General features: G+C 37.8%; 1 protein-coding gene across 3 annotated transcripts; it reads right to left on the bottom strand.

Moving 5' to 3' along the window:
* Positions 1-13558: 13558 nt before the first annotated feature.
* On the bottom strand, positions 13559-65291 carry CRISPLD1 (cysteine rich secretory protein LCCL domain containing 1). 3 transcript variants are annotated; one of them, XM_043880274.1, is made up of 16 exons: positions 65161-65291; positions 64522-64809; positions 63264-63583; positions 34474-34592; positions 33991-34123; positions 32726-32841; positions 31846-31946; positions 29977-30117; positions 29752-29812; positions 29577-29643; positions 29269-29399; positions 27070-27113; positions 26902-26974; positions 23103-23178; positions 17688-17818; positions 13559-14667 (listed from the first exon to the last, which is right to left on the bottom strand). In XM_043880274.1, exons 3-16 carry the CDS (start codon positions 63519-63521, stop codon positions 14616-14618), a joined length of 1503 nt encoding a protein of 500 aa, XP_043736209.1. In that variant the 5' UTR covers positions 63522-63583; positions 64522-64809; positions 65161-65291; the 3' UTR covers positions 13559-14615. The 3 variants fall into 3 exon arrangements, with proteins under 3 accessions (XP_043736209.1, XP_043736208.1, XP_043736210.1); XM_043880273.1 differs by lacking the exon at positions 65161-65291 and having other exon boundaries at positions 64522-64993; XM_043880275.1 differs by lacking the exons at positions 32726-32841; positions 34474-34592; positions 63264-63583; positions 64522-64809; positions 65161-65291 and having other exon boundaries at positions 33991-34058.
* Between the last annotated feature and the right edge of the window lie 6798 nt (positions 65292-72089).

The raw sequence follows: 72089 nt of genomic DNA, 5'->3' as shown, positions 1-72089 counted from the left end.
CATATGACATATGACCTCCCATCACAGGCTCTGGGGATATCACTGATTCAGTTTAATAAAAAGTAGAAAATATGGCAAGCAGGAACTGCAATTGTGACCAAAAGCATAAAGTATCCAATACTAAACCTGTTTCTCAAACTGGACTATTTAACTGGCCAAAAAAAAAAAAAAAAAAGATTTTACACTTCCTATGAAAACATTAACACGTGAGACTAGCTGGGAAGTTTTTTAAAAACATGAGTAGTAAGCCACACCAAACATTAAAATATATTACAAAACAAATTAATAAAACATGTTAGTACTGGCTGATAGATAGCTAGATCAATAGATCAGAAGATACAGGCAATAATTATATCAAATATTTACGGAAATTTAGTTCAAATAAGGCAGCATTTTCAAATTTATGTGGGAAAGGTGAATTATTCAAACAACAGTGTTAGGAAAAATGGATAGCCATTTGGAAAAATATAGTTGGATTTCTCCTTCCTCAGTCCTTATACCAAAATAAATTTTAGATTGATCCAATATTTAAACATAATAAACAAAAACCTTAAAATGCTAGAAGAAAACATTGAATTTTTTTTTTAATATATGTTTGAAGTAAGAATTGCTCCTCTAAGCAGAATATCGGAAACCATTAAGGAAAAGATCTAAGAAATTTAACAACACACAAATCCAAGTTTAAAAGCAAAAAGAAAAATGATTGGCAAAAATGTTTCAAATTAATGAGGAAATATTAATTTCTTAGAGTAGCACAGTGGTTAAGAGTTCACATTGCATGTATGCACAAGTCCACAAATACAAAGACATGCAGATCTATGATTGTTAAGCCATATGAGGCCTGGCTGAATTTATAAAGGGAAGTTGGGTGTCGAAGTAATATATTTTTCATGATATAACTTCAGAAACTCTCATTTTCTTTTATTGTTGTCCTGGGTTACATTGCCTCTTCCAAATAAAATACAGCTTATAAAAACAAACATTTGTAACTTTTTGGTTCCAGCCAGAGTAGAATAGCCTGTTTTGGACTAACCTTCCAGCACAGAATAACTATAAAAGTGGATCTATAAAACATGGATCTGAAAGTTTTGGAAAGCATCAAACATAGGGATTGAAGGGCTAAAATCTTTGGGAAAAGGGAAGTGTGTAATGAAATAGCAGACCAGGGAGACAGCAGAAGCCCAAAGTGCAAGTCTTACCATCCTGAGAGGACTGAGGCCAGATGCTGGTGCTACCATACTGGCTCAGATTTAGTGAACAATCACCGGGGGAGAAGAAAACCTCAGAGACAGGGCTCAAATATTAGTATACAAATCTCCCCTAAATCACTGGCTGACTTCTACTGTGCACTCACAGAGTAAGACTCAAAAAAATTTTTTTAACTTAGAAATAGCAATCTGGGAGGTTAAAATGCTAAAGCAGAGATGGCAGTAGCCACATGATTTAGAGAGAAGAGTTGGAGTTCAAACCCTGCCAAGGTGAGGTGGCTCTGGTTACTATCCAGTGCTTTCATTTGAGACCCCAGGAAGGCTATGCTCTAATAGTAAGGGCCACAGAGGATGAGATGGTTGGATGGCATCACCAACTCAATGGACATGGGTTTGGGTGGACTCTGGGAGTTGGTGATGGACAGGGAGGCCTGGCGTGCTGTAGTTCAGGGGTCGCAAAGAGTCGGACATGACTGAGCAACTGAACTGAACTGAACTGGAATAAAATAAAAAATAAAATAACTAGCCCTAACAAAGATAAACACCAAGCCTCAATAGGACCAAGGTGATCCAAGAGTGCTCTGGTTGTTTTCCAAAAGAAAATTTAGCCCACCTGGAGGAAGAGAACATCACTTAGAATTTCTACTATATTCCTCCAATCCAAATATATGAAGAATGCAAAAAAGAAAAGAAAGAAATGACCCCAGATCAAACAAAAATAGAGAAAGAGAAATCTACAGGTGATTTAGATATTTTAGTTACCAGCTACTTATTAGTCTGATTGCCAAAAAATAAAGAGAAAATTTTAAGAGCAGCCATATTTTGCATTCAAAAGAACAAAAATAAAACTTAAAACTTAATGGACATCATCACTATGGAAGGCAGAAGACAATGGAATATTTTAAAGTGATCAAAAAGAAGAAAGACAAGTTACCTAGAGATTTCTCTCTAGCACAAATGTCCTCCAAAAAGTGAAGATGAAGTAAAGACATGTCAGATAAATAAAAGTTGAGCAGATACACAAGCAGTCAGCCTATACTACAGGAAATTATATTTTTCATATTAAATAAATATAACCATATATTTCCACACAGAATTTCTGAAGTGAACACAAACACTGGAAAAAGTAAATACAAATAAACATTTTCTACTTCAGTGAACAACAATAATGTCCTGTAAGGCAAATCACAAATGCAGAAGTAAAATTTACAACAACATGAGCACAAAAGGCAGGACTGCTGTTAAAGGAAGTTAAACTCTTTGAAGGCCACTTGCATTTAGAAGTGACAAATGCGCTAACTGAAGGTAGACAGTAATAGAATAAAAAATGCATATTAGAGTCCCTATACATTACCACTATGAGAAAGAGCTAAAAAGGTAATGGAAAAGGAAAAATGGAAAAATTAAATATACTCAGCTAATCCAAAAGAAGACAAGAAAGGAGGAATAAGGAATAAAAAACATGATCAAATGGAAAATATGTACCAAGTGTAGGACATTTCAGAGCTAATCAAGGAACAATAACCACAAGGTGGCAGAAGCACACACAAACCTTACTGGGCAGAGCATGGATAGGTTTTCATGGGGTGGGGGAGATCCTCACAACAAGAAGCTTTGGAGTGGCTAAAATATGGGGAAGAAAAACAGGAAACTTACTTGTCTAAGTGATGTCCCTCACAACCCGGTGAGCGGCTCGTTGGCCTGGTTATTGAAGCTTCCTCTACAGCAGATGACTTTGCGGGGCATTTGCTTATGACAAAAGTTATCTTCATACTTGGTACCCATTCTGAAAAGTGAAAGTGAAAGTGAAGTCACTCAGTCCAGTCGTGTCCGACTTTTTGCAACCCAGTGGACTGGAGCCTACCAGGCTCCTCTGTCCACAGGATTTTCCAGGAAAGAATACTGGAATGGGTTGCCATTTCCTTCTCCGAAAGATCTTCCCCACCCAGGGATTAAACCTGGGTCTCCCGCATTGCAGGCAGACGCTTTACCATCTGAGCCACCAGGGAAGTCCTCTGAAAAGTATATGTGCACAAAAAGATTATATACTGTCTATATACCTCTTAAAAGATGCTGACTGAGGGAGAGAAATAACTAATAAGAGCACAGAATCTAGAGCCATATTTTAGGAGTTCAGATCCTGGTTCCAATATTTATTTTCTGAATGATTTTGAGGAAGTTACTGAACTCTTTATCAATCTATAAAATGACCACGATAATAATGGCCCTTTCCTCACTGGATTGTAATATGGATCCTGTGAGTTTACATACGAACTGTTTAGGAGGGCACATGGCACAAAATAAGCACTCTATAAAAATAGCTATTACTAGTACTATTCATAAAAGCACTTGCTAAGCCTCTTAGTATTTCACACAGCAGTATGAGTGGTCTGGCAGGTTTTTAATGTCTTAGAGTCTGAGTGTGTATGTTGTAATTTTTTTACTTTCTAAAAAATACTTTCTGATGCAACAAATGATTATGCTTCTAAACTGACCCACTAAACTACCTAATTAGGTTTATTCATTATTAGTGCGGTGTTCATCCTTACAGGCAGAGTGCATGTAATATTAATATAATCACTGACTTGATACTTTGTGAAGTTTGTAAGGATGTAGTCAAAGTATTTAGGCATTGGGACTCTTAATTGGGTCGGATGGCATCACCGACTCAATGGACACGGGTTTGGGTGGACTCCAGGAGTTGGTGATGGACAGGGAGGCCTGGCGTGCTGCAGTTCATGGGGTCGCAAAGAGTCAAGACACAACTGAGTGACTGAATTGATTGATTGAAACTGGGTCTGTGTGCTTATTCCTGGCTTTATCTCAGGGAAATAAAGAAAATGTGATTAGAAATCTTGAGATATTTAAAATCAGTCAAAGTTCTATAAGACTTGGGCCAAAGTAATGCTATTCAATTTTTCCACCTGAAAACTGAGAGGACGAATGGTAGTTAGAATACTAAGTTAGAATGGTAGTTAGAATACTAAGACATTTATCTAACACACTATCAATCTAGGAAAAATATAAATTTATACACACAGAAATTCATTCACAACAGAGGCGGAGGTTATCCAGCTATAATTCTCAAAGGAACCTAAGATTTGTTTTGCTTTGCTAATTAAAACGGTATCAAAGTTACAGAACAATGTCCAGCTCATCTGTTCTGGATAATATTATCATAATTACTTCCTTCCATTGAACATCTCAGTTGCACCAGAGTAAGGAGCCAAGTAGGAGTAAAAAAATCTTAACTATTAAGCAGGAACAACAGTCCCCTAATTCTTTTCTTCGCTGATGTTTGATAACTGAAGTCCATTAAAAACTTCTGGTGGGATTCTTTAAGTTAAAAGAGGAGCCTGGCAGGCTACAGTTCATGGGGCTCGCAGAGTGGATATGACTTAGTGGCTAAACAACAACAAAAATTATTTGTATTTAATAGCTATAAGGGGACCACACCTCCGAGGTTAAATGCAAATACAGGATGTGGCCTATTTTGATGACCGTGGGGTCCAGCAGGCCAAGATCCAGCCCGCTGCCCAGGCGGATCTGGGCAGTGGCGGGAGAGGCTGGCCTGTAGGCTAGGGCTTCTGGGAAAAAACGCTGCCAAGATCCAGCCCACCTCAAAATAGAGATGCCTGTTTCCCCGAAATCTTACCTCAGGAGAGCGCCTCAGTCTTGCTGTCCAGGGACACATGAGGAAGAGTCCTCCGTTGCTGAGAGACGCCTGGGAGGCCTGACTCCCAGAGGCCCTGGTGTACCTTCCCGGCACCAAGAACCTTCTCTTCTCTGGGTTAGGAGTGGAAGAGGGTAACTGCTGGCCCCAGGAGGATGGACTGGGGACCTAGGCCGGCCCTCTCTGCACAGTCCTAGAGCTCAGGGATGCCTGAGAGTAAGTGCGGGGTGTGGAGGCTGAGGGCGCGCGTGAACTGAGGGGAGCGCGTGGGCAAGAAATGCCGAACTGCGCATGCGCCTCCTGCTGACTCAGCATCCTGGCCCCTCGGAAAAGAAAGGGGTCGCTCAGTCGTGTCCGACTCTTTGTGACGCTATGGACGGTAGCCCTCCAGGCTCCTCTGTCCATGGGATTTTCCAAGCAAGAGTACCGGAGTGGGTTGCCATTTCCTTTTCCAGGGGATTTCTCTAACCCAGGGATCAAAGCCGGGTCTCCTGCGTTGCAAGCAGATGCTTTACCCTCTGAACCATCAGCGAAGCCCCTCCATCGCAAACCCACACCTCATGGGGATGGTTAGTATGAAGATCCAACCAGTCCATCCTAAAGGAGATCAGTTCTGAGTGTTCTTTGGAAGGACTGATGTTGAAGCTGAAACTTCAATACTTTGGCCACCTGATGCAAAGAACTGACTCGTTTGAAAAGATCCTGGAGCTGGGAAAGATTGAAGGCGGGAGGAGAAGGGGACGACAGAGGATGAGATGGTTGGATGGCATCACCGACTCAATGGACATGATGGGTAAACTCCGGGAGTTGGTGATGGACAAGGAGGCCTGGCCTGCTGCAGCTCATGGGGTCGCAAAGAGTCTGACAAAACTGAGTGAATGAACTGAACTGAACTGAAGTGTGGACAGAGGAGCCTGGCTGGCTACAGTCTATGAGGTTGCAGACTCGGATACGACTGAGCATTTGTCAGCAGCAGCAAGCCATAGGTAGGGACTTTTAACCAGGTCTCTGGAGAATTCCTTTGCATCCCAGGCAGCACCAGAAAGTTGACTGATGAAAACTACCTGGGAAGCCTGACTCAAACTGGCTCTATGTGTGCCTTCATAGCTCCGAGCCTTGAGTCCGGCTGCAAAGCCGTTCTTCTCTCCTCTTCTAGAGTGCAGTTGCGGGAACTGCTATCTACCTCAGGAAGATAACGGGATGGAAAGAGTTGGCCCAGGTTCACAAATTTTCATGGAACGCTCTGGAGTGTTTGCTTAATACTAGCCTGATTCAAAAAGAGCCATGAGAGGATAAATGAAACCATTTCCAGAGCTCCCCAGGACCCAGGAAACAAGCTCTGATCAACCAGAGGGGCTATTCCTTGCATATCAGTGGGAGCACTTAACAGAGACCCCAGAAAGATTAGACTTTAGTGACTAAACAGTCTCTGTATAGTGATAAACAGAAATATCTTAAAAGGTACCAAAGGAAAAAGAACTGTTATGCAGAGAAAGATACAAGTAGAATGACCACAGAAATCTCCTCAGAAAATGTTAAGCCAGAAGCAGTCAATGACATGATATCTTTAAAATGATAAAAGCAAGCAATTGTGAATGCAGAATTTTATATCCAGTGAAAATAGTTTTAAAAATTAAAGCAAAATAAGGACTTTTGGAGAACATCTGTAATAAAACACAAAAACCAAGAGTAATTTGGACTCCCTCAAATTTACATTTTCTGCTTTCCACAAAACACCATTTCAAAAAGTAAAATATATATGTATGTGTGTGTGTATATATACACACATACATATATATAGTTTAAGATATATATCCTTATATATATATGACAAAAGCCTTGTATCCAAGATATATAAAAATCTTGCTATAATTCAGTCATAAAAAGATAACCAATCTAATTTTAAAATGGGCAAAAGTTTTGAATAGACACTTCACTGAGTAGATATATAAATGGCACATGAAAAAAATCTCAACATCATTCATCAGGTAAATGCAAAATAAAACCACAATAAATCAGAGAGAATTACATGTGTGTTGAACAGATAAAATTAGAAAGATTAAATATAATCAAGTTTGCCAAACAAGCAGAGCAACAAGAGCTCTCCTACATTACTTGTGGGACTGTAAAATGGTACAACCACTCTGAAAAAATTTGGACAGCAATCATTGAAACACATATTTGTTATATAACCCAGAAATTTTGCCACCTGTGTATCTAAGAGAAATTAAAATATGTGTATAGACAAAGTCTTGTACTTGAGTGTTATTTGTTACCTAAAATATGGAACATTCATCTGCAGTAGATGAACGGATGAATGAATTGATGGATATTCATACAATAGAGTACTATTCAATGATTAAAAGTGAAAAACTACTGATAAATGTAACAACACGAGTAAATCTTAAAAACATTATGAAGAGCAAAAGGAGCCAGACGTGAGTATTATATACTACATAGATAATTATATGAAACCCTAGAGAAGTTAAATCTATTCTTGATGAAAAGCACAACAGTGATCACTGAATCTGGGGGCACTTGGCAGATTGACTGGGAATAAGCACCACAAAATTGGGGCAGGGGGATATGGAAATGTTTTATATCTACTTATGATGGTAGTAAATGCAAGTGTATACATTTGTCAACACTCTTGTAGTTTAATTGTGTTCTCCAAAATTCACATTTAAATCTTAATCCGCAGTACTAGGCATGTGGTACCTTATTTGGAAATAGAGTCATTGCTGATGTCATCAGTTAAGATGAGGTCATTGTGGATGACTTCTGTACTTATAAAAAGGGAAATTTGGACACATGCACACACAAAGGAGATGTTATTTGTGTATTGGGTTTATGCCACATGCCAAGGAAAAACACAAGAATGTCATCAAACCAACAGAAGATAGAAGCGAGACATGGAACAAGTCATTCCCTGGAGCATTCAGAGGGAGCATGGCCCTGCCAGAACCTTGATCTGGGACTTCTAGTCTCCAGAACTGTGACTAAGTTTCAGCAATAAATTTCTTTTGCTTTAACCACTCATTTTGTGGTACTTCATTACAGCAGGACTAGGAAACTAATACAACTCATCAAAGTATATAATAAATGCATGTTAAGTCGCAACAGTAGTGTCCGATTTTTTGTGGCCCCATGGACTGTAGCCCTCCAGGCTCCTCTCTCCATGACATTCTCTAGGCAAGAATACTGGAGTGGTTTTATTCCTAGTTTTTTAAGGAATCTGCATACCATCTTCCATAGTGGCTGCATCAATTTACATTCCCACCAACAGTGCAAGAGTGTTCCCTTTTCTCCACACCCTCTCCAAGATTTATTGTTTGTAGGATTTTGATCATGGCCATTCTGACTGGTGTGAAGTGATATCTCATTGTGGTTTTGATTTGCATTTCTCTGATAATGAGCAATGTTGAGCATCTTTTCATGTGTTGGCCATCTGTATATCTTCTTTGGAGAAATGTCTGTTTAGTTCTTTACCCCACTTTTTGATTGGGTTGTTTTCCTGGTATTGAGTTGTATGAGCTGCTTGTATATTTTGGAAATTAATCCTTTGTCAGTTGTTTCATTTGCTATTATTTTCTCCCATCCTGAGGGTTGTCTTTTCACCTTGCTTATAGTTTCCTTTGCTGTGCAAAAGCTTTTAAGTTTAATCAGGTCCCACTTGTTTACTTTTGTTTTTATTTCCATTACTCTAGGAAGTGGGTCATAGAGGATCTTGCTTTGATTTACGTCATCAAGTGTTCTACCTATGTTTTCCTCTAAGAGTTTTACAGTTTCTGGTCTTACATTTAGGTCTTTGACCCATTTTGAATTTATCTTTGTGTGTGGTGTTTGGAAGTGTTCTAATTTCATTATTTTACATGTAGCCGTCCAGTTTTCCCAGCACCATTTATTGAGGAGGCTGTCTTTGCCTCATTGTATATTCTTGCCTCTTTTGTCAAAAATAAGGCACCCATAAGTGCATGGGTTTTTTCTGGGCTTTCTGTCTTGTTCTGTGGGTCTATATTTCTTTTTTTGTGTGAGTACCATACTGTCTTGATGATTGCAGCTTTGTAGTATAATCTGAAGTCAGGAAGGTTGATCCCTCTGGCTCCATTCTTCTTTCTCAAGACTGCTTTGGCTATTTGGGACCTTTTGTGTTTCCACATGAATTGTGAAATTTTTTGTTCTAGTTCTATGAAAAATTCTAGGAATAAAATCACCATTTGACCCAGCAATCCCCCTCCTAGGCATATACCCTGAGGAAACCAGGGTTGAAAAAGACACATGTATCCTATTGTTCATTGCAGCACTATTTACAATAGCTAAAAGATGGAAGCAACCTAGATGCCCATCAACAGATGAATGGATAAAGAAGTTGCAGTATATATACACAACGGAATATTACTCAGTCATAAAAAGAAACACATTTGAGTCAGTTTTGATGAGGTGGATGAACCTAGAACTTATTATAGAGTGAAGTGAATCAGAAAGAGAAAGATAAATATTGTATTCTAACACACATATACAGAATCTAGAAAAATGGCACTGAAGAATTTACTTACAGGGTGGCAAGGTAGAAATAGACATAGAGAATAAACTTATGAACATGTGGAGAGGGGAAGAGAGGGTGAGATATATGGAAAGAGTAACATGGAAACTTACATTACCATGTGTAAAATAGATAGCCAATGGGAATTTGCTGTATGGCTTAGGAAGCTCAAACAGGGGCTCTGTATCAACCTAGATGGGTGGGATGGGGAGGGAGATGGGAGGGAGGTTCAAAAGGGAGGGGACATGTGTATACCTATGGCTGATTCATATTGAGGTTTGACAGAAAACAATAAAATTCTGTAAAGCAATTTATCCTTCAATAAAAAAGATAAAAAGAAAAGAAAAAGAAAAAAGGATACTGGAGTGTTTTGCCATTTCCTCCTCCTGGGGGATCTTCTCGACCCATGGATTGAGCCCGCATCTCTTACATCTCTGCATTGGGAGGCAGGTTCTTTACCACTAGCACCACCTGGGAAGCTGTCAATAAGTGCAAACATCTTCTTAAATGTAAATTACACCTCAATAAATTTGATTTAAAAATGATTGACTCTAGTTCATTAATATCTGAGATAAAGTCCTTATAACTTTGGAGAGTTCACATGGAGATAAGTTATATAATCTTTTAGAATCTGCATTCTAATACATAAATTTGGGAAAGTAATCTTGCCTCACAAGTTTGTTGTGAGAATCAAATAATATGTATGAAATGTAAAGCAGTGTTTCTAACACACTATTGGAGCTCAATACATTTTATTCCTTCCTCTGGAATGAATGAAAGCAGAAAGCTTCCCAGGGCCTGGAGGGGAGGGCTGCTATTTTTTGTTCTGTTTATTTATTTCTGTTTTTCATTGTATTGTTACTAACGAAGTTGTTCTCATATGACTTAAAAAATATTTATTTGTTTTAGCATAAGTTACTGTAGCCATGAAATTACAAGATGTTTGCTACTTGGAAGAAAAGCTATGACAAAACTAGACAGCATATTAAAAAGCAGAGACATCACTTTGCTGGCAAAGGCCCATACTGTCAAAGCTATGATTTTTCCAGTAGTCATGTTTGGATGTGAGAGTTGGACCATAAAGAAGGTTGAACGCTGAAGAATTGATGCTTTCGAACTGTGGTGCTGGAGAAGACTCTTGAGAGTCCCTTGGACAGCAAGAGCAAACCAATCAATCCTAAAGGATATTAACCCTGAATGGAAGGACTGATGCTGAAGCTGAATCTCCAACACTTTAGCCACCTGATGCGAAGAATTGACTCATTGGAAAAGACCCTGATGCTGGGAAAGATTGAAGGCTGGAGGAGAAGGGGGTGGCAGAGGGTGTGATGATTAGATAGCATCACCAACTCAGTGGACATGAATTTGAGCAACCTCTGGGATATAGTGGAGGTCAGAGGAACCTGGCATGCTGCAGTCCATAGAATTGCAACTCAGCAACTGAACCACCACAAAAGACTTCAGTCAGGCTGGGACTTAACATTTTTGAAGTTATTTTACATCAGCCCATACAACTTTAAATATTTATTCTTGATTTCCATTTTATCTTACATGCATTTCTCTTTCTAAAAGTGAGCTTATCAGATGCAGTCTTGGATAGGCCCTCTGTTTTCATCTTCATCGGTGTAGTCATAAATATAGTTGGCAATTAGAGTTTCAATTAGAACATATTTTCAGCAATTGCTGAAAAATATTTTTCACAATTTAATGATCTAGTACAAAGATATTTGCTTATCAGCATTGTTTTACACTCTGATTATTTTGCAGACTATGGCAGGGAATGGAGAATAAGAAGAAAGGAGAATATCTAACTGCTAAGCATAATAGTAGATTTCTAAAAAGTTTGTCTTTTAAAAATCTCAAGCATATAATTTAGCCTTTAATTCCAACAAATTAGTGGAAGTTCAGATAATTTCACTAAACTATTTCTTCAGCTCCTAAATATTATGGTGCCAGGGATGAAACACCACATCAGATAAGGGTTTTAAATCAACTTAAACAGTGTAATTCTGTGCACAATAGATTAGCTGAAACCCCAAATCAGAAGTTGGTATATTTGTAAAAATTATAGATGTTTCTTTGCTTAGTTCACCATGTTCTTCAAAAAAGAGTTTATACTTCTTTTAAGAACATTGTAGAAATGCTAAAGTCAAGACTTCAAATTACAATAGTGAAATAGAAAAACATAAAACATATAATTTATCAACATATTTAGGAGAGAAAAAAATTTTTGACTACTTTATTCCACTTGAAATGCACAAATGTTTTGTATTAGATGAAGATATTAAAGTAATAGTTAACATGTGGTCTGGTAAACTTTGAAAGCTAAAATAATGATGTTAATACTACTGTGTAAGCATTACCTCTGTTTTAAGTCTACATTTAGAATATTTTATCAATAAGCTATTTTAATTAGCTTTAATATTTTATCTGCTGCTCAGCTAACATGCAAAATGTCTACTTACATCATCAAGAATTAAATTTGGGATTGTTGGAATATTCACTCAATAATCCTAACTGTTTATAGAGGATATATACTGTTTCTGGAGTAGAGAGACAGGTTAAGCATATCACCATTTTCAAGATTATCCCAAAATTTAAAGAACTAAATATAAGGCAAAATTTTAAAATTAATATGGTTAAATTAAAAAAGCCTATTAGAGAGCATTATTTTATTCTTACCAAGACAATTGCAGAAAAATTCCTGGAGTAGTTCACATTTAGTTAAGTGCTAAAGGATCAGTACTATATTATGACAGATGCATAGTTTCCCCAAGCTAAATAACAACAAGTATTATTATAAAAATACTAGTAATAAAAACTAATGTATTGTTAACATATGTTAGTCAACATACTGACCACATATTGTTTAATGTTCTTTTAAGTAGGTTATGCATGATATCTCAATTAATTCTTAGAGCAATCCCTATGAGGCATTATTTGTCCCATTTCTCAATTGAGGTAATTGAAGCATGAAAGTGAAGTGAAAGTCACTCAGTTATGTGTGATTCTTTGCGACCGCATGGACTATACAGTCCACGGAATTCTCTAGGCAAGAATACTGGAATGGGTAGCCTATCCCTTCTCCAGCAGATCTTCCTGACCCAGGAATTGAACCAGGATCTCCTGCATTGCAGGTTTCTTTACCAACTGAGCTATCAGGGACGCTGATATTGAAGCATAAAAAGGGGTATAACTTATTCCAGGCCACACTCTGTGAAGAAGAGCACAGATAGGGAGCAAAACTTGAAGGGGATTAAATGCTTTTATAGATGATTTGGTTTTCTTAAATAATGGAGTCTATGGAAGAGAAATTACAGTAAAAAATTAATGATGTACTGAAAAAGAATGGAGAGGAACCAAATGAAAAGGGCCCTCATGGAAACACTGCAATGGTACAGAAAACTGATGATGAGTAGCTAAACCAGAGTCAAATATAACAACTGACAGAACTGATGGAGTGTCCCTGCTTGGGGTAGGAAGTGAGGAACAGAAGCTGAATCTGACTAAAGTTTACATTATAATCACAGTATTTAAGAAGGTGTATGTGTCCTTCAGATAAAAGATGATCTTATAAAATTTGCTTTAAAATTCTTAATAAATGGATACTTTTTGATTACCTATATTTTGAACCAATTTGCAGCCAATATTTGATAACTGATCATGATGTTAAGTTTCTTCATCATTCGCTCTTCAGCAGCTATTTATATGAGCCCTTCTTTTCTTTCCATTTTTGGTATTATCCAGCTATCTTGCTTTCTCTGATCCCTGCATGTAATTTATCTCTCTTCTATCTGTTACTAAATGCCTACTCATTTCCTTTCTAAAAATATTTGAAGTATTTGTTGTCAATTTTTTGTAAATACTTTGTATCTTTCAGATTCTTTCCTTCTGACTTATAACCCTTTTTCCCCAAAATTTTCCTGTGATACAATGCTTCTAAATATATGAAATATGATCATCTGTCTTCTCTTTCACAAATACCTAAATAATCACAGTGACTCTGACGACAGCTGGTATGAGGGGTGTTGTTTAGATTAATGTTGATAACCCAAATTTAAAAGACTCACATAATTTTGCTAACTGAAAATAATTTCTAAATCAAAATAAGGATACAAAACGGACTAAAGAAAATACTTTGAGACATGATTAATTTTAATATGTTTACAGGGAAAGAGTAAATTCACCAGCAGAAAAAAAATTACCAAAATTAACATTTTACAGTTTTATAGTCTTAAAGCACAATACATTTTCCATACAAACAAATATATCACCATTACAGATACAATAATATGGCAACATTTATACACAAGGCCATTTGCCAGTAAGAAAATCAGTGGCAATGGTGATACAATACATTAGTTCATCTTTGTTAAATTTTTTGCTATTATACTTCCTGGCCTGCAGGAGTATTTGCCAGGATAACACTATAAATGTGTGACCTCAGTTTGAACAATACATAGAAGGCTCTGGTTGCCCATGCTTAATCCTAATCTATTATAGGATCACTAGAAATGATTTCGTACCACTACTCTGACATAATTCCATTTATTATTAAGGTCATTCCCAAAGGAATCAAACATTTTAACAGATTCACTTGGATATTAAGAAATTATTTTATACAAAATAAGTGCAATATCAGGATTTAATATTCTATATACCTAAACTTAATAGAAGAGAAAAACTATACAGGTATTTCATTGAAAATTATTTGATATTATATGAAGTAGGTAATTATAGCACTGAACCTGGGAAAATAAAATCTTTTTCATCCTTAGAGTTACTATTTTTATTATTGTTTTTAAATGCACCAGGTGATCTTCTGAGGACCATTCACATTCAATGTTTAGTTTCATCTTACTAGTGGCATATACAAAGCACCATATAACATAATATATGAAATGTAGAATAATTATGACTATGTAATACTGTAGAAATAACTGCTAAGAAAATATAGCAATATTTAACACAGGATTTCTAAAACCATTACATATTCATTATTTTTCCCCAAGCTAATAATGTCCCATGTTTTATTTTACAGATGTAGTCTATCAAGATTTATATGCATGTGGCCCTTTTGGGGGACTGAAAATAGTTGATATCTTCTGTACAGTAATGTTACAGTTTTATACAAACTTCATAAATGTGGTATTTGGAATAGTCTTTACAATCCTCTTCCAACTGTTCCATTTCACACAACAGCAAATACTCTGAATGCCTTTCCTCCTGGAGGATTCTGTAAGCTGCAAAAAAAATACACAAAGTACACTGATGTCATCTCCATGCATAATCCTTCAAACAAATCATGCTTTCTTATGACAGTCAATAAAACAGCTCTGTGAATCCAGATGGTCATCTTTCTCAAGACTACTATAATTTATAGTTCTTGGAAAGCTTGAGTGGGGATGACATAATTCTTTAAATTATCTGCTGGCTACAAGTTTACTAAAGAAATTTAAGGTGCACAGAAGTAATATTGGTACTTTATATTAAACTTCAAAGATTCCAGGTCACGTTTTCATACATTACCACCTTTAGTTCCAATAAAGTAGAGTTAAGCAGTTCTTATGCCATTCCACTAGGGAAATACTAAGATCCAGGTTTACAACTGACTGGCATGGTTAAAAGATTGTGGTGTTGGTGTTCAGCCACTCAGTTGTGTTTGACTCTTTGGGACCCCATGGACTACAGCCCGCCAGGCTCCTCTGTCATGGGATTTCCCAGGCAAGAATACTGGAGTGGATTACCATTCCTGTCTCCAGGGATTCTTCCTGACCCAGGGATCAAACACACATTCCCTGTCTCTCTTGTATTGGGTAGGCAGATTCTTTACCACTGAGCCACCTGGGAAGGACTATATAGCTGGCATACTTATTAATATTTTTAACATATGTGGTTTAAAAAAAATCTTAGGGAATTTAGTGGTCAAGTCTGGAAGGTTCTAAATATTTCTTCACCGAAATGGAAACACGAATACAAACACAAATCACTCAATCTCTTTTCAAAAATATTTTAAAACAGAACTTCAAAGCAATGCAGAATCATTCCTTTTACTCTTTAATAAATTATTTATATGCTCTTTCACAATATTAATCAGGGTATGTTTTGCTTAAATGCCTCAAGTTAAAACCAGTTAATAATGCCACTAATCATCATTTATTCTAATCAAATGTAAACTTTTGAAGTCTATACTTTTGAATAAAAGTTTATTTTCTAAACAATACAAAAAAGCTTTTAGAGATAAATACAATAAATGCTATGGGGATACAAAGTGCAATTTCTTTTATATATTTATTCATGTACTACAAAAGGAGAGAATTTTAAAATAAAGAAAAGATTGTTAGAAGTGTGCACACACCACATTACACAATAACACACACACACAACAGGTTTTGCATACAAGCAGATGGATAATTGAAAGGCATTTTTATTTGTAGGAAACAAATTGACAAAATGCCCAAAAAGTGTCTTTGTACACACTGATACACTGGAAAAATGTGTTATTTCTGAACTTACAGAACTAGTGCTAAATCTGATCTCTGAGACTGACAGGTTATATGACCTTGGGCATATCATTTAACCTCTCTGAGCCTCAATTAACATATCTGTAAATCAGAGTTTATAAAACCAACTTTATAAGGGTACTGATGGAGCCAAGTTCACATACTTAAAGGGCCAACAGCATTTGGAAAATTCATGGTAGGTGTTCAAAAACAGTCTTAGTTTTCTTAGGATACCATCTACCTTATTCTTTTTAAATGAATTTTTAAGATATGATAGGTAAATAAGGCCACATTACTCAATTTAATATATAAAACTGCATTATCATTCTCTTTGACTCAATCTCCTTTGAAGTGAAGTGAAAGTCACTCAGTCATGTCCAACTCTTTGTGACTTCAAGGACTATATAGCTCACTAGGCTCCTCTGTCCATGAGATTCTCCAGGCAAGAATACTGGAGTGGGCAGCCATTCCCTTCTCCAGGGGATCTTCCCAACCCAGGGATCGAACCCGGGTCACCCTCATTGCAGGCATAAGCTTTACATCTGAGCCACCAGGGAAGCTCTAATGTACTTTACATAACATATATATATGTTACATCTGTTATACGTTATATATATGATGTGATATATAAAGTAGAGAGCGAGGGTGACAAATGGGGGAAGGGGTATAGGGAATGAGCCTGTTTACATTTCATTGAATAAATTCTTAGGATCTTCCATGTTTGACCATTAAATTTTCTCACCAAATTTTTTCTTAAAACCATTAATGTTAAAAATATTAGTAAGTATCATGGCAATACAATTTCAATTTTGTCAGATTTAAGAAACGGTAAGTTAGTACTCTAGGGCGAGCCAGATAAGTCAAGTTATTGAGAAGTCAACTTCTTAACAATAGCCTCTTGATGATACAGTCTCATTGGAAACTAGATGCTAGATATAAAGCTGTCATTTGATGAAGAATGGCACCCAGGTGCTTATGTGAAGGCAATCCAGATAACCTGCATGGCACATCCTTTGGTGTTCTTTAGAAAAACTTTACCATATGTGCAAACAAACCCTTGAAGAACTCAGTAAATGTTTAAAAGTTAGGAATTTTCCTGTATCTATACACAATGCACAGACTTAATTCTACTTCCACAAGTAGCAATGATTTGAAAAATCACTACCGGGATTTTGTTTTCTTCTCTTAACTTTTATTATTACTTGATAAAGTAAGTTACATGCATTTTTCTCAAACCACTGAAATATGTCATACTAATGAGCCAAACGTAAGGTAACTTGAAAGGGTTCATTTATACCATACTAGGCATCCAACTTCCAATCAAACAGAGAATTTGGTTCCAGGGAAAATTGGACTCATTGTTTTTGTCAAATACTTTGTCAGATAACTGGATTAGAGAAATATTCAGTGCCTTGCTTACCTAGAAAGAATTACATGTAAAAACTAATCTAGAAAATCCGAAAGAGGATGAAAGAAATTTCCTTATTATAAGATCAGTTAACAAAAGAATGGTTCTGACTCGTAATCCGATCTTCGAGTTGATTTTTATAAGCCTGCAGGAGACAGGCACCTCTGGTACTACGGCTCCTCCCATCCCTGGAAGGCCAACTAGTCTACAGCCTGCAAAGGAAGCACACTGGCTTAGTTACGAAACCTCAAAGCCATGCAGGTTGGCTGTAAAGCCAGCATAAAGGGAGAGATGATATATAAATATATATATATGTGTTTACAAATATATAGGTACACTTATGTTAATTTACCTTTCTGAGAAGATTCCATTCTGAAATGAAGCAGTGTAAGTCTTTCTCTTGTCCACAGGCATCACATCAACATAACCCCCATGGTTCTGAACCACACCAGCATGTACGGCAGCTCTGCAGATACTGGACAGCTGAGGAAGCAAGGAAAAACCCACCATCATTAGGAAATGCCTGCTGAATTTGTCCAGTTTTCTCTTTGATTGGACACAAGGTCACTGACATCCATCTCTCTACGGATTCCCAGTGAGCAACTACAGGATGTTTTGTGCATAAAGGAATCTTTCAAAAGTCACAAAGTATTAGTCAATGAGTTGTGTCTGACTCTTTGTGACCCCATGAACTGTAGCCTACCAGGCTCCTCTGTCCTACCCATGGAGTGGGCAGCCATTCCCTTCTCCAGGGGATCTTCTTGACCCAGGAATTGAACCCAAATCTTCCCGCACAGCAGGCAGATCCTTTAACTGTCTGAGCCACCAGGGAAGCTCATTCAAATTCACAAAGTTAAAACCAATTTTGACCTAAGACTTGGTTTGTGTATTTTTGTAAATAGTGTGATTTATTTCTTGACCCATATGTAAATATTTACAGTCTCATTTCTTTAAAACTTATTTGAAGCTAAGTTGTGGATTTGGGATTTTGTTTGTTTGTTTTGGTTGGGGGTGGGGGGAGGGAAGGTATTTTGTACTCTGATAATCCAGGTAGATTTGGAAATCAACCCTGAAGATTCATTGGAAGGACTGATGCTGAAGCTGAAGCTCCAACACTTCACCCACCTGAATTTGAAAAGCTGATTCACTGGAAAAGACCCTGATGCTGGGAAAGAATGAAGGCAAGAGAAGGGGGTGACAGAGGATGAGCTTGTTGGATGGCATCACCAACTCAATGGACATGAATCTAAGCAAACTCCGGGAGGTAATGAAGGACAGGGGAACCTGGCGTGCTGCAGTCCATGGGGTCGCAAAGAGTCGGACACAACTTAGTGACTGAACAACAACAAATCCAGTTGGAGATATCTTGTGGTTTAAAGCAAATGTCCTATTGAAAGCAATTCAAATATCAACAAAATTATTTCAGGTTAAAACAGAAAATAAATAAAAGCCAATGTTGAGCAAGTGGAGACCTGAAGGCCAATCTTTAGGGTGGCTGCATGGATAAGATCCCCTCACCAGCTAACCATCCAAACAGCAAACTTTTACTATTGTCCAAGCAATAAAATGCAAATTAGCTCCTTTTATCTCTTCAAGGGCCTATTTATTATTCTTAAATTTCAGCCTCTGGGACTTTGGTGGTCCAGTGGTTAAGAACCCACCTTGCAGGGTTGGGGGACACATATTCTATCCCTAGTCTGGGAGCTAAGATCCTACATGTCACAGGGCAACTAAACCTATGCTCCACAACTACCGAGCCCGCATCACAACTAGAGAATCTGCGTACTGCAGAGAGGGGTCCCACATGCCACAACTAGGAACTGACGCAGCCAAATAAATAAATAAATATTTTTTTAAAAATTGAGCCTTTGCTAGTCCCCACTCCAGTCACTGAACAAATGTTCCCAGGCTGGATTATCTGCACCCCATTTATATTCAGTTTTGACTAAACAACTCACACATAGTTATGGATATCTCTATAGTCCCTTTTCCAACATATAAGCATGTATTAAAAATGGGGTGGCTTTTCCTATTAGATAATAAAATCTATGCAGAGAAAACCTGCCCAAAAGAATAACCCCAAGAAGAAAAACATGAAGTAACATCATAGTTTCTACCTAGATGTGGAAGGTCTATCACTCTGTTTTGAACATTCTGACAAGAAGTACCAGGAAAGTTCTATGTTTGCATTCTACCAGTTATATAATCAGAATTGAATGAAATTTCTATAAAGGAGAGAATTGTTTCAGGCCCAACAAACACTGCCATTTTTTTACACGACTTAATTCTAGAAGTCAACGCTTTTCTTTTGACCAATTAAAGTCTTCTGTAGATTTTAATATCTGCTTTCATCCAAATGTTCTACCAAAATTTGTCAATAGCTGAGTAGAGTCTGAGGAAATCCCACAAAAATGAAACACTTAAACTGTTTCAGTATAAAGCAATCTATGCCATAGCCCCAAGGGTCTTTTCTGAACCCACTGATTTGCTCTTTTCTTAGCTCTATGCACATATGAGTGACTTAATGTGCTTTTTTAAGTTCACATAGGCATGTGCATCTTACATGACCTTGCTTTATTACTGTGCTCTGAACTCTGCGGCATCAGTCAGTATTTATTAGATCAGAGAGACCGAACGCCAAGCTGTTTAATCCTTTTCGTGTTTTCGCTATATCACAAAATACCATACATCTAAAACCTTGAATCCTTACTCTGAGGAATCATTTTACTCACCATTTAAAGTCCCTCACTGAATTAATATTTATGTCCAATAGGGTTCATAACAGATGGAATTAAAAGTAACTCTGTACACATTTCAGTACTCATCCTGTTCTGTTAAAAGGGTATTATCAGCATTTTTCCCAAGGCAATAAAAGTGCTTAGATATAACATTCACTAAATCCAAGCACTTAATATGGTTTGAAACTATTGTTTTGCCCATAACTCTGCAGTCAGCAGGCATTCCAATTTGAGTTCAAAGGTCAGAGGAGATTTTCTTTTCCTGGCCACACTTTATAAGAACTAATATATCACAAAAAGAAAAAAAAATTTTCTCTGTGAAATCAGCGGAACATTGTTAATGAATGCAGAAATTCACTTCATCTCTAACAAATGAGAAATAAAAGCTCAATGAAAGAGGTGTACAAGTTGTAACTCTATAAATGGAAAGAAAGAGAGAGAGAGAAAGATGGGGAAGGGAGAAAAGTTGGGAGATCGTTTCTCATTTGTCCATATCTTGTATATTTAAAGAGATAATGTATTTTGCAGGGGAAGTGTGAAGATTATTTCATTAATGGTTGCTTCTGTACTTAGCACATAAAAATATTTATATTTCTAACTTACTCTGCATAGTAATACATAATATTTTACCCCATTTCACTGAAATAAGGTAAAAATAATCTCAAGTTAATAAACCCTTAACTCTATCAAAGAGATGGCTTATAGGTATAAAACTGTATAGGATATTTTGAAAGATTTTCACTAGACATGAATAAAATTAAAGGGACAATTCAGGAAGAATGATTTCTTTAGAAATGTCTGATGATTTCATATTTGCCCATTCATATATATCTACTAACTTATTTTTTTAACAAACTTTTCTGTGCAAGGTGTTTGCTGAATCACTGAATGTTCTAAGTTCTGTTAAAGCAAGAAGTAGGAGCCACAGATTCGACCACTGGGTTGGGAAGATCCCTGGAGAAGGAAATGCCAACCCACTTTATAATACCTATGAGAACCTGTTAACTGCTAAATAAAAGGGGGAAAAAAACTAATAGAGTTAAAGAAAAGCAACATCATACTTAGCTTCTTTACAGAGAAAGAGGCAGTAATTTAGGATGTAAAGAATGACCGTGGACCATGATTTTGACAGAAAAATCAGAGAAAGGATGTTAACAAACAGAAACAAGAAGCTAAGCACAAACAGTGAGGACCACCAAATTAAGACACCAGCAGGATTTAAGTTGCAGATAAGAAGACTTCAATTCTTCCCTGCTGGCTCAGATGGTAAAGAATCTGCCCACAATGCAGGAGACTGGAATTCGATCCCTGGGTCAGGAAGATCCCCTGGAGAAGGGAATGGCAACCCACTCCAGTGTTCTTGCCTGGAGAACCCCATGGACAGAGTTGCCTAGTGGGCTACTCCATGGGATTGCAAAGAGTGGGAAATGACTGAGCGACTTTCACTACTAAGATGACTGCAAACTTGGAGCTGGAGAGAGACTTAGATGTGGAGAATAATTTCAGGGATAAAGGTGAACTAGGAAAAAACAAACAGACAAACCTGAGCATAAATAAATTCACCAAGAGAAGTACAGGGATAATACATACATTTCAGGCCTCTTTTCCCGATCATATTCCCATAGTATTCTATTGAATAACTGCATCAAGAATATACTTCTTAAATTTGTTTTTGTAACTCTTTGAATGAGATATTGGTGAAAGTAAAAGTCACTCAGTCGTGTCCGACTCTTTGCGACCCTATGGACTGTCATCCATGGAATTCTCCAGGCCAGAATACTCAAGTGGGTAGCCTTTCCCTTCTCCAGGGGATCTTCCCAACCCATCTGCCATTTAAAATTTAAACTTATTAGCATGGATTGATATTTAGATTCTCCAATTACATGTTTCAAAAGCTGGATCTCTCCCTTTATCCCTCACACTAAACTGGATGCAGCCACTTTTAGCTCTAATTCTCACCAGCTCAAATATAAGCAAACCTGCTGTGACCATTTGAGATTTTGCCATGCCCACACAATTGGATGTGTGCCAAGCTGTAAATAAGACAGGCTTTGTTGCTGTTGCTCAGTTGCTAATCCATGTCCAACTCTTTTGTGACCCCATGGACTGCAGCCCACCCGGTTCTTCTGTCCCTGGGCTTCCCGGGCAAACGTGCCATGCCCGCTTTCAGCTCACTTGCTCTCACCTCCACGTCTCTGGAGCAGCCTTTCGCCCCACCTAGAATGTGCACTACTCCTCTTTACCAACTCACTTGAAACCTGGATTGGAAAGCACCATTTATCCACCCTGAAGCCATGACAGCTACACTTGCTGGTCCACCCCAGTGCTGGCATCCATTACAATACACCGTCAACTGGTTTGCTTTTGTGTGTCTTGTAACGATTACCTGTTTTTGATACTATGCAACTTTTTAAATACTCATTTGGCAGTGGAGAAACTGTTTATAAATTTGACAAATTCTTAACTATCCAGTTTATACTTCAAAAGCCGAAGAGCCAAAAGGAAGATTAAAGAAAAGCAAAATGCTTTATCCTTCTCAAGGATGCATCCAAGCTATTTTAGTGTCTGATATTGAATACAGTATGCAAAAAATTTTAGTCAACATAAATTATGCATGCATATTTGCATATGGATATTTATTTTCACTGCTATTCATGACTGACTCTTTTGAGAATACGTATATCAACACAAGAGTCTGTCCCTTTTTTGTATACAAATTATATACATTTGAAAATATGTACATTTAAATACATATGTGAGTATATTTGGATGGACAGATAAATAAGTGCTTGTAGGCTTAGTCCTGTCTGACTCTTTGCAATCCCATGGACTGTAGCTCACCAGGCTCCTCTGTCCATGGAACTTTCCAGGCAAGAATAGTATTCTTTCCATTTCCTACTCTAGGGGATCTTCCGGACCCAGGGATCAAACCTGTGTCTCCTGCATTGACAGGTGGATTCTTTACCACTGTGCCACCTGGGAAGCCCAGATATACAAATACCAAGACGTATATAATTTAGGATACTTACATCAGAATAAATTCGAGTTCCAATTACACGAGCATAATGTGGATTTGCCTGCATACAGTTACGAGGACAGTATACTCTGAAAAATAAATACATATTTACAAATACTAAGCAGCTGGTTATTTTAGTCTTTCTTATTAGTAAAACCATAGACAAGTATACACAAGAGTAAACTCAGAATTCTAAACCCTACTCATTTTTTTATTGAAGTATCGATGGTGTATAAAATGTCATAGGCATAGAATAGGGTGATACACAATTCTTATAGGTTATATCCATTTATAGTTATTATAAAATATTGGTTATATTCACTGTGTTATACAATACACCCTTGTAGCTTATTTCATACCTAATAGTTTGTGCCTTTTAATGCCCTACCTCTGTATTACTCACCCACTTCCCTCTCCCCACTGGTAGCCGCTAGTTTCTTCTCTGTATCTATGAGTCTTTTTCTTTTTTTGGCTATATTCACTAGTTCACTGCATTTTTTAGATTTCATTTCTCTGTATGACTTATTAAACTTAGCATAATGCCCTCAGGGTCCATCCATGTAGTTGCAAATGGCAAAATTTTATTCTTTTTTATAGCTGAATAGTTTCTTTCCTTCCGAAATAGGTCAATTGTAGAAGCCAGGCAGCAGACACAACTGCTTCTATTTATTTATCCACTTCCAGCTTTTGGCACAAATGTGTTTCTTTTGTCTCTCTCTCTTTTTTTTTTGTTCTTCTCTCTCTTTCAAAAGAAATTTAGCCAGAAAGCTTTCTAACTTGTGAATTCAAAGCAGAAAGATATATCAGGAAGTATCGTTCTCTCAGTATCTAGGAATTTGGTAACTCATGTGGGTGCAGAAATTAGCAAATATATAACTTGGAAAAACTGAACGACTGTCTGCCACATATATCTCATAGTTTCTTTTCTCTATGATCATATCTTTGGTATCTCATCCAATTTCATGGTTTTAACTGTCATCTATAAACTGCTGATTTCCAAATTTACATCTCTAAATCTTGGGATGTAGAGATTTAGAGTTGGAATCTTGTCTCTTAATTCTCAATCTGTATTAATATATCCTGTTGTTTATTCAATATCTCCACTTGTTTTTGTTGTTGTTCAGTCGCTAAGTCATGTCCGACTTTTTGCGACCCCATGAACTGCAACATGCCAGGCTTCTCTGTCCATCACTATCTCTCTGAGTTTCCTCAAACTCATGTCCATTGAGTCAGTGATGCCATCCAACCATCTCATTCTTTGTTGCCCTCTTTTCCTCCTGCCTTCAATTTTTCCCAGCACCAGGGTCTTTTCCAATGAGTCAGCTCTTCACATCAGGTGACCAAAATATGGGGCTTCAGCTTCAGCATCAGTCCTTCCAAAGAATATTCAGAGTTGATTTCCTTTAGGATTGACTGGTTTAATCTCCTTGCTGTCCAAGGGACTCTCAAGAGTCTTCTGCAATACCACAGTTTGAAAGCATCAATTCTTTAGTGCTCAACCTTCCTTATGGTCCAACTCTCACATCCATACATGACTACTGGAAAAATCATAGCTTTGACAATATGGGCCTTTGCCGGCAAAGTGATGTCTCTGCTTTTTAAAACACTGTCTAGGCTTGATATAGCTATTCTTCCAAGGAGCAAGCATCTTTTAATTTAGTGGCTGCAGTCACCATCTGTGTTGATTTTATCTCCACTTAGGCCTAATAAACATCCCAAATTCAGCATGTTTGAAACCGAATTCCTAATCTCCTCCTCCAGTCCCCAAAATCTTCCTTCTTAAATGTCAACTCCATTATTTGGTAGCACAAGCCAAAACCTTTATTCTAGCCTTAATCTCCCTCCTTACCTCAACCTTATATTCAACCCACCAGCAATTTCTATTGGGTGTACATTGAAATAAACTCAGAGCATCCTGAAGTACCATGATCACTGTGACTCTGGACTCTATCATCTGACTCACTGCAATAAGCTCTCCGATGCTCTCTGCTTTCAATCTTGCCCCCTCCATTCTACTTTCCCCACACACTTATACTGAAGAATGTAAGTCCAATCATATCATTTCTCTGCTCCAAATATTCTAGTGGCTTTCCATCTGATTCAGAATAAATGATAAGATCCTTACAATGACCAATAAGCCCTGAATATTGTCTTCCCATTTCCTCTCTGACATTATATCCTACCCCTCTTCCACTTTCTCACCCAGCTCCAGTCACACTGGCCTAATGGTTATTCTTCAAAATATGGAATAATCTTATCTTCTGGGTCATTATGCTTATCTTCCCCTCTGTATGGAACGTTCTTTCTCCAGATATCCTACTCACTTACTGATATCTTAGCTCATTCTTTCAAAGTTTCCAAAAGGTTTTTGATTTAAACATAGAATTCAATCATCAGCGTTCAGTCAGTCACGTGACATTAAAAAAAATCCACTTCCAAAATTAAGAAACTGTCAAGTGGCACTTTTTAAAATTGATTGGCTCTTCAAAATCCATTCACACACACACACACACTCATAAACTAAAAGAAAACCAGAGCTAAGACTGGGGAAAACATAATTCATTCTACATAGTAAATCAGACTCTCAACAAAATGCATGCATGTGTGCTCAGTTATGTCTCTTTGCGACCCCATGGACTGAGGCCTGTTAGGCTCCTCTGTCCATGGGATTCTCCAGGCAAGAACACTATAGTGGGTTGCCATGCACTCCTCCAGGGCTCAGCAAAATGATCCTATGAAAATCATTATTTGATGAAAGTATCAATTATTTTCCTAAAAGTATTATAAAAAATATATCAATTGCAACTATCTTTACCAATTGAAGCAGGTCTTCTGCAAGGCAGTTTTTAAGAAATGGCTACAATTCTTATTTACATTTCATGTTCCTAAAGTCTGTATGACTCCAGAGTGCATATACTTCCTGGAGCATCTAAACCAGAGCCATTTAAATATAAGTAATATGTGAATCTGAGTTTTTATAACTTTGAATTAAAGGGTTGATTTTAATAAAAGATGCCTTCTGTTGGAGGAAGGGTATCCCCACTGACAACAAAACTGTTTTTGTATCTGAGAACTGTTGGGCATTCCCTGCCCACCCTACAGTGGCAAAACCACCTGCTCTGTCCTTAGGACCAGGCTGTGCAGGCTCTGCCTTGACCATACTTAGCACTTGGTTTATGGAAGACCAAGTCAAACACAGTTCAAACTGAGTTCATTTCTACTTAGGTAAGTTCAGTTCAAAGGAAGAATGTAGGAGCTTTTTGCTTGTTTGTGTTCCAATCTCTGGTTTTAACACTGTTATTATATACACTTGTGAGAATGTAGACAGTGATCTAGTATTTCTTTCCTTTGACTACAACTTGCATTAAGCTTGAATAAAAATGCTGACACATTTCAACAGTACCTCTTTTTACATCTAATCTTAAGGAAAGATGTTTGGCCCTGATGTGATCTGGATCTGTGAAAGAGTCATGCAATGACCTGACAAGTGACTGATGTGTGTAACATGTCACTCATTGGGTGGCCAAGCCTCCGTAAAGCTGTCAGAATGAATATATGGGTCTTTTTTTTCCAAAGTGAAAATAAATATTTTTCATAGAGACAAAAACAAAAAATTTTAAAAACCTACGTTTTTTGGAGAAAGGACACTAAGAATGCCTGGAGTGCATGCAGTGTGTGGTGCCTACTGCTGGCAGTTCAAGACCAAATTCCCTTGAGTCCTAGAGGCACGAGGATCTCAGGCAAAAGCAGTTATCTCGGGTAAAAGTCCCCCATTCACTGGTTAAAAATGAAGAAAATTTAAAACACAGTACCTCGGGCAATGTGAAGCAGGCTTATGGAAAGGACAGAGCTGTTCCACAGTTGTTTCACAAGTGACAGCCTGAACTGAAGTATTCAAACACAAAACAATAAGTGAATCCTTTAGAAATGATAACATGCAACAGAGTGATAAGAAAATAAGACGAAAAAACAGTGCTAACCTGTTACTTTAGAGACTGTGAAGGAATTGGCAGACTGATATTTGCTGAAGATAAAAATATAAAAATTTCAATCATCAACATCTTACATGCATTGACATCAACATAAATTCTTACATTTTTAAGTCTGTAGAATTTGATTTCATCTTAAACATTTTTATTTAAATGTCTAGACATGGAGTAGTATAAGAATTAATCATCTATTTTATGCCAAACCTGTATGACCTTCAAGTATGAACCAAGTTGATATGATTCTTGATATCAGAGAATGACCTCTTTTCATTATCAATCTCAAAAAGTTATAGGTACCAGCAAGAAATAATACACATTTGCATCTATATATTTGTTTCTTATTAAAATTAAAATTCTCAATATACTCATGCTTTGTCATCACAGAACCAATTTATTCTTTCAAAACAGTCAGTACAAGGCACTGTAAAAAGACTGCTAAAAATAAGTACCTTAAAGGAATGTGCATTATTCATTTTTTGTTCCCTCTAGTACTCCTTATATGCATTATAAAAGCAGGAATAAAAAAAAAGGTATACCATTATATATGAAATTTTTAATTGGTTTATCTATACCAGTTTTCAGAAAAACATCTATTGCAAAAGGTAAGGCTTATTTATGATAGTACTTTAATTTGACACACTCTGCAAGTTTCAAGAGAGTTTCTAAAATAAATAATAAACACTAACTTAAGAGAAAAAAGTAAATAATAGGATAAATGTTCTCTTTTTTGTTATTTTTTGTATCTTTTAGTAATCGGATAAATGTTCTTTAATGCAACACCCAGTGTTTGCCTTCCTAAAGTGAATACTTAACATTGATTACTTATTGAAGGTAATTAATAAATATCTGCTGGGTGAGTAAGTTAATAAATGTTTCTATAAAACTTTTACTTAAGAGCATAATTGCTAATGCCTGAAAAACACACATCAAGCCTTTGAACAAAACTGTATATATATACCACATCATTCTACCAGTGTTTAAGGATCTTTAATATAAAAAAATTCTTTCTAATCATTGTGAATTCCCTACTGTGGAGTTTTTTGCAATTGTATAGTTACAAAGGAAGGGCAACTATGTCATATTTCCTAAGAAAAGGCATCCCAATATGAGATTCAATAATGTTTATTATTTTACACAGGAGAAAGAGCAACTACAAAGCCTACATTTCAAAAGCCTACATTTTTCCATTTTCTACAGAGACTATATGAAAATATTTTGTTTTAGAATAATATATTTACTATGTTTAATGTGACAAACATTTCAAAAGTTAATCAATACTTTTGTTGTTGTTTAGTCATTCAATCGTGTCCAACTCTTTGTGACCCCATGGCTTATAGTGCCCGCCAGGTTCCTCTGTCCCTGGGATTTCCTAGGCAAGAATACTGGAGTGGGTTGTCTCCAGGGGACCTTCCTGACCCAAGGATGCAACCCATGTCTCTACTGGGAGGCAGATTCTTTATCACTGAGCCACCAGGGAAGTCACCAGGGAATTAATTCTTTTATGTTGGGTCAAATTACATTTTAAGGAGAAGAAAGGTGACATGATACATTACATATTTAGAGACTTTTCAAAATGCTTTTTTATCTAGTACTTAATTTATCTTATTGACAAAGTTAGTGTTGCATAAAATAAATAATTGTCTTTAAACAAGAAAGGAAGAATATGCGAATCAATTAGCCTTCTCGGGCATTTTCTATCACAGGTGAAAAATATACTATTTCACAATGGGAAAAACTATAAATTTGTACATTCTTAATGACACGAAATTTAAAATTTAAGAGTTTTAGCATTATCTGTATAAGGTGGCTCAATGGTAAAGAATCCACTTGCAATGCAGGAGACACAGTTTCAATCCCTGGGTCAGGAAGAGCCCCTCGAAAAGGCAAGGGCAACCCACTCCAGTACTGCCTGGAGAATTCCATGGACAGAGGAGTCTGGTGGGTTACAGTCCATGGGGTCTGCAAAGAGTCAGACACGCCTGAAGCAACTTAGTTAGCATGTATAAGCAAAAGGGTTCAACTGAATTTAGAGACTTTTCCTTCTTCTTGCCCATGGATATTATGTAGCGGAAATAAGCCTTTCTATCTTCTCTCTTTATAAATTAATTTCTTCTGTGCTTTGTTCTAAAAGAATGCAACTCATTGTTGCAACTTAAAATCTCTGGTTCAAAAGACTATTCAGGTACTTACCCAATTGTTTGAACACCATTTCTGTTGGATTTGATGAAATAATGTTTCCTTCCTTGTCTAGTGATATCCACCCAACCACCATCATTGTCTATTATCCCATAATGAATTGCAGCCCTACAGATACTGGATTGCTGGGAGAAAAGAGAGAAAAGAATGTGAAAATAAGAATTCTGCATGGGATACCACTCATTACTATTTATGGCTTTAAACATTGCTGAGCAAAATATCTATAAATATATAAATTATTTTTTCCATTAAAAAACAAATATTATTTGAAAGGAGTCTATCCTCAAATTTATAATACTTACCATTTCATAATGTACACTGCCAATAACTTTAGCTTTACTATCCAAACAGCCAGCAGGGCATTCATATCTAAATGAAAGAAATGGGAAATGAAATTTAGCCTCTCTGAATGTCTGTATAAAATGAAAGTATTTTTGTATCTTGTCAATTAATTTTGAGTGCAATCATAAATATTACCTATTGCAGGTTGTTCCTTTGCACTGATCTCTTAATCTTACTTCACAAGAAACAATTTGAGCTAAAATTGAAAAGATAATAATAATTTAGTTGATGCTCTAATTCATCCATACAGTCTAATGCCAAGTTTCTGCCACTCTAAAAAATGTTCAAGATTAATAAAATACAGTTGAATATGTCAGCAATGTAACCTTTAAATGCTTGTAAATAATGCAAAGGTCTTACACATTTGCTGTGTGCTTATGACTTCGTTTCTGTTACTATCATCTGCTACTGTCCGGATGTGGGTGTCATGGACTTGTGACTGCTGCCGTTCAATTTCATTTGTTTCTTCTTCTTGAGGAGGATAATAACTATCTGATCCTTCTGTTAGAGAAAATGGATTTAAGAAACATGAGTTCATCTTAAATGTGCACAAATTATCAATAACAATACACCTTTACATGCCTGTTTAACACTTAATACTACTAGAAAAATCCATACTATATATTGGCACATGTTTTGGCTTACAGTAGTGACCTTACATACTGCATTGGAATAAATAAAGCAGGTGCATAAACTTTTGAGCCCTTGATTCATTTATGCTACCATTTGGCTAACATCAAATGGAATCATTTCTAAGCTTTCCTTATATTTTAAAGTGAAATCAGTGATTCGCTTTCATAATGACACCAGGAAATCTATACAGTGATCTAAATGAAGTTGAGGCTTAGTGACTTTTCATTTCTTTTCTCAAATGAAACCATATTTTCAGGAGAATAACACTTAAAATTTTCAAAAGAATCATATTTAAAATTCTCCTAAAAGGAAATTCAGCCTAAGAAGAATTGACATTCGCTTGTTATTTACCACAATATCAGTTTCCATGGAAAGGTTTCTATTGTAGAAGGAAATTCAATGTGCAGAAGCAAATTCAATGTGCAGAAATTTAAATGTAACAATGGAAAATATGCAAACATTGAATTTAATATGTTTTTCCAGGCTGGCTTATATCAAGGGCTTGATGGGTACACTTTGAAAATGTGGTTATTTTCATGTATGTCCAAGAATTCAGAACCTAAAAAAAGGAAGCATGAATTCAGAGGAAAGTCAGCTTTAAAAACACTGTGGTCACTGACAATAAAGCAAGCAGGTTGGAGGTTTGGGGACAGAATGGATGGAAAACAGACTTGTGCACAAAGAAAAATGTTTTCAGGAATTAAAAATGGCTCACGTAACAGAGTGAAATATATGGTTACTTCTTGTCTAGTCATTATACCTAATGAGCTCTCAATCATTAAGAGAAAAAGCTCTCTCTCTGAGTACTGAAAAGTGGCTTCACTTACACATATTTTCTAATATACTTGGTCTGCATTAAATCTTCATTTAGTCATCATTAAGAATAAAGTAGTACAAGAGAGTAAAATTGTTCACTTGGATGTCCAATAAGAGGATGACCTTCACAAAGTTGTGTCAGCTAAGTTTTATCTTCATGTGCTACAAATAAGACACCATGCATTTACTTTATATTTACTTCTGAGGATATCCAATGTATGCGAGACAGCACTTTTTGCAACAATTTTATAATACTATTTTATGTGTATATATATATATGCACATATATTGTTATTTTGGCATGAGAAATTATATACTCTGCAGTAACAAGCAGAGAATTAGTATAATCCATTGGGTATGGTTCAATATGAGTCATGGATAGGTATTTAGGCAAAAATTTTTAAAGCACTTAAAATAAATTGTGTTAAATTGCTAAATTTTTCAAAAAAAATGACATTCATGGAAGTAATTCTAGCCAACACTATATCAAGATGGTTTCTAAGACTGTAAATATACTCATCACTCTGGGATAATTTCAAAGTAGAAGTGGTCATCTGAAGCAATCATGCAACTTTCCTTTAAACACAAATTAGTGTAATAGACTTATTAATGTTATAAATATTCTTAAAATATTTTAAATGATTTCTTCAGAATATTTGAAATAGAGTTCTGAAAACTTTTCATGTAATAACCAAATTTGCTTTTTGGCTTTTTAAACACAAATTAATGTGGAAGTTGGATTAAAGTATAAATCAAACCAAATGTTACAACAGCACATACCTTTGTAGCACAGATTTTCTCTACAGCCTCCTCCAAAACTTGGTGGGCAAGCAGAACAGGGCCGGCCATGTTTGTAGGGGGCATGGCCCCACCAGTTTCCCCTTAAAAAGATAATTCACTCCATTAAGTGGTAGTTTATATTTCCTATTTTTGAGAAATCTTTATACTGTTTTCCACAGTGGCTGCACTAATTGACATTCCCAGCACCAGTGTACAAGGGTCCTCTTTTCTCTACATCCTCACCAACATTTGTCATTTGTATTCTTTTTAATAATAGTATTTCTGACAAATGTGAAGTGACATCTCATTGTTACTAACTTTAAACATACATTGCTATCCCATTCTTTTGAAAATATTCTAAATAATGTGCTATATATATTGTTAAGAATTACAAAACCAAACTTCTGCAAAATACTAACCTCCGCTATGGGATATTCATCTATATTCCATTTGTCCTAATAAAAAGAGATTTTTGACTTACATTTGACTGAAGTTTAGTTGTGTAATATTTTCAATGTAATTATCTGAAGGGTCTTTACATAGGTGAAAATACATTTCTTAGTCTATTGTTTCCCATCTCTAATAAACCCAAATTATTAAATATTTAAACAATACAATAGTGCAATAAATAAAACTGAAGACCTAAAAATATGACTCTTATCTTTACAAAGATCATATTTTCAATTTTCACATTCCTTTTAAGCACCAATTTTATGCATCAGGCAACCATAATTGTTGCCATATTAAGTAAAGTGAGTTAAAACAGTGCACTTTACTTCATAACACACATTGAAAATGAGAAAAAAAAGCCAAAAACATAAAGTTATATCTACATTGTTAAGAAATATTTACATATAAAAGCAGTGTTTCATCTACTCACTTTGGGGAATAATTGCACACCAGGTAAACAGCTTTGGGCCATATTTGCCCCCAGATGTTCATGTTATGGCACAAATTAATGGCACAGCCTATTCTGCTGCTTGTGGCCCACACCACCTACATTAGAGGGGAAAAAAAGGCTCAGAGAAAGCAGGTTGAGATGAAATAAGACAACAACATATCTGAGAGGAAATGTACAGAAGTGAACTCGAGAACCAGCTGTTACCATTCAAAATGAAACGAGGCAATGTCCAAAAGGATATTTTTCTAGAGATTTTGGGAAGTCCTTAATTTAACTTAAAAAAAGAGAGAGAGAGATACATAATAACTCTGCAAGGGAAAGTGTTAGGTGCTCAGTCGTGTCCGACTCTTTGTGACCCCATGGACTGTAGCCCACCAGGCTCCTCTGTCCATGGGGATTCTCCTCAAGAATACTGGAGTGGGTAGCCATTCCCTTCTCCAATTTTCATATATAAAACATAAAAATCTTATTTATTACTAAATAATTCAAATGTTACACACCTTCACAAGCCTAAATGGTATATTAATTTTTTTTATGAAGAAACGTAACAAAGGAATAGAGATTCTCATCTTAAAACAGAAAGTACTGGAGCAAAAGTTTAGGTGTTCGAATTTCTCACATTTTAATGTGTCACTGCCTATTAGGGAACCTCCTGCTGACCTTAATCTTGGACATGCTAAGGTATACAGAAGCATTTGTCTGCTTTATATTCAGTAATAATCGGTCATTGAAAGTCTAGAAACTCAGATCTGTGGTGAGTTTTATCTAGTCAAATCTGCCATTAATTGGTTGATTTAGTAGTTTAGGACATATCCAATGGGAACACTGAGAATTTTTGTAGAAAGATAAATGCTGCATGCATCAAATATACTGAATGTCATGGTAAATAAAACCACATTTTATTTTTGAAAAATAAAAAATAATGACATCTGAATATAAAGATGGTAAATTTCCTCCCATCTGCATTTATTGGGGCCATATTAAAATATTTTAAATGTAAAATCACTGAAATAATATTTTTAAGGAAATGTCTATACATTTCTCTGATTATTATTGCTTATAAAAATTTATAAGCCTATTCTACATGCATCTATATATTTGTAACAGCCATACTAAATGATATAAGGAAGACAAATGTTCAGTACTCTATAAGTTCTCCTACAAAAAACAAACAAACAAACAAACAAAACTTTGTTAGTTTACACAAATTCAGAGGAATAAAGTATAATATACCCCAGACATACCTGTGTATAATGAGTACATACAGGACCAGAACATCTGAATGGACAATACGGGTTACATTCATGTTCATATGGGTAGCTAAAGTCTCTTACTTCATCATACCATGCTTGCACATGAAATGTTGGGGGCCTGTATCTTTTTCAAAGAAAATAACCACAAAGATCAAGTAAGGTTGGAGAAAATATAAAACTAAATATTGCTGAAAGCACTGATAAAATTTGGTAGAGAGGCAGTTCTGTGGAATTTATTAATATTAAACACTTTTGCACATTACATCACTAATATATCAATTACTTGAAACAAAAACATGTCTAGGATACTCCTGATCATTCTGCTATAATATTTACTTTTTCTTATTTGTCTTGGTGTGACTGCTTGTTTTCCTTATAGGCACTAAGCCTTTGAAAACTTACAATGATGAATTAGTAAGTATTTCATTTCAAACTCTTCTGTTTTCAGAAACAAAAAGTTATATTTTAAGCTACCTTCCCCAATGGGCTCCCAAATTCTGTCCAATTGACGGAAGCAAGCTTGCAGGTCCATGTTCCCACAAACAAGTCTCAGCCCAGGATTCTGCAGACCTCTCCAGTTCTACATCCCATGTCTACGATTCAAAACAAAAACAAAATACAGACATGAAAAGATAATGTATATATAGAGTTCAGACATTTCTTTAGAATATACAGTTAGCTACGTTTTCTTCTTTCTGACTTCTTTGCAAAGCCAGCATCTTAATCTGGGTTCTCTCCATCTCTCACATAGATTTCTGCACTAGCCTCCTAATGAATCTCCTTTCATCCATCCCACATCTTTCCAATCTGCTCTGTAAGTGTTAAGAATTGCCTAAGTGGACACAAATACACTTAAGTGATTCCTCTGTCTAATCACATTGAACAAATCCCTGGACACATAAAGTCCAAATCCTCGCTCGCAATATTCCCTGTCATAAAACCTGTTATTCCTTGCTTTTGCTAGCACTGTTTCCTCTGCAGAACACATCCTTGTCCCAATTATTTGTCAGACAGATCCTTAGTCTTATCACGATCCAACTTTATATAATACATTCTTGACACATTTTCATTTCTCTTAAATGTAAGCCATTTCCTCCTTTGGACTCTAAAGCTTTGTTACGCTCTTCGCCATGTGGCACTAGTGGTAAACAACCCACCTGCCAACATAGGAGACTTAAGAGACATGGGTTCAATCCCAGGGTCGGGAAGACCCCCTGGAGAAGGGAATGGCAACCTACTCCAGTATTCCTGCCTGGAGAATCCCATGGACGGTAGAACTTGGTGGCCTACAATCCATGGGGTCGCAAAGAGTCGGACACAACCGAAGAGACTTAGCACCGCACTGAGATGCTAGCATCCATCTGTATGTCTCTGTCCCGGGACTGTGAGTTGCTTGGGGACAGTTATTTAACTCATGTTTGTAACTTCAGCTTATTATCTATGTCTGTCATATGGACAAGGCGGTCAGTAAATGTCTGCTGAATAAATGAATGGTTAATGAATCTGAAGTCCATAAAATAGAAATGTATTTTTGTACACAAAAAATTCAACAAGAGTGACTAATTCACACTGTAATAACACTTGATAAAGAAACATTTACAATTACAAAATCATTACCAAAATAATTTCATATGTCCCGAGTTTAATATTCTGTTTGTTAATTTGAAAAGCAGGATAGTGAATGGGGTGGTAAAAACAAAGAATTTTCCAATACCAGGTTCAATACTGGCACAATTACAGGATTCTGGGCATGTTAGGAGGATAGAAAAATAGGCCTGGAACTAGAAAATGAGGACACAACCTAAGGTGAAAGCAGTGAAACTGGAGAAAAGCAGACAGACTGAAATAATGTTTAGGAATTTAAATTCCTAGAAGTTGATGGATGACTAAACGCAGGCAGTGAGGGAAAGGAAAAAAAAAAAAAAAAAGGTGAAGACTGATGAGATTACCAAACTGTGAGAAAGAAAAACAGAAAGAGAAATAGACTGTTGTAATAGAAGCGTATGTCTCTGCACTTCAATGCATATTTCAAGGCTGATGGGTGAGGTGTCTGTGATACACACAGTATATACATGTCAAGTGGAGAGTGGAGATAGATGACTGGGGTTCTGGGGAAAGAAATATACTCCAAAGACATGAATCTTCAAGTTATTCACTCAGAGATGAATTACTTCAGGAAGATGAGACAGAATGAGAAAAAAATGTAATGAAAACTCGGGTTATCAAAATTGAAGAGGAGGAAAAAAATGTTTACGCAAAACGAACAAGGAAAAGTGGAATCAGAAAGGCTAAGGGAAAACTGAAAGAGGATTAAATTATAAAAGGCACATGACAAGGGATTCCAGGAGTAGAGAGTATGCAATTAAGCTTAAATGTTACAGAAAAGTCGAAGAAGATGAGGTCCGCTCGGTACTAATTCGTTATTAAGAGAAATCTGAGGGACTTCCCTGCTGGTTCGGTGTTTGAGAATCCACCTTGCAATGCAGAGGAGATGGGTCTGATCCTTGGCCAGGGAGCTGAGAGCTCACGTGAAAGTGTTAGTCGTTCAGTCGTGTCCCACTCCTTGCAACTCCATGGACTGTAGCCTGCCAGGCTCCTCCGTCCTTGGAATCCTCCTGGCAAGAATACTGGAGTGGATTGCTATTCCCTTTTCCAGGCAATCTTCCCCACCCAGTGATTGAACCCGAGTCTCCTGCATTGTAGGGAGATCCTTTACATTCTGAGCCACCAGGGAAGTCCTTTTAAAGGATGGAAGAAACCTAACCATGATTATAGGTCAAAAGGACAAGATACTAGAAAACAGAATAAAAGAAAAAAAAAGTATGTGTGAAGAAGGGAAGTTTCTTCATTCTATGTATAGTCTCCATAAAATCTTACAACAAACATTCTTGCTAATTCAACTGTGGATCTGAAATACATAAAATCATGCTTTCAAAGCCAGAAAAAAAAAAGTATACAAAATTAGGATAATACTACATCTTTATTATCTACCAAAAACACACAAAAAAAGTATACTTACATGCCACTAAAAAATTAACAGCACAAAAATATCTGGATTTCATAAAAACTTGAATTTCACTTTGAATTAACACCTAATGTTCAAGACGACTGGTTTTGTGGTATAGACATCAGAAACGTATGCTATCAATAAGTATCAGGTAAACACTTTGCCAAATGTGAACATACTATTAATGAAATTCATTACTTAAATTAGACCTAATTTTATAATTACATATTATGTAAGATGCAAAGGCACAATTCAAATTTCTGTCATTATTTACCCAAACAAATTAGGGAAGAAACAAAGAATCTGGCTGAAGTCCCCAAAAATGAGCAGGGTGCTGAATTCCTTTTGTATCCAGATGGTCAGAGAAACAGTCATCTCTCAAAAGCAAGCTTACTTCTAGGTAGAATTCCCTGGTAAGTAGGTTGTCCTTAAGAGACAAACAAATTTTTGCCTTCAATCTTGATAATCAGGTTCTTGCATAATACTTTAGTCATACTCATGGCTCAGCGGTAAAGAATCCAGCTGCCAATGCAGAGACTCCAGGTCTCTGGGTCAGGAAGACCCCCCTGGAGGAGGAAATGGCAACCCACTCAGGTATTCTTGCCTGGAAAATCCCTTGGACAGAGAAGCCTGGTGGACTACAGTCCCCATGGTTGCAAAAGAAGCCAACACGACTTAGCACCTAAACACCACCACCGTGAAAATATATTTATCCATAGGTTTCTAATCTAGCAACAAAGCAACCTCACAAAGAGCAGCCAGGCACCAGAAGGAAAACACAAACATTCCTAGATGGGGAAGAAAAAAAAAAAAAAAGGGCTTGAAACCATTGGAATGGTTTTAAAACACTCTTCCAATGAAGGGTGGAGTTGAATTCCCTCCCCTTTCCTTCAAGTTGAGTTAGATGGTGGCTCCCTTCTAACAAACAGAACAGCACTGTGAGATTTCCCCAGCTAGGTTAGGAAATAAAGCCTCTATCTGATTCTTTCTCTTTTAAGACACACATCTTAAAAGACCTGAGTCAACAAATTAGGACTTCAGCTACCCAGAAGAGGTAGCTAAAAAAATAAGATGGAGAGACCACACAGAAACAGAGAGATGCAAGAGGAGTCCCTAGTGTTTGTGTGTTCCTAGCCCAGACATGAGACTTGTAAGTTTGCCTGTCCAGGTCACTACAAACAAGTAAGAGACCCAGAAGAACCACCCAGCTAAGGGAGTTCTTAAGGCTCTTATTCAAGATCAATTTACTCTTGTGTTACACACAATTCTGCAACCTTAGACGTCAGTTTTTCCTACAAAATTGATGGATTCTTTCTAGAGAAGATACACAACTATTTCCAAGTTCACAAATATGTTGTATATCCAAAGTTTGTTTATGTATCTGTTGTGTAGAAACTGGAATAAAATCTACAACATATCATTCAAATGCTTCAGGCTATGTTTTCTTATTTGTAAAATATGTCAGTTGAGATAGAAGATAATTCAGGTTCCTTTAAGGACTAAAATTCAATTGTTGACTATATATTATGGACAAGTTGTTTTTACAGCATGACTTCTCTTCTATTTAATCCATTAAAAATGGGGGTGGGGGACATCCTTGGTGGTCCAGTAGTAAGATACCACCTTCCAATGCAGGGAGTGTGGGTTTGATCCCTGGTTGGGAAACTAAGACCCCACATGATGCAGGGTGTGGCCAAAATTAAAAATGAATAAAACTATTTAAAAAATAATAAAATGGGGAGTGGAGCATATCAAATTAACTATGATAAAGCTAAAACAGGGACTTACATTATTTTAATGCAAGAACTGAGGCAAAGAGCATGCAGCTAAAATTTACTATCAATATTTAATAAATATTAGTGACAATTTTGAAAGTAATCAATTGAAGAATCTAATCAAGCACTGCTATTTAGGATAAGTTCAATAATATGAATCAAGAACATTCTTTAAAAAAAAAAAATCACTGAAAATATAGCTGTCCTGGAAGAAATACTATCATATAACATGACAACGCACAGAATATATATTTTTATGCTACAACATAATATTTCAGGTTTGAAGACAGGCAATAATTCATACCCATCCCATTTAAATGCAGGTTACTCTCTATACATTTCTATTTAAATTCAGGATTGTAAATTAAATCAAGATGGCCTAACCAGCTTCATTTTTTCTCTCTGAACTATTCACCCAGGACTAATTTAAAGCCAAGCCACACTTAAAATTACCGTTTCTTTATAGAACGGGTACTTGAGGTGTGCAGAAATAAAAACCACTCTATTTTCCAACTACATGAATAAGCTGTTCCTTCTGAGAACATAGTAAAGTCTTCAATTTAAGTTTTATTACTAAAAGAAACATTTAGAATATCACTAACATACTTTGTCTCCGGGGTCATTTTTCAACCAGTTGAACATAGTGGCTCTATCATTTCCCATGTGTATGTATATGAGAAACCTTAAACCTTGACAAAGGACTTTTAAAAGTAAACCTTGAAATTTATAGTAGTTTTAGCACTAAAAGGGCTTCCCTTGGTGGCTCAGATGGTAAAGAATTTGCCAGCAATGTGGGAGACCTGAGTTCAATCCCTGGGTTGGGAAGATCCCCTGGAGAAGGGAACAACTACTCACTCCATGATTCTTGCCTGGAGAATTCCATGGACAGAGCTGGCAGGTTCCAGTCCATGGAGCTGCAAAGAGTCGGATACAACTGAGCGACTTTCACTTCACTTCACTTTAGCACTAAAACAATGTGTTGTAAAATCTGAAAATTATGTAGCTATCCAGACGTACACAGAAAATTCCACTGACTGCTCTTTGTGAAATGTGGTGAGCATACACAATTCATACTCCTACCAGAATACCTGTTACGCTGTTATAACAACAGTCAATGACAGCTGCAAATCATTGAGGAGTATAGTTTTTAACAGAGTTAATATTGCTAGCTTAACAGAGATTGTATGCCTATACTAATGACTGTCTTTGCCATTAGTCATTAGTAATATAACTAAGGCAAAGACAGTCATTAGTAATATAACTCTTTCTCTTTGATACTGAGAATAGCTCCTCTCTTAAAAAGGATTCAGTTCAGTTCAGTTGCTCAGTTGCGTTGGACTCTGCGACCCCATGGACTGCAGAACGCCAGGCTTCCCTGTCCATCACCAACTCCCAGAGTTTGCTCAAACTCATGTTCATTGAGTCGGTCATGCTATCCAACCATCGCATCCTCTGTCGTCCCCCCTTCTCCTGCCTTCAATCTTTCCCAGCATTAGGGTCTTTTCCAATGAGTCAGTTCTTCGCATCAAGTAGCCAAAGTACTGGAGTTTCAGCTTCAGCATCAGTTCTTCCAATGAACACCCAAGACTAATCTCCTTTAGGATTGACTGGTTTGATCTCTTTGCAGTCCAAGGGACTCTCAAGAGTCTTCTCCAACACTACAGTTCAAAAGCATCAAATCTTAGTTGCTCAGCTTTCTTTATATAGTCCAACTCTCACATCCATACACGACTACTGGAAAAATCACAGCTTTGACTAGAAGGACCTTTGTCGGCAAAGTAATGTCTCTGCTTTTTAATATGCTATTTAGGTTGGTCACAGTTTTTCTTCGAAGAAAGATTTTCAAATATATTTTACTATTGTACATTTATAGCTCTTTCCAGATTTCTTGCTGTTTAGTTGCTAAGTTGTGTCCAACTTTTAGAAGCCCATGAACTGTAGACCACCAGGCTCCTCTGTCCATGGGATTTTCCAGGCAAGAATACTGGAGTGGGTAGCCATTTCCTTTTTCAGTGATGTTCACAACCCAGGGATCAAAGCAGCATCTCCATGATTGACATGTAAATTCTCTACCACTTAGCCACCTGGGAAGCCCATTTACATAACCTTAAAATTCTCATCCTGGAAATCACTGTCTCTTTGCAGTGTCAAAATTATTGCTGCAGTACATTAAACCAGAGTTGAAAGCAATGTTGATTAGTCACTAGGAATCTGCCTGAAGAGAATTTTCTTGTAATTAAGGCTTCAAAATTATTAGTACAAAAACTAAACAGAATAGTAGATTATTTTTCAAATAAAAGTCAAACATTAATTTTAACTTTTTAGTTAATTATTAGTACTAAAGATTGTATTAAAGCACATGGAGTAAAGTTTTGTGATATTATCTGCTTGATTTCTGTACTTAAACTCTTCATACATAAATCCTCAAAGATGAGTGGGAGGCCAAGGAAACCAGAATCAAAAGAGACACATGTACCCTAACGTTCATCGCAGCACTGTTACAATAGCTAAGACATGGAAGCAACCTAGATGTCCATTGGCAGATGAATGGATACGAAAGTTGTGGTATATATACACAATGGAATATTACTCAGCTATTAAAAAGAACACATTTGAATCAGTTCTAATGAGGTGGATGAAACTGGAGCCTATTATACGGAGTGAAGTAAGTCAGAAAGAAAAACACCAATACAGGATATTAACTTATATTTATGGAATTTAGAAAGATGGTAATGATGACCCTGTATTCGAGACAGCAAAAGAGATACAGATGTAAAGAACAGACTTTTGGACTCTGTGGGAGAAGACGAGGTGGGGATGATTTGAGAGAAGAGCATTGAAACATATATTACCATATGTGAAATAGATCACCAGTCCAAGGTTGATGTGTGAAACAGGGCACTCAATGTGGGTGCACCAGGATAACCTGAGGGATGGGATGGGGAGGGAGGAGGGAGGGGGGTTCAGGATGGGGGACACATGTACACCTGTGACTGATTCATGTCAGTGTATGGCAAAAACTACCACAATATTGTGAAGTAATTAGCCTCCAATTAAAATAAATAAATTAATTTTTTAAAAAAGGATGAGTGGTAGGGATGGAAATGACAGATGTCTCTTTATCCACAAAGATACTGATGAGCACTTCCTGGTGAAAATATCATGATAATTAGTCTACCGAAGGAAATATTCTAAATGACACTGAAGCTGTAAATAGTTTATTTCATATATTGGGTTGGCCAAAAAGTTTCTTCAGGTTTTTCCATAAGATATTACAGAAAAATCCGAACAAACTTTTTGGCTAACTCAATAGTTTAGATTCACCAATGAAAAAAACATTATGAGTAAACAAAGAAATTTTAATAGGAAATTGACCAGGATGATCTGACACCTTTAAATGCACACAGAAATAATCTACTGACTGGAAACTCTCACATAATTTAGTAACTGTTTAATGTCATTCTAAGCAGGGAGAAATACGACTGCAAGATTTTCTACCATTCTAGAAAACCCCATCTAAGTGGCTGGAGCTATGATAAGTCTTTTCGAAGATATGCTGAGACATGAAAAGACATAAGTCTTTTTGAAGACATTCTTGCCTGGAAAATCCATGGACAGAGGAGCCTGGTGGGCTATAGTCCATTGGGTCACAAAGAGTTGGACACAACTGAGCACACTCGCTGGGAAAAATAGCTTTAAACAGTTAAGATAAACATTTACTCAAAAAGATTTTTAAATAGCAAGCAATGTTGTAATTTTCTATTCAAAAGAGTATCTAAATAATCTAGAAATAATGTTTTCGTTCATTATAACTTTTGGCAAAATTGATACAGTTTTACTGGGTTTTCAAGCTAAATGCAAAAAAAAAAAAAAAAAAAGATGGTCCTTGACTATCTTACTGTTAGGTGTCTTAATTAAATGGCAACTAACACCAGTCCATGGCACAACACAGTTTGAAAGTATCGACTTTTAAAATATGCATTGTTGTCTGGCAAAGTAACATTATCAAAGCACAATAGTGTTTGAAAATGCAGTTATGTTGGACATCTAGATCTTGACTGAAAGCTCTGGTCTTACATTCCTACTGAAAACTATAAATTACAATAAGACTATTTAAAAATATATATAAGCACTTGCAATAAAATTTGAAAATGAATTCCACGAACATCTGTCTTTTTTAGATGTATATATCTGCATACAGAAAACTACCCTCTTACCTTTTACCCTACCTCAGTTCTGGATTAGGAAATGGCAACCCACTCCAGTATTATTGCCTGAAATATCCATGGACAGAGCAGCCTGGCAGGCTATAGTTCACAGGGTCTTAAAGAGTTGGACAAACGACTGAGCACACATGCATGCACACACACACCTCAGTTCTGAGCAGTTACTGGCTGTCAGAAGTAATGATACCATTCTAGCTTCCAATATATTGAAAATAACTGTGAGTACTGAAAACCTTTCCCTAGTGCTATGCCTTCTAGTCACATGCAAGCGAGGTCATTAGTGATGCGTTTCTGTCCATTTCTTATACAGACAGAGATAAAACTAAGCTTGCACTTGTTCTGATTACTCAAACTAAGGTTAAAATTAAAATACATGATACACCCTGGAAGAGTCTTCTTCCCATTTAAATTATCTATTTTCAAATGTATCTGATTATGTCAAGTTTGGCTTCTGTTTCCTTGTCTGCGACATTAGTCAGCTGCAGTTTTAAAGTTAGTTAAGTCGCTCATTCGTGTCTGACTCTGTGCGACCCCGTGGACTGTAGCCCACCAGGCTCCTCCGTCCATGGGATTCTCCAGGCAAGAATACTGGAGTGGGTTGCTATGTCTTTCTCCAGGGGATCTTCCTGGCCCAGGGATCGAACCCAGGTCTCCCGCATTGCAGGCAGACACTTTAACCAGCTGCAGTAAGGCTCTTCAATTTCTTTTAGCTTTAAAATTCTATTATTTTGTATTTACAGTCTCTTCTAGAGTGTCCCGTATGGTTTGTAGAATCCCATAAAATCTTTCAAATATAAAATAGTATTTCTGATAATAATAGAAGCTATTTCTTAGCTAAGAAGCAAAAGTTGATTTGTGACTTTCAAGACTGCAAAGCCAAAGTCTTAGTTGCTGTCAGGTCTGACTTTTTGTGACCCCCATAGACTGTAGCCCACCAGGCTCCTCTCTGTCCCTGGGACTCTACAAGCAAGAATACTATAGTCGGTTGCCATGCCCTTCTCCAGGGAATCTTCCCAACCCAGGGATCAAACATGGGTCTCCTGCATTGTAGGCAGATTCTCTACCATGCTACCATGTAAGCCTCCAGGGAAGCCTAATTATGATTTTAGAGAACGGTTTCTGAATCATAGCTATTGGATAAAAGTTTTACTACTGTGCCAAACAGAGAAATACAACTGAAAACCTTCAATAAAACCTCCCAGTAAAACATCAACATAACTGAATAAGACAAGAAGTTATTCTTATAAACAGTTAACACCAGGTATCTCTTCTTCAGCTTAGTTCTGAAAACCCAATGATAAATCTTCAAAGTAAGGCACAGACTTTCACATGTAATTTTTCTACACAGCTAAAAGGATGATCAGGATTTTCTAGCCAGCTCATGAATGTACAAGCTGTTGAAGAAAATAAAAAACATATAGAGTTATCTCTTTCTAAACACTACCTTTAAAAGATAATTCTTATCCTGGCCTTTCTGGAAAAACAGGTTTATAAATATCCATCATATGTCAAAACATAAATCCCTCTCAAACCACTGTTGTGTTGTCTATTTACATCGGAAAGTGCAATCCCCAAATCTGATGGAATAAGCTGTCAGTGTGATCTGCTCAATAGCAATTAACTGGAGCTCTAGGAAAGAACTTGTTTTTCGATGGAAGTAACACATTTGACAGTTCACAATGCTTCAGTTTCAAATTCCAAAAATAATGCCTCATTATAAAATCTTAGCCACCTTCTTTTCTCCCTGATGGTGGTATTATCAGAACTACAACGAAGAGCCAGACATCAAGATTAATCAATCATTCAATCTTTGCTAAAAGAGCCTATGAGGTTTTTGTGACAAAGTCCTCTGGTACAAAAAGCACTGGAAAACAGTACATTCCTTACAACTCGGAAATTACCTCAGGTGTTTTAACTCCTGTGCTTCACCTGCTTTGAAAAGACTTTGTAGTCACTGGGAAAATGAATGAGGTTCAGATTTCAAAGGGAACACCTGTGTTTCTGGACAGAGAGGCTTTGCCAGGTACTGAGAAAATAGCAGCATCACCCCAGGGCAAGGCACATATGAGGGTCTCCTGGAAATGACAGAGATGTGAGGCAGATGTGGCAGTGTTTTACCTAAAATCTACTTCAAAACAAGGCCTTGGAAGTCTTAGCAAAGGAGTGACTTAATGATTGAAGAAACTGCCTCTTCAGTTTACTAAAATTAAAATAATTTTTGGAATGAAAATTTCATGTGTGGATGAACTCACAAGATCATTTTAGTTACACCCACTGTTTTGATATTATACAGACAGACTGAACGCATGATGTAAGGCAGATTGTCCTTGTGACGCCACAGAGCTGTGAAATCAACAAAATCCTTACCTTTCGCCAGAATGTCTGCTCATTTGCATCTCATCTCCCTGCCTAGGCCCTCCCAAATCTGGCTATAACTCACTTACCTACCTCACTTACAACCCACCCCTTCTCAACCTGAGCTGACTCTACTGCTGACTCTACTGTAACATTAAAATGCCTGTACATCATCAGGAGATCTTGTTAAAATTCAGATTCTGACTCAGTAGGTCAGAAGAGAAATTCAAGTTATGACATTTCTAACAGAAGCATACACTGAATAACCATACTTCAAGCAGCAAGATTCTAGTACCTGTCCGTTCATATTTCTAGGCCACTGAATCCATCAGAAATTTTTCCCTACGAGACTATTCTTTCTTTTCTCCCCTCCTTGGTTACTTAAACTTAATCCTTTCACCAAGTCCTGTTAACAGTCTCTCAACCGCAATACGTATTCTATTTATCTCACCCTTCTCTGAATCGTCTTATTAAAGATGACAATCACTACGTATTCTCCGACATCTGCTTCTACTTTGGATTTTAATTCTCAAAGCATAATTTTAAATCAAAAACTGTCTCATACTTTTTCTGTGTTTTCCATGTCACCTAATATAAAACTTGGCATACAATATATTGCCAATATGTACTCATCGATTTTCTCTAGCCTCAGCTGGCCTGGCCTCAGCAATAACTTGGATCACAAATACAGGAACCTAAACACCAGGCATCAAACATACTAGTGTGCTATAAAATCAGGTGAAGGTGTATTCACGATGCTGCTGTTGTGTATTAGCTATTAGCTAAGTCTTTCTGCAATCCCCTGTACTGTAGCCCTCTAGGCTCCTCTGTCATGGGATTTCCCAGGCAAGAAATGGAGTGGACTGCCATTTCCTTCTCCAGGGGATCTTTCCACTCAGCAATCAAACTCAGCTCTTCTGCATTGGCAGGTGGATTCTTTATCACTGAACCACCAGGGAAGCCCAACTCATGATGTACCTAGGCTAGGCTAAATATAAACTTTTGAATAGTTGAACATGAATTATTTTTGTAAAGGCCATATCTTTTTACTGACTTTGTGATCAATTCAAGGCTATAATGTTTTCATTGTTTTTGTTGCCATTTAGGAGAAAAGTTGTTAATCTTTAAGACTATTTAAGAGACCTCAGTATTTAAGGAAATCCTTTAGTAATTGAGCAAGTACAACACCATCTATCAGTTCTCTAAGTCTTGATCTATTAATATTCCAAAATCACTGCAGACAATGACTGTAGCCATGAAATTAAAAAGACACTTGCTCCTTGGAAGAAAAGTTATGACCAACCTAGACAACATGTTAAAACTAACAGCATTTCCTTATTGAAACAGAGTTAATCAAATCCTTTTTCATTCCATTTTTAGAATCCCTGCTGAAAATCTTGTCATCTTTTTACTTTTTTATTCATTCCATTTTTTCCCTTCCAATTAACATAAATGGAGCTTAGAGTATGTGTCAGCCTCTCAGCTAGGAAATGCAAAAACTACTAAAGCACAGTTCCTTCCCACAAAGGAAGGTAAGGCAAGAGAAAGAGACAAGGCTGTAGATAAGAGAGGCAGAGACAGGTATGAAATGCTGTAGAAGCCAAGGAACTGGGGTTAGAGTGTACCTAACTTTGGACAGGGGGGTTTAGACAAAAAAGCAGATTAGTCTTTGGGTAAGTCCTGAAGGAAGAGGAGAAATTCACTGGAGAGAATACAAGATGCACATAAGTCATTCCAGCACCTGCAAAAGCAACAGCTGGCAAGATGCCTACAGCCTAAAAAGCCCAAGGTATGTGGAATAACGATGCAGATGCTTTTATGAAAGAGCACTGCTCTTCATTTGTTTGGATGTATTCACTGCATTCACCAAACTCAAGTAACAAAGCTCTTCTCTCAGCCTTTTCTTTCTAGACAGGAGTTCTGAGGTTCTTACTTCTTCATTCAAAAGCCTCCCCTGCCCCACCTCTTTCTTTTTTGGCTTATTTTCCTGTCTCTGGACAACACCTGATCTCACTAAAGGTTTTTGTGAGCCCATCAGTCAATCATTCAATATTTCAGATTTGTATTTGCCATGTCTTGAACAAACACAAGATACAGTTTTATATTTTATTCCTAGCACCTTTATTGGATTGTCTCCTGTTTAGATAAGGTTACCTGAACTGTTTGAATTGCAAAAGCAACACAAAGCGGAGAGTTATAAAAAGTAACTCCTATGCTCATTCTTGGGTCTTATCAAATAGCTCACTATCTGATCTAGCTGACCTTTTCTCCACCCCCACCCCTACCCCCACCCCTCACCTCTGTTCTTGCTCACTTCTGAATTCTACTTCCTTCCTTCTCATTCATGAGGCTTTTTGAGTTTATCCTGTCACTGACTGCACTTCTGTTTTCACTATCCCACAGAAATAACTAATTTTGAGATTCCATTTTCCACTACTCCTCCAAGTAGATGGATTTAAACAGTGAGTCTTGGGAAATCTTACTGTTTAAGCTTCTCTATCGTTTTGGTTTCTAAGCACTTCATGAAAGGGAGTGATTTCTATTTTCCTGCACTAATAATTAAGAGTTGCTATCTTAGAAGAAGGAGAAGGTGAATGTGAGAGTGAGGTGGAAAACGATCTGGATCCTAGAGTCAATTTTTAATGTCTTTTTTTAGACCTCAAACTTCCTCTGGACAGTCTCAAGCTTTCTACTCAGAGTTCCATTCCCAGTGGCTGTGGGTCTGCCACAGTGGCTGCCACATCACCTGGGAGCTTGTTAGCAATGCAGAATACTGGGGGCCACCCAGACCTCCTGAATCATACTCTGCATGCTAACAAGATTCCCAGGGAATTCATATGCACAGCAAAGCTTGAGTGACACTGGACTAAAGCACCCTGATTTCTATTCCCCAAATCACACCTAGCTGCTTTTTCATGAAAAACATTTTTGCTACTCTTAATTTTCTGGTGATTGACTTCAAAATTTTCTTTGATTAAACACTTAAAACATAAAACCTGTCTAGCCTATTAAATAATGTCCATGTTCATATTTTGCCTTTGTGGTTGATGAGCTGCTAATAAAGAAAATCTGTTGTCTTTTTCGTAATAAGCTATTAAGAAAAAGTGGACTTAGTTAACTTAATTGCATTTTATTGATTCTGTTAATCAGTTAAAAGAAAAAGAGAAAAGAAAAAGTAAGATTTATTGGCTTACAGTTCTCGGTTCTTTTTTTTTTTTTTTTCTTTTTTTTTCAGTTCTCGGTTCTTATGTTAAACTCACCAGTTTAATAATCCACTAATCCCAAGTCACATATCTGGGTCATTCCCATAATTTATATTTTGGAGTTCCCATACAATTAGTTGTATTTAACTTCCAGTCTGCAGTTTGAACCTCAAACGCATTATGTGGTCTGTATCTGCACTTGATTTGTATTACAGAATATCTGAACACTTTAAAAATCAACCCCCTTCTCCCACCCTGGCTAACATGACTTTAACCTCATTCACATCTCCAGGAGCTGCCCAGTCAAATGTCCTCAGAGGTCAAGCAGCTGTCACCACGTGAAGTGGCTGTAAAGAGTGAAGTGACCTATGGCAAACCAGAGAAATTGTCACTTTAAATCTTCCTGCTTTTTGGAAATACTTGACTATTACACATGATAGGAATACATACTGTAGTAATCCCTATCAGATTTTGTAACTTAAAGTATGGTGAAACAAATGAACACAAAGTACCTCAAAACATCTCATGCATTTGACTCCACAGAGATCTTTATGTAATAACCCCCAAAATACCTTTTCATAATATCCCATCCTCACACCGCTCCATTTCTGCCCTCTCAATCTTAGCTAACAATCCTGCTCCATACTTCACTGGGAAAAACAGAATCATTCATATGAAAATTCTTTTTTCACTAAATATGTACCTATAGCCTCAGCCCTTCCTGTCAGAAGAAAAAAACTGACTCTGAAATTATATTTTCTCCCTCCCATGTCAAGTGCTTTTACAATTTGTGCATTTCCATCAACTTCCAAGCACACTCTTCAAAAAACAAAACCAAAAACATTACCATATACCCATGTAGTGCTAGCTGATTCCATTTCTCAAATCGTTCTCAGCTTTCTTTGCATATTTCTCCTTTCTGCTCAGTCTCTACATATTGCTGGGCCATGGCTCCATTTAAAGCATTCAACCTTCATCCATAAAAATCTTCTTGGATGGTTTTATTCAGTCAGTTAAGATGGTTCTTAACAGCATCTATACATCATTTCCACACTTTTATCTCAAGTCCCACTTTTTCGCTGACCATTAAACTCAGCTGAGAATGACAAGGCAATGCAAAATAAGCTTTGCCTAAAGGAAACCTTCTCTTGTTTCTCTTCCTGTCTCAGTAAATGCTTCAATTATCCATCAATATGCTTAAGTAAGCATATTGGGCTTCCCTGATAGCTCAGCTGGTAAAGAATCCGCCTGCAATGCAGGAGACCTGGGTTCCATCCCTGGGTTGGGAAGATCCCCTGGAGAAGGGAAAGGCTACCCACTCCAGAATTCTGGCCTAGAGAATTCCATGGACTATATAGTCCATGGGGTCACAAAGAGTCGGACACGACTGAGCAACTTTCACTTTCTTTAAAAAGTCCTCCTTATCTTTCACCCTTCATATTAAATTTACCAAAAAACCATCAGCAATGCTATCTAAACAGACCTGAAACCACCCAGCTCTCTCCATCTTTACCACTGTCACCCTGGTCCCAGCCATCATCGTCTCTCATTAGAATATACCAGTGGCTTCCTACCTATCTCTCTGTGCTTTCACTGAGAATCCTCCTGCAACCCATTCCCCAAGGCAAAGAGTAATTGTATAAAACTGGAAATAAGACCAAAGGTCAGTTCCTTGCCAGAATTTTCCAATGGCTTGTAATTTCCCTCAACATAAAATCCAAACTTATCTCCACCAATATGGCCAAAGAGGAATTCTGGCCCCTGCTTATATGTCTACTATATTTTCTAACACTTTCCTCATTACTGAATAAAATTCAGCCATCCTAGCCTTCTTTGTGGTCCCTGAAGACTCCCACCTCATTTCTGACTTAAAGACCTCTTACCTGATATTCCTGCTGCCTAGATTTCTATAGCTTTGTTTAGTTGACTCATTATTCTCATTTGGCTCTCAGCTCAAAAGTCATTAATTTAGAGAGGTCTTCTCCAACTACTCAGTATGTTAACTCCACCTCTATCATGCATGCGTGCTAAGTCACTTCAGTCGTGTCTGATTCCGTGCGACCTTACAGACTATAGCCTGCCAGGCTCCTCTATCCATGTGATTCTCCAGGCAAGAATACTAGAGTGTGTTGCCATGTCCTCCTCTAGGGGAGCTTCCCGAAGAAGACATAGGAAGAACCTATGTCTTCTTCTGTCTCCTGCATTGGCAGGTGGGTTCTTCACCACTAGCGCCACCTCGGAAGCCCCCATGTCTGTCACACTCCACCATCTCACTTTGCTTATTTTCATTAACTTGTTGAACTTTTTATACACGAATGTATTCCTTAGCATCAAAAACAGTGACTGGTACAAAAATGCTAAGTCGGTATTTGTTGAATCAAATTCTTTGTAAATCACAAATTTATCAATTAGAATAAAATATCAATTAGAATAAAAAATTGTTTTAATCAATTACAAATGCCTTTCTGTACCTTCTTGAAATTATGAAAGCAACAGATACTCAGGAAAATAAAGAAAGGGTTACTTAAACATACTTACTGTTATATCTTCACCAGACAATTCATTACCAATTGAATTTTCAAATTTTCTTCCAATGAACTAAATATTCTATGTAACATATACATATATTGTGTTCATGGAGTTCTCGAAAAGAGTCAGACACAACTTAGTGACTTAACAACCACAATGTATATATTATATATATATTATACATGACAACATTTAAAACTATAAAATGCTAATTTTATAAACTTAAATTCAACTAGTAAAAATCATTAAAAAGATGAGAATTTAAGTTTTAAATCCTGTATAATTTCTTGGTTATATAAATTCCCAAGATAAGTATGTGAGAGAACACAGCTGAACAAAAAGCAAAGAATGTTCTTGAACTAAATATCATTCTTAATTGTGATTATAAATGATTATAAATGACCATGTTGCTTTTCATGAAGGCACCCGGTAAAGGTAACTAAGAAACAATTAGGCAAAGAAACTGCATTTCCCTAACGACTACAATTATAAATTTCGGATATGTTCCCAAACTGACTTACCTCTTCTAAACTGACTTACCTCTTCTAAAACTAAGTTGAAAACTTTGGATTAGAAAACAGTTAAGGCTGCAGATATCACCTGGTCCAGAAGAGATAGTTCATGTTTGATGAATGAGTGGGTGAACAAGCTTGATCATTTCTCCCATCCATTCTTCCCTGAACCATCCTTGAACTACTATGATGATACCCAAACTGTTTTATCAGACTTCCGGTATAGCCTCCATATCTCAGAATTCAAGGATCCTCATTTTACTTGATCTTTATAAGGAACATTTAACAGAGTTGATCATCCTTTCTGCCTTTCTTCATTTGACTTCAGGACCTCTTACTTCCCTGGTTTTTTTCTTAATTCTCAACTCCATCTGCTGTTCTGTTCCTCCTCTCCTTCCCTAACTCTACACTGTTAAGTATGTCGAGGGCTCACTTTGTGAATATCTCTTCCTTCTACGGTGGCTCAGACCGTAAAGAATCCGCCTGCAGTGCGGGAGACCCGGGTTCGATCCCTGGGATGGGAAGATTCCCTGGAGGAGCGCATGGCGACCCACTGCAGTATTCTTGCCTGGAGAATCCCCATGGACAGAGGTACCTGGCAAGTTGCAATTCATGGGGTTGCAAAGAGTCAGACACGACTGAGCAGCCAAGCCCAGCTTCCCTCTATACTCATTCCCCTGATGATTTCATCTCTCCTGGGGCTTTAACATCATCTAAATTCTGATGAATCCTTACTTTACGGTCCAGATTAGACCACATATATCGAGTTGCACACATGAAAAATTCACTTGAATATTTAAGAAAAAATCTTAAGTTTAATTTATCCAAAATTGAGCTTCAGCTATCTCTACCAAAAGCTGGTCAAGCCACATTCTTCCATATCTTAAAAAATGGTAACTCCAATATTTCCCAGTTCCTCAAGCAAAATCTTTACAGCTACACCAAGCATCCAAAATATGTCTATGTTACCTCCAAGATGGAATCAAATCCCAGTGACATACCCCACAATGGTGCAATGGGGGTTTAATGAGCAGGAGCTACATCACTGTCCTTTCTGCTATAGTTCTCACTTCCTCTTGCTTTTAGCGGGAATGGGAGAGTAGTGTGGAGGTGAGGGCAGACCATGTGGAAAAACAGCAAGTATCAGTACCCTAGGAAGTGAGGAGACAAAGTTTGCTTCTATCTCTTCTCCGCTCTTGGAACTGGGTGGGTGAAATGGCAACGGGTAACCTGCAGATTTCCAGAAGTCAGGACAAATTGAAATTTCCCCATTGATTTTTTTTTCTTTCCTTTTTTTCCCCACTGATATTCAAACCAGGATGGAAAGTACCACCAGTGTTCAAAAACTGCAGTCAGGGCTGGGATGGATTTAGACATTGCACTAGATGTGGGAACTTGGCTGCCTGGTTGCCCAAGCCAATTGCATGAGTCTTGAAGCAAGGCTTCCTTGAATTTATCAAAGTTGATGTCATGAATACAAATGAGATTTAGTGTGGATTCACACTATACCACTTCTCACCTTCAAGGTGCCATCCCACTCCTAGCCACCATCAGCTGCTGGACTGGTTACTGCAGTATTCTTGACTCCCTGCCCATACTATGGCCCTACCTCCCACCACGTAAAGTCTATTCTCAACAGATTCAAATTGATTCTGAGTGAGCATAAGTATTAATAAGATCATTATATTCCTCTGTTCAAATGACTTCTTGTCACTTGGATTCAGAGGGAGTCTCTACAATGACTACAGTGACGTGTATCTGTTCTCCTCAGTGAAAGCTGGACCTCATTTTCTACACGACTTTCACACTCCTTGTGTCAGCCACACGGGCCACTTGCTGAGTTGGGAGAGTTAGGGTTTTTACACCTATTCTAGGCAAGTTAGACTGTTTGTTGTATTTACAGCTGGGCCCTCAATGGTGACAGGCATTTGGTAAACTAATACTTGTCAAATGAAGGAATAAACAACAATAACAATTTCAAAACTTTGTGACACTTTTCTGGCTCCGGGTAGTCCACTCTCCTGTGAAACTGCTTCTCATGCCTTGCATTTCTAAGATCCTAGATCTGCTCTCATTTAATGAGGGATCTTTAATCTCCCAGAATCACAGGGTAGCTAACAAATTCAAGCAACTGAGCTGTAATGTAACTCTCTTCCTACAGGTATTGCCATCTACAAGTGCAACTTTCAAAATGAAAATTACATTAATATGAAGTGTCAATGCTAAAAAAAAAAATACTATGTATCCAAATTAAGGTTTTAAAAACTTTTCAATTCTGTATACAAATTAACTTTAAAAAAAAGCTTTACTATATCTAAATAATATTAGTGAAGTAAAATAAAAACTGTTTAACAAAATTAAATGTTTAAGAAAATTAAATAAATCAAGAAGAAAGAAACTTTAAAAACCTTAAATAGGAGTAACAATCTTTCAGTCAAGATATTTCATGAACTTTTAAGTGCATATAGATTACACTGCATACCCTTAAAAGATGCAAATATTTAACTTTGAAAACTACCAGGCAAGTGCCAGAACACAGAAAAATAATCATTTTAGGAATCAAGAGTTGAAATAACACCTTACTTGCAGTGAATTCTGGCCACTTTTAGCAAGGTAAGAAATTTGTCAACATTAAGCTCTGGGTAAATGAGTTATGAGGCCATCAATTTATTAATTGCATTTTCTCTGGGTATTGTATCAGTTCATTTCAGGTGCTCAGTTGTGTCTGACTCTTTGCAACCCCATGGACTGCAGCTTGCCAGGCTTCCCTGTCCATTACCAACTCCCGGAGCTTGCTCAAACTCACGTCTATCGAGTCAGTGATGCCATCCAACCATCTCATCCTTTGTTGTCCCCTTCTCCTCCTGCCTTCAATCTTTCCCAGAATCAGGGTATTATATGGATAATACAATATCCATACATTGTTTTATTCAGTGACAATGATATATGTCATTGGTGGCAGATAATGTCAGAAAATGTACGTTTATAAGAGTTGCTTTGTGAGAGCAACTCACAAGCTAAAATTAACTTTTTTTAGGCTTGGACTCAGGGCCACAGCTAGTCAGAAATAGGGCAGAGCCCAGATTAACATCACCCTGGGTTGGGGGCTACATCGCTCCTTGACCAGTTTCTGCAGTTATCTGCTGAACAGAAGAAAAATCTGCACAGAAGAAAAATCACTTCATTTCCAGTGTTAAGCATGGCCATATAAATAGTTTAAGTGACAAACTGGTACTAAGCCATTGTTTGTACCAAAACATGTACCATGGACTGCAAGTATGACTAGCTGTTGGCTTGGAGCCTCTGGTTGCCCAGTGGAAGGACAGGCAGCTAGATGTATTTTGTTCTACATTTGGGAAAATGCTGTGCAAAACTTCTGTCCCGAGTCTTATCATACGTGAAGTAACAGCAAGCAGGTACAGCCATCAGCCCTCCCAGCAGAGTGTCTGTCAACTGTTCTGTGACTGACATGGAAATAGTTACAATAACGGGAAATAGCTTGTATAATTGGCATCGTGAGACACGGCTCGATCTTTGGGTCAGGAAGATTTGCTGGAGAAGGAAACAGCAACCCAGTCCAGTATTCTTGCCTGGAGAATCCTCATGAACAGAAGAGCTTGACATGACTGAGCATGTACAAAGGCAAATGACACATACACAATTTTTAGGGAATATGTCCAATTGTTGCTAAAGGACATTCTAGACTTAGATACACTTTCTATCACAGTGAGTTATTTTGGATTTTAGCCAATCTATAATTTAAGAGACTTATTAAAGAGTTGTTACAAGAGATAAATATGCATTAATTTATTATTTAAATTCCAGAGCATCTGAACATCTTAACCACTGTTCAGCAGCTCTATATTATAGGACAATTTTTAGTACACCATGAATATTTTTAAAAATAGAAAAAATAATTCTGAATTACTTGACTTATTCTTCATCTCTGATATTTCCAACTTATCTCTGGTGTTGATGATATCGTACTTATAGAATTTTCCTTATTTTAATTCCTCTTTCTTTGTCCTTTATATTTATATCATATAATTTTATCTATTTTCCATCCATGGCTTTATTCAACACATATTTACTGAACATTCCACAGTATTCAATCAACAAATATTAATATCTACTGGGTACATCTATGCATCAGACACACAGTTGTAAAGGTAAATACATCCTTATCCTTCCAGGAAATTCAGTCTTGAAAGGAAAATGGACATGTATATATTTAATTGCAACAAAACTTCAATACTATAAACAGGCTTAAATAAAATACTTTGGCTTCCCAGGTGGCTCTAGTGGTAAAGAACCCACCTGCTTACGCAGGAGACGTAAGAGATGTGGGTTTGATCCCTGGGTCGGGAAGATCCCCCAGAGGAGGGCATGGCAACCCACTCCAGTGTTCTTGCTTGGAGAATCCCATGGACAGAGGAGCCTGGCGGGCTACAGTCCATGGGGTCACAGAGTCAGACACGACTGAGTAATTAAACACAGCACACGCACAGCAAGAAAGACCCAGCACAGCCAAATGCATTTTAAATAAATAAAAAAGAAAGAACAGTGTATAGTTTAATGTGAACACAGATTCAATTATATGCCAGGGAGTTGAACTTTCAAACTGTGGTGCTGGATGGAGAAGACTCTTGAGGGTCCCCTGGACAGCAAGGAGATTAAAATAGTCGATCCTAAAGGAAATCAACCCTGAAAGATCATTGTAAGGACTGATGCTGAAGTTGAAGCTCCAATACTTTGGCCACCTGACGCAAATAGCCAAATCATTGGAAAAGACCCTGATGCCGGGAAAGATTGAGGGCAGGAGGAGAAGGGAACGACAGAGGATGAGATGGTTGGATGGCATCACCGACTCCATGGACATGAATTTGAACAACAACAACAAAGGGAGTTGAGGGCTATGGGGCTTATTGGACTAGACATGCTTCCTTTTGTAAGTTCTTCAAGATGGGCTTTAACTTGTGAGAAGCCAAAAGTTAACAGAAGCTTTGGACAGTTGAGTAAGCACCAGAGATTTGTTTGAGGGAAAAGACAGATTGTGTAGCAGTGAGGAAGGTAGATTAAAGTAGAAATAAAGTAAGACTAGATAGTATAATCTTCTGCAGGGGCAGCTGTAATGCCTGTCTCAGGGAGACAAAGAACACAGGTTTTGGTGAAATAAGAGATAGATTCAAACATTTCTAAGACAGAGTCTAAGACTCTGGCAAGTAACTGTGTATTTATATTTGTGTGTACATATTACATGGAAGTGGACAGAGGGAATGAGACCAAGGCAAGAGTTGAGGATATCCCTAATGATCTGTTTTTGTTTGGACAGGACTTAGCAGATGTCTATGACATTCACTGAGAAAGAATCCAGGGAGGGAAGGATGACCATGGGCAAGAGTGGAACAAAAGCAGCTCATTTTCTTTTTAAACATCTTAAACTTGAAGTAACAGTACTTGAAGCAATGTTACAATATTACTTTAAGATTCAAGAGATGACCCAGTGGACAGTAGGAAACATGAAAACAATGCTCAAAGAAGACTATCAGATGGAGTGTCACCCCGGAGCCATCAACAGACAGATAGTATTTAAAGTCAAAGGAATAGATATAATTCCCCAGGAAGGGAGAAGACCAAAAGTAAAACCATGGGGGCCAAAAGTAAAGTTTGAAGAGATGAGCAAGACCCTTGGAAAAGACCCTGATGCTGGGAAAGATTGAAAGCAAAAGGAGAGGAGGGTGGCAGAGAATGAGATGCTTAGATAGCATCACTGACTTAATGGACATGAACTTCAGCAAATTCCAGAAAACAGAGGAGGATAGGGAAGTTTCTTGTGCTGCAGTCCATAGGGTCACAAAAAGTCAGACATGACTTACAGAACAACAACAACAACAACATGATGAAGAAATAACCAAAAAAATTAAAATAAAAGAACCAAGTGATGGGGCTGCTGCTGCTGCTGAGTCACTTTAGTTGTGTCCGATTCTGTGCGACCCCATAGATGGCAGCCCACCAGGCTCCCCCGTCCCTGAGATTCTCCAGGCAAGAACACTGGGGTGGGTTGCCATTTCCTTCTCCAATGCGTGAAAGTGAAGTCGCTCAGTTGTGTCCTACTCTTAGTGACCCCATGGACTGCAGCCCACCAGGCTCCTCCGTCCATGGGATTTTCCAGGCAAGAGTACTGGAGTGGGGTGCCATTGCCTTCTCCGAGTGATAGGGCTAATACCCACAAAAAGGAAAGGCTTGAAGGAAAATAACAGTATGCTCAACAGGATCAAATCACTTATCTCACTGCAGCCCATGGGCTATATGTTCCTAAACCTATATACATAGGAATATATAGTCCATGGGCTGGTATAGAATTGGTATCCCTATACCAAGTCTACCAATGACAAAAACAATGCCAAAAAAAAATCGTTGCTGTCAGACTTCACATGCCAGTAAGCAGCAGAGACAACACAGGTCTAAAGGCACTGTTTCTTCCTCAAATATCCACTGCCTCTTCAGTAACAGCTTCATTTGATGACCTAAAAGCTTCAGTTTTTCAATGTATCCTGAATTAAACACTTGTAATCTCTCTGCTCAGGTAACTGGTTTCTATAATTAATAATGCATTTCTCCTCTCCCTGATTCTACCACAGGGCTTTGCTTTCATCAACCTACTCTGCTTCTGGTTTCCTAGAAAAACAGTCAGCCACTCCACTTTGTTGATTCCTTTTTTTTTAAACTTCATTAGAATACAGCCAATTAACAATGTTGTTATGGTTCCAGGGCATAGCACAGGGACTCAGCCAGACATATACATGTATCCATTCTCCCCCAAGTTCCCCTCCCACCCAGGCTGCCACATACACTGAGCACAGTTCCTTGTGCTATATAGTAGGTCCTTGTGTGTTATCCATTTTAAATACAGCAGAGGGTACATGTGACCCCAAACTCCCTAGGTATCCCTCCCCACCATCCTTCCCCACTGGCAACCAGTAAGTTCCTTCTCTAGGTCTCTGAGTGTGTTTCTGTTTTGTAAATAAGTTACTCTGTATCATAGCTTTTTAGATTCAGCATGTTGGTTCCTCTTCCAGCTGAGACATGCCCTTCACTCTTGGCCACAGTTTGTGGTCCTGACTATCTGCCAGAAACAACATAAACGTCATCTTCCCCATTGATTAACTCTCCTGTAGGAATATTCCAGTACCCTGTGATCCCCTGGCATCAATCATACATGTGAACGAAGAATTTCATGTTCCTGCCTACTTGAAAATTTTCAGATGTGTCTATTCTTTCTTCTCAATCAGCCTATAAGCTCTTCCAGCAAAGATGTGGCCTTCTGGAGGTCATTTTTAACCCTATTAATTAATGAACCTTAGAGTAGGGGTAGGGTTGCGATGTTAATGAACATGGATGTGGCTTGGCTGCGGTAGGTTCAAACACAAAAAACAGACTAAAACAAGCACCAAATGTACATAAGGTAACTGGCTATTCAAACTTTTAATGCAGTATAACAGAGTATAGGACTTCTGTGGTAGCTCAGATGGTAAAGAATCTGCCTGCCATGCAGGAGACCCGGGGTCCATCCCTGCATCAGGAAAATCTCCTGGAGAAGGGGAGTGTAAGTGGCCAAAAGCAGTGGCACTTATCACACAGTACTGCAGATTCTATAGAAAGTGACTCTTTAGCTTTTCATTTTATCAAAATACACTTTTTTTTTTTAAATATTTATTTGGTTGCAGCATGTAGAATCTTTAATTGAGTCACGTGGGACCTAGTTCCTTGACCAGAGATTGAATCCAGGCTCCCTGCATTGGAAGCATGAAATCCTAGCCACTGGACCATCAGGGAAGTCCCCTGAAAGAATTTTTTTTAATCTTTTTATTTTTTATTGGGATATCCCTGATAGCTCAGTTGGTAAAGAATCCACCTGCAATGTGGGAGACCTGGGTTCCATTCCTGGGTTGGGAAGATCCCCTGGAGAAGGGAAAGGCTACCCATTCCAATATTCTGGCCTGGAGAATTTGATGGACTGTATAGTCCATGGGGTCACAAAGAGCCGGACACGACTGAGCGACTGTCACTTCACTTCATAGCCAATTAACAATATTGTGATAGCTTCAAGTGAACAGTGAAGGGACTCAGTCATACATGTACATGTATCCATTCTCCCTTAAAAATACACTTCAGTCAACTATTTGAACCAATTTTCTTTCCATGGGTCGATCAACATCTGTACTTACATTATTATTATATAAAATATAAATCAACAGTGTTTCAAATAAAGCAGCATTGTTCTTTTAGACGTCCCCTTCTATGTGTATTCTAGAAAATGTGTTCCTGTGTTACCGTTGGGAAATAAACTCCTCTGCAGCCCAGTTATTAGCCAAGACATAGTTCTAGTGTTCATAGTATCTAAGGGCAACGCAACATAAACCTTGGCTGGTTTCTGAATCTACATTTCAAGGAAAGAACGAAAGCAATGAAATTGAAGAGAAGTGCATATAAACATTCTAGACCATACATCATACAATAGGCACTTATTTTCTTTGGAAGTCAGACATAGAAAACGAATCACAGAACTGTTCTTTCATTATTTCCATATTACTTAAAACACACACAAATATTCTCAGATTTCTTTTTGGGGTTTGAACTCCCAAGTTCTTCCTTATTTTGAATAAAATGCAACTGAGTACCTATCAACATGGAATAAGCATAGGGTGGCCTACTTGGAAAAACTCCATAATTAACTGGCTCTTTCTGTTTGAAAGCTCACAGATGAAGAAGTCAGAGAATTCTGTACTTTGAACAAACATTTTAAAATAGAAAATGGGAGACATTACTGATGTCATATCACGCATGGCACAGAATTTTGAAAAGAGCAAACAAATTTCAGATGGGCTATTTAAATGGTATTAAGGAAACCTGGTGGCTCAGATGGTAAAGCGTCTGCCCTGCAATGCGGGAGACCCAGGTTTGATCCCTGGGTTGGGAAGATCCCCTGGAGAAGGAAACGGCAACCCACTCCAGTATTCTTGCCTGGAGGATCCCATGGACGGAGGACCCTGATAGGCTACAGTCCATGGGGTCACAAAGAGTAGGACATGACTGAGCGACTTCATTTTCACGGAAACATAGTATTGGTTTTATGTCTTAGTAACACTTACCAGGACCTTGTAATTGCAATATGGTTGATAATAAGCTAAACTTTACACAGGTCATCTCATTTCTTACATAACCCTCACAACACCCCTCTGAGGTGAGCTCGTCTGTTAGACATGCGGAAACTAAAGTAGAGGGCAATTTATGATTTGTCCAAAGTCATAAAGTGGGTGGGTGCGTGCATGCATGCTCAGCCACTTCAGTCATGTCCGACTCTGTGTAACCCTATGGACAATAGCCCGCCAGGCTCTTCTGTCCATGGGATTCTCCAGGCAAGAACACTGGAGTGGGTTGCCATGTCCATCTCCAGGGGATCTTCCCGACCCAGGGATCGAACCCATATCTCTTATTTCTTCTACTTTTGGGGGAGGGTCCTTTTCTCCTAGAGCCTCTTGGGAAGCCAGAAGTGTATCAGTGCCAGAATTTAAACCCCTACAGCCTGATGGTTGGGACTGATTCCTTATCTCTGATGACTTCTCTTGCATGCTACCTACTTTCTTTAGGGTAAAATATTTTTCTAGTAAAAGTTAAAATAATATAAGGAAATATTTTGTAATATATAATGAGAACTTAGAATTTCCATGTTTCATCCAAGTTACCAAAATAGAGAATACCTATCCAAACTAATGTAAGTGGAAAAAAAAAAAGGAAAAACTAGAATATATTAAAATTAACAGGACCCTGCAATGTGTCCAAAGGAGAAATGTCAGCATCAATGTTCATTAAGTTTGTTGTCATCAATGAAAATTATCGATCTTTGCTATTATTGTGAAAATCATTTAGTCGTGTACGACTCTTTGTGACCCCATGGGACTGTATAGTCCATGGGATTCTCCAGGCCAGAATACTGGAGTGGGTAGCCTTTCCCTTCTCCAGGGGATCTTCCCAACCCAGGGATCGAACCCAGGTCTCCTGCATTGCAGGTGGATTCTTTACCTGCTGAGCCACGTGGAAACTTTGCTAGTGCAGTCCTAATTCATGCAAGCAGTAAGATTTTTGAAAATTTTTCTATATATTTAGGGTATGAAGTATCCTAATGTTAATGAGTTACAGTCTTGAAAAAGTATTATTTAACAGTCTTTAAAAAGTAATTTTGTTTCTCAAACTTGCTAATTGACTCTCAGAATTCATATAAGGTTATTAAGGATATCACGTATTTTTATTGAATCCTTTACCCGAACGTATTTTCACACTTTGAAGTTCACAAATAAATTCAGAGGGTAAAAAGTTATTGCCAAAGTATTCCTTAACATAAAGCAACCACAGAAAAGTACACTTTATAACATGTCATTTACATACTGCTAAGAAACAATGGCCCATTAGAAACTATATATATATATATATATACATATATATATATATATAAAAGTATACATATACTTTATAACCATGCGCGCATGCCCAGTCACGTCTGACTCTCTGTGACCCCATGGACTGTAGCCCACCAGGCTCCTCTGTCCATGGGATTTTCCAGGCAAGAATACTGGGGTGGGTTACCATTTCCTCAGCCAGGGGATTTTCCTGACCCAGGGATCAAACCTGCGACTCTGTGTTTCCTACATTAGCAGGTGGATTCTTTACCACTGCGCCACCTGGGAGACCCTATACCTATCTATCTATAATGTATCTACATACACATATGTATATGTGTGTGTGTGTGTGTGTATGCACACATCAGTCATCTGGAAACTGTCTTCAAATTATTCATCCTTGATTTTTTCAGGTCCACCATTCATAAGAAGATTCCATCAATTAGGAATTAGGAAACAATTTTTCTACTAAGTCATTTAAAAGCAAATACATCAACTGTACAGCATTTTCGGGACAGGAATCTTTCTCCTAAGAGCAGAATTTAAAGTACTTAGTTGGAACATTAGATCTGAAGGTATTTAATTTTACTCTGAAATTTATAGATCTCTTAAAATGAAAGGAACACTAATAAAAGAATATGTAGAAGAATATATAGGACAGGGAATTCCCTGGCGGTCCAGTGGTTAGAACTCCATGCTTTTCCTGTCCAGGGCCTAGGTTTAATCCCTGGTCAGGGAGCCAAGATCCCACAAGCCTTGTGGCAGTGTTTAAAAAAAAACAACAACAAAAGAATATACAGGACTACACCACTGCTTGTGTGTAGTAACAAGATTGGAAAATTGCAAAGATGGATTTTAATCAAAGATGGATTAAAAAAAGTGGTGCCAGAGAACTTGACTCAATACTCCGTAATGACCTATATGGGAAAGAAATCTAAAAAAGAACAGCTACATATATAACTGATTCACTTTGCTATACAGCAGAAACTAACAACATTGTAAAGCAACCACACTCCAATAAAACTTTAAAAAATGAAAAAAAAAATGCAGAAGAAAATACTCTTGAAGAAAATCTTTTTTAAAAGCTTCATACAGGACAAATGGTCAAACATTAAGTATCAGCAGGATGGATTTTAACCACGGGAGCTAAAAGCATCATTAAACATTTCTATGTACATACCATTTGAAAAATATTCTTACCATATACTCCATATTAGAAGCTGTAGGATACACCTGACTTCGCAACTTGTTATGAAGGTCCAAGATACTCTGCATGTCATTGTCTGTGATGGCCCTTTTCCCTCTTTGCTTGGCTATCCACCACACACCATCCTCATCCATGTACTTTTCCAAAAGTTTTTCCAATAAAGTGGCATTAGGAACCACCATGGCTGGAATCGCTCGGGCCATGAGGAGAACTGTGGTTACCCTGAACCACTCCCGCACGGTACACTTCATAATGAATGCTCTCAGGATTTCCCCGGGAAAATCTCCAACACCGGCTCTTCCACTCCTTTTGGCTATAAGGACATGTAGTGCAATTAGGGTGAAAATCCCGGCACACATTAATTTTCTAACAACAAAAATAATACAACAGTCACAAAGGGATGGAGCCAGTTTGATCTGTTTACATAATTCCAGCAAACGGAATAAATTTTGAAATAAATTTTCTCCAATCCATTTTTACTCCAGAGGACTTTTCACAGTGCACCTTTCCCACAAAACAGAAAACCGTATTTTCCAAGATAATGTACATGATGCCAAAAACAAATGGCAAAAGCAACCCAGAAGAGTTAAAGCTTGAAAGCGATTTCTGAATTACAAATCTTTAAATGGCTTTTTGTGGCACACAGCCTGCAAAGGGTCCTAGAATGTTTATCCTAGAATGTTTTATCAGGCAATCCAGAGATCCGTGTTTCTCTCTGTGTTTCAAGGTATTTTATCTCAGTGCCCCATCTCTGGTTCAAACATTCAGAATGTCAACAAAATTATGAAATCGAGGGTAAATGTTTTAAAGAAGTACAAAATTTTACGCATACCTATGTCCATAGAGACTTCTAAAGGCACCAGTGAATTAATGCAAGTGAACAGTTAAGGTCACTGGGGGAAGTATCTTAGCATACAGGCACAGGTCAAGAAGAAAAAAAATCATTATTTCCTAGAAAGCGTGTGCCTAACCTGTGGCCCGCACCCGATGAAGACAACAGTCCACGGGCGGTTTGGGAGCCTCTCCGGCCACACGCCGCAGGCGCACACCGTTCACCCAAACCAAAGGAGGTGAAATTCACAAACTCACTGATAAGCAGGAGAGCCCAGAGTTCTCCATCGTGGCTGCTTTCCGAGTACACACCCACCCCTCCGTGATCGACCGTTCTCTGCAAGTGGATTTTTTTTTTTTTTTAAGTAGAGTTTAAGAAGAAAAAAGTAGATAGAAGAGGGTGGGAGCTTGACGACTTACCTCTCCAGTGTGAAGTTTCCTAAGATGGATCAGCCGAACCAGACGGCCGGCCTCCCCAGCCGCCTGCAGCCAGCACACAGACGGCCCGGTTCGGGCAGGACCCGGGCGCCGCGCGTCCTCCGGCGCTGCCTGCAGGGGGATTGCTATCCTCGGCCTCGGCGGCTCCCCTCGGACCTGGAAGCCGGAGCTGGGAAAGGCGCGGCGAAGTTGGGAGGCCGAGGCTGGGGTGGAACGGCAGCGGCCTGGTTAGCTCTGCAGGGTGGGCGCCCGAGCGTCTCGGAGCAGAAGCTGCAGGAGCGAGAGGGGCGGGGACTCGGGTCAGGCTGGGCGGCGAAGGCTGCAGGCGACCCCGCGCTCCCGCTGGGTGCAGCCGCCGCGCGCAGAGCCAGGCGCAGAGCGCTTCCGCCGCTCCCCCGAGCGCCCGGGCATTTATTGCGGTCCCCGCGCGCGCGCACGTGACGTGAGCGCCCCTGCTCGCCCACCCCCACCTCTGCCCAGCCCTGGACGCGTGCCCGCGGCGGGAGCGAGGAGAGGCCGCCCGGCTTCTCCCCACCCGCTTCACCATCCCCGCTCCCCGCCCCCCGGCCCAGCGCCGCCAGGACGCCTGGCGTTTGTGGCGGTAGCTTGGGCTTCAGAGACCAGAGAGTGGGAGGTCTGGACCCGGTGAGAGGCCGTATGCAAGGAGGATCAAACTCCCAACGCCCCCTCGCAGTTCCCCCAACTTTCCGAGAGCCTTCTAGTTCCTTCCAGATTCGATGCTAAACAAGGAGCTGTCCCAGAGAGCGCGCGTAGCGGGTGGAGTGAGGTTACTTTGGAAACTGGGAAAGGTAACTGGGACAGGGGAGCGTAGGCTAGGGGAACAGAAGTCTTGTCCTTTTATTTTCTCCAGGGAATCACTTCCATTACCTAGACCGGTTGTCTAGAATTAGAAACTTGTTCTTTTTTGCTGCGTTAGAACATTGATGATGATGAACAAATGGGACAAGGATTTCATACAGTGATGGATGATCTGTGACTCAGGGTTGCCTGACAGCTGAGAGCCCCACTTCATCCTTAAAATATGTTGCATTCGCTTCGTAAGGTGACCGCAGCACTTTTCTTTTTCTTTCTAATGATGTAAACATTTATGGAGTTGATACAAAGAGTAGCCTCAATTTATCAGAGCTATCTTGACAGGAATTCAATACCCAAACCTAGAAGTGATAGTGAAATGAGAGTCAGTCTCCTAGATGTTCATGCTAAAATTCGAAGTAGGAAAATTACTAATTTTAAGTTCATAAAGGCTCACCATAATTAATGTGGTGCTACTTCTACAGGTACTTTTTTTATTAAGCAATTATTTGATTTATTTACCTTTACTTTCCCTCTGTGGGCTTTCCTCGTGGCTCAGATGGTGAAGAATCTTCCTGTAATTCCGGAGACCCAGATTAAATCCCTGGGTTGGGAAGATCCCCTAGAGAATGAAATGGCAACCTACTCCAGTATTCTTGCGTGGAGAATCCCATGGACAGAGGAGCCTGGTGGGCTACAGCCTATGGGGTTGCAAAGAGTCGGACATGACTGAGCAACTTCACTCCTGCATTGTGGGCAGAGTTTACCGCTTGAGCCAGCAGGGAAGCTACTGTCTATCGCATATGATCAAATAAAGTAAAACTCTGAAAGTAATTCCAAAATTCCACCACCCAATTACTTTATCAAACCAAAAAAAAATTCACATCTATGCCTCTGATGAACATGAGACCTTGCTTCCTCTCAAATATAGAAAAGAAACAAAAGGGAAATATGGCTTAGCAGAAGAACCCAGAAGGTGAAAAGTGTTGATGCACATAACCAGTTTCATAGAAGGTGTCATTTTTAGCAACTTGTTACATTTGCACTTTTCAAATATTTATAACTTTTTGCGTTGGTTTTCCTTCTTGGAAACTGATGAAAGACCCCAAAGTATGTGATACAAGAATTTTCATTTGTCATATCAGATGAAGAACACTTTTATATACTGCAATTTTAATGTACTGGAAATTATGCATGTATGTGTGCCCAGTTGCTCAGTAGTGTTTGACTCTTTTGCAACCCCATGGATTGCAGCCCACCAGGCTCCTCTCTCCATTGAATTTTCCAGGCAAGAATACTGAAACAGGTTGCCATTTCCTACTCCAGGGGATCTTCCCTACACAGGGATCAAACCTGTGTCTCCTGTGTCTCTTGCATTGCCAGGCAGATTCTTTACCACTTGAGCCACCTGGGAAGCCCTGTTGGAAAGTATACTGAGTATCAAATAAAAAAGAGTTAAGAGTAATAACATTACTTGAAACATTTTCAAAGAGAATTTAAGTTAAGATGCTAAGAAATGAAGTTAAATGCATTGACTCTTGAATGTTTCCATCATAAAACTTTCCACAAAATACACAGATCACACACCTAAAGGCTTACATTAAAGACAATTAATTTTGGTTTTAAGGTTTTAATTCCCAAACTTTCTCCAGGCAAGAAAATATAAGTTTGTATTCCTTGTCTCAGTGTTTCTGCTGGCTTCCAATCTGCTCCTGTGGGTCATATTTTTATATAAAGGAATGATTTAAACATTAGCAATATTAAGCATTAACACTTTGATAATATGTCATGTCATATCTGGTTTAATATATATGCTGGGGATGTCATTTTAAAGAGTAATCAAACACAATGTTCTGGAATACTCTACAAATGACACTCTTCACTTTTTAATTTTTTGTTGGGAGATCTGTGTGGAGACTAAAGAAAGTGTCACAAAATTCGTGTATAAGGTGCACTTTGGTTTGTGGCTAAGACTGATACTTGTAAAAGCCACGGTTGTTTTTAGCATTGCTACTTTCTTGTGGCAGACACTGTTGGTCGCCTAACCCAAAACCAGCCTTCCACCCCTTTTCTTCCAAGCCCATAGCTGCCAATTTCCTGGGGGTGTTCACTTGCTCACATTCTGTCAAACTATCCTCAGGAGATGAATGTTGACTAGTGAAAGGCAATCATCACACTACCAGTAGTTGACTTAGCTACCAGTAATTGACTTAACCTGTATATGACTTGCAACCCTGGATCCTGAAAGGAGGGAAGAAATCTGCTTGGGTGAAAACAAAGGTTGGCAAGGGCTTTGTTTTGTAATAAAAAAGAGATGCAAAAAGAGAAAATGTCCCTCAGGTGCTAATGTATGAGTTTGTGAAATTTAAATATGGACCTGTTATCATACAAAGAGGGACAAGTCTGAAGACAGGCTTACCATATTGGCTGAGCAGAAAGACAGACAGTGCCTGAGTCTCCCTGCCCCTGAGCAGTCACTGAATACCTAGCCTTGTTTTACTAACCCTACAAGACAGGAAATGTATTGTTTAAGCCACACTGACTTAGGAATTCAGTTACTTGCAGCTCAGAGCATTCTAACAAATATATTTCTACAAAGAGGATACCTTCCTTTGACAATGTCATATTTTCTCTGTGCTGCTGCTATTATGTTCTGCTCACCTGCATACTGAGGAATTATCTTTAAGTGTATTCTTATATGGCTTTTCTATCCCCATGTTTCAAAATTGGGTATATGTTCATCTCTAGGTATTTAACCCACTGCATAGTTTCATGGCCCTAAACCTCAATCTCAAACACGCACACTGGCTGTTCCATCATCATATTGTTAGTAAGTCCATCCTCCGCTGGGGAGATGTAGGAATAGAATTTGTGTTGTGTTTTGGGAGATGGAATCAATGTAATGCAATGTTTTAAAACATGTAATTTTAAATTTGGCTTCCCTAGTGGCTCAGATGTTAAAGAATCTGCCTCCAATGCAGGAGACCCGGGTTTAATCCCTGGGTTGGGAAGATCCCCTGGAGAAGGAAATGGCTACCCACTCCAGTATTCTTGCCTGGAGAATTCCATGGACCAAGGAGCCCGGCAGGCTAACGTCCATGGGGTCGCAAAGAGTGAGACATGACTGAGCGACTAATACACGAGCACATACACAATTTTAAATTAAGATACCTGGGTTAGTTTCATGACGTGTCACTGGGTCCTTGGAACTTGATTATGCTACTTAGCCTCTACCAGCCCTGGATCCTTTTCCCTATAATGAAAGAAATAACAGTAGCTATCTCACTTTTTCACTTTGTGAATTAAAATGAATTATTACATGGAAGCACTTGAAACAGATGCATAAAAAGTGCTCAATAAGAGTTAAATATTATTGTTATAAGAACTAAAGTAGAAGATTTATAGCTGCTATTCTGTAAACTCAATGGGCTTTAATCAAAGTGTTATGCCATGTAGGAGATTAATCTTTAAGTAGCAGATTGAAATAACTGGTCATAAACATGATGAAAACTATCTGTAATGTCTCTGGCAATGCTCAGTGGATTTTCCTCTCACAGCTTATAAAGGATCCTCTTCTGTTTATGGTAGGACACAGTTTCCATTTTTATCCAAAGTAGCAACTTGTCTCCACCTCAAGATAGTCACATATACGTCTTTCTACTCTAACTACAAATGTGAAATTAATTATTTAAACCTTATTTTTTGAATGTAACGTACATACATTGAAGTAAAAAAATCTTAAGTGTGCAACTCAAGGAAATTTTACAAAGTTAACACACAACATGAAAACCACTCAGATCTAGATGAAGAACATAGACGTCTCCTAAAAGCTTTCTTGGTGCCTTTTCCTGGTGCATTCTCCCCAAAGGTAAGTAATATTCTAATCTCTTATTCAAAATTAGTTTTGCCTGTTTTTTGCATCTTTACATGCATGGAATCATATAGGAGACAATTTTATTGTCTGGCTTCTTTTGTGTCTTGTTTCTTTTATTCAGTATGTCTGCAAGATTTATCCATTTTGTTGTATGTAGCAACACTTTGTTCTTTTTTTTTTTTTTTTTCATGAGCATTCTACATTTTTTAAACCCATTCTGTTGCTGAATGTTAATAGTCCAGTTTAGGCTATTAAAATAATTCTACTAAGGACATTCCTGTACATGCCTTTTTGAACACATATTCACACTTTTTTTTTTATTGGCTATATAGCTCAGAGTAGAACTTTTGGGTACTAACATATACCTATGTAAAACTTGAGTAGATAAATTGAATTATATACCTTTTTCTTATTGATTTGTAGGAATCTTTTGCAACTGTTGTGTTTCCTTTTTAAAATATCTTAATTTTCTAATTCCTTTCACTTTTTCGCATTTTCACTGTCTTAATCATATCTCTTGATGAGTAGAATGTCCTAGTTTTAATGAAGTCCAATTTTTCAATCTTTTCCTTTATGGTTAGTGATATGTGTGGCCTATAGGATAAATATTTGCTTATCTCAAAGTGATAAAGAAAAATCTCCTATGTTATCTTCTAGCTTTATTATTTTACATTTTACAATCAGGTCTTTGATCCATCTGGAATGGATTTTTATGTTATGACAAGGGAGTAATTGAATTTTTAAAGAAATATTTGAGTGATTAAATTAAAAGCCTGTATATCTTATAAGCATCACCATAAAACTCTATGAATTTGTTCTGGAAAGAATGTAAATTTCAGAATTAAGAGATAGAAAAATGTCTTTGTTCTTTAATCCAGAGTTATGATGCTTTAATCAGATTATTTAGAAATATAAATGCTGAGATCCATGTTGATGCCATAACCTGAAAAGTCCGCAACCTGTCTCCTGATGTCAGGAAAGTAATTATTTTAAGCTTCTTTTTAGATTTGCAGAGGATCCATTTTTTTGTCATCCATTTAAAGTTTGCTCTGCAATCACTAAATGTAGTGATTGATTTTTAAGTTATCTACTACCACCAATACTACCTCTATGCATTTGAAAAAAAAAATGTTCAGTAACTTCTGTATATGCTTTTGTACTTTTCTTGGCATAGTTCTCACTGGTTAAAGTCTTTTTCTGAATATTAACACTCTAACCGTTCTTCTCCACAAAGACTTTCACTGATGCAGTCACTAATTTTCTCTCTTCTATTTTCCTCTGAATCTTATCAATTTCAATTATATAAATTATAACTAGTCACATATTTTCTTCTCTCTCCAACAATGCTAAAAGCTCCTTGAAAAAAGAGATCATGTTTATGTGGCTTTTGTATTACTTATACTAACATATACATATAACATAGTATATATACATATAACATATGATAATATATGTTAAATGAACCATTGAATTTGGACTTTTGGAATATTCTGTATTGCCCAGAAAAGTGCACCCATGTGCCTAAATGTACAAGCTTGTGAACAGGAGCACAAAAATTCACAAAATAAATAAAACTCCACATCATGCTAGAGATGAACTTCACCTAGGGATTTTTCTTTTGAGGGACAGTATCTTATATTGAAAAAAACATTTGCCATTTATGTCATAAATGGTCTAAGAAGCAGACAGGCAATTCAGATTAATTTTAAAATGAAAATCAGGCATGGAATAAGTGTTTTCTACAATATCTCCAGACCCATTACCATTAATGATTTTTCAGTGGAAGAGTTTGAGTACAGCCCTATACCATTTATTGACAAAATTTTTGTGTGAACATTTTGTTTTAATGCAATCCACTTCTAAACAACTTATTCTTTTCAATTTATCATTTTTAAAGTAAAAAGAAGTCAAACATTTGTCAAACAGTATTTTTCAGAACATTGCAGTACTTGATCGATGTTCTACTCTGTCATTTTTATCTATTGATGTCTTATATTCTGTCAGCCTCTTTATGACAATCTGGCACCTGTGTATTGTTAGCATCTGCAACTTGCAGATCATAGCAGGAACTGTAGATGCAAAACTGAAAAGATATAACTGTCCGTCATGGTTGAAACACTGCATTTTAATTTCTTTAAATCAGAATATCCATAACAGTTGTTGTTATTGTTGTCTAGTTGCTAAGTCATATCCAACTCTTTTAAGACCCCGTGGCCAGGTTCCTCTGTCCATGCAATTTCCCAGGCAAGAATACTGAAACGTGTTGCCATTTCCATCTCCAAAGGATCTGCCCAACCCAGGAACTGAACTTGCATCTCTTGGGATTGTGGGTGGATTCTTTACTGCTGAGCCACCAGTAGGTAATACAGAACTCTTTTTAAATTGAAGAAGTATCTCTGAAGTACATTCAGGGTGACATGAGAACTCTGGCTGCAGCTTTGTCTTTTGATGAGCACTTTTCTTTCTAGATCTGCAGAAGGGCTTCACAATGTTCCTGGGTTAGAGGTTGCCTTTCCGGTTTACCTGGAAGGGCTGTTGAAAGGCTCGCATCATAAAAGGAAAAGTATGTACTCTTTCATCTACAGCATTAATGTCAGAGACAGGCTTTTCATCCTAATAAAAGGAAGATGAAAACTTTCTCAACTAACATTAGCTAACCCATGAAGAAATAGTTGGCAAAAGCCTCACAGCCCACTTTTAATGGCAATTTTAAAGAAGCATATTTAACAAAAGTGAAAAAAATGAAAATCCCTGATGTTTTGCTACAAATTTATATCAGCCCACTTTTAATGGCAATTTTAAAGAAGCATATTTAACAAAAGTGAAAAAAATGAAAATCCCTGATGTTTTGCTACAAATTTAT

The sequence above is a fragment of the Cervus elaphus genome, chromosome 21, assembly GCF_910594005.1.
Source record: "Cervus elaphus chromosome 21, mCerEla1.1, whole genome shotgun sequence".
NCBI lineage: Eukaryota > Metazoa > Chordata > Mammalia > Artiodactyla > Cervidae > Cervus > Cervus elaphus.
Note: the sequence above shows the minus strand (reverse complement) of the source record. Positions and strands in the feature narration are given on the sequence as shown.

Bases quoted from the DNA above. Each gene is read 5' to 3' on its own strand.
- CRISPLD1 (XM_043880274.1), bottom strand. From the start codon at position 63,521: ATGAAGTGTACCGTGCGGGAGTGGTTCAGGGTAACCACAGTTCTCCTC. The intron at 27,114-29,268 runs GTAAGTACCTGA...TTTTATCTTCAG, and splicing joins AATGGTGTTCAAACAATTGG to CAAATATCAGTCTGCCAATT. The intron at 26,975-27,069 runs GTTAGCACTGTT...TGAATACTTCAG, and splicing joins CACAGTCTCTAAAGTAACAG to TTCAGGCTGTCACTTGTGAA.